At 34.2% G+C, this 62,021-nt stretch overlaps 3 protein-coding genes across 5 annotated transcripts; 2 read left to right on the plus strand and 1 right to left on the minus strand.

The window, feature by feature from the left end:
- The first annotated feature begins 5,591 nt into the window (after positions 1 to 5,591).
- Positions 5,592 to 16,957, plus strand: LOC115440296. The gene is made up of 9 exons (XM_030164545.2): positions 5,592 to 5,676; positions 9,783 to 9,865; positions 11,442 to 11,496; positions 12,130 to 12,423; positions 12,472 to 12,657; positions 13,062 to 13,176; positions 13,992 to 14,090; positions 15,818 to 15,949; positions 16,426 to 16,957. Exons 1-9 carry the CDS (start codon positions 5,607 to 5,609, stop codon positions 16,538 to 16,540), a joined length of 1,149 nt encoding a protein of 382 aa, XP_030020405.2. The 5' UTR covers positions 5,592 to 5,606; the 3' UTR covers positions 16,541 to 16,957.
- Positions 16,958 to 34,487: 17,530 nt separating this feature from the next.
- On the plus strand, positions 34,488 to 52,035 carry LOC115456307 (mediator of RNA polymerase II transcription subunit 1). Of its 2 annotated transcripts, none has more exons than XM_030185342.2 (13): positions 34,488 to 34,654; positions 39,935 to 40,068; positions 40,247 to 40,370; positions 40,456 to 40,572; positions 40,745 to 40,883; positions 45,496 to 45,742; positions 45,984 to 46,113; positions 46,478 to 46,600; positions 47,035 to 47,215; positions 47,383 to 47,617; positions 47,859 to 48,013; positions 48,356 to 48,767; positions 48,894 to 51,435. In XM_030185342.2, the coding sequence occupies exons 2-13, from the start codon at positions 39,968 to 39,970 to the stop codon at positions 51,433 to 51,435; spliced, it is 4,506 nt and encodes a 1,501-aa protein (XP_030041202.1). In that variant the 5' UTR covers positions 34,488 to 34,654; positions 39,935 to 39,967. The 2 variants fall into 2 exon arrangements, with proteins under 2 accessions (XP_030041202.1, XP_030041186.1); XM_030185326.2 differs by lacking the exon at positions 34,488 to 34,654 and adding an exon at positions 38,153 to 38,308 and having other exon boundaries at positions 48,894 to 52,035.
- LOC115456328 lies at positions 51,630 to 53,808 on the minus strand. 2 transcript variants are annotated; one of them, XM_030185357.2, is made up of 2 exons: positions 53,446 to 53,808; positions 51,630 to 52,730 (listed from the first exon to the last, which is right to left on the minus strand). In XM_030185357.2, the coding sequence occupies exon 2, from the start codon at positions 52,726 to 52,728 to the stop codon at positions 52,156 to 52,158; it is 573 nt and encodes a 190-aa protein (XP_030041217.1). In that variant the 5' UTR covers positions 52,729 to 52,730; positions 53,446 to 53,808; the 3' UTR covers positions 51,630 to 52,155. The 2 variants fall into 2 exon arrangements, with proteins under 2 accessions (XP_030041217.1, XP_030041209.1); XM_030185349.2 differs by having other exon boundaries at positions 51,630 to 52,733; positions 53,446 to 53,805.
- Positions 53,809 to 62,021: the final 8,213 nt, after the last annotated feature.

The following is a 62,021-nucleotide window of genomic DNA, read 5'->3' on the forward strand; positions in this document are numbered from 1 at the left end:
CACAGACTATTGTCCAATATACCATCGAAACTGTCTATGGGGCTTAAAAAACAAACTACGTGGCCTAGTAAGCAAGTAATGCCAAATGAGTACCTAGCGTCCTGTTCAACTAAAATCCGATATACAAATTGTTGTTCCTGCTTGGATGCTGTGGCAATGAGACATTGAAGTTGCCTTAACCTTAACAATATTATGAATGTAATTGTTACAAGTTCTTCGGAGGCTCAATGTCGTTCCCCGTACATATCGCCTTTCCTCATTTTTGAAGTTCAGTAACGCTCTGCCAATCGGTAATTATTGTTCAGGATATGTGGGCGTTCTCAGACAGCGGTGATAATTCACCGACAGATGGTCCGCCCTCTCATATATTTACATTTCAATAAAAAAAATGATTTTGTTTTGGCCGAACCTTTTTAAATGCACTGAGACCAGACATCATTCCAATATCTGCATGGGACTTTGGTAAAATATTATTTAATTACTAATATATTAAAGAACGAACAGTCTTTAAATAAAACTTAATAACGCGGCGAATATCCTAATAACGTGGAACATTGTCGTTCTGCAGAATTTATTGGCCGTTATAGTTATATGAGTTCGCGATTTGCACATACTTTAGGTTTACAGCAAGTACATATAGCTGTATCAAAAAAATGTATTCGTACATAATGTGTTTATAAATACAAGCGTGAGATATTTGATTGAAAACTTCTTGAATTCTAATTCGTTTATGTTAAATATCTAATTATTTAATGCAAACTCGTTAACAGTTTAAAACGCACTGACTTTTTTATTGTGACAGGTATATATATCAGTTTATTAAAATTATTCTGAATCCAACATTACGTATGAGTGATGTGACCCTTTTTAATGGTCGCCAGAATAATGCTGGCCAGCAATATTGAATCTCCTGGCTGACCCTGGAGCGCAACTCTTTGAAACACTACAGCGTGTTCATCATGTCCAATGGATAACACGTTAACATACCTTTAATGTATCAGGCAACTGTCAATGCGATACTATTCTATTATAAATGCGGAAGTTTTGATGTTTGAACTCTGTCAAGTCAGAACCGTTGAACGGATTTGGATGAAATTTGGCACTGAGATACATTATTATAGTCTGAAATAGCATAAAGGCTACTTTTTATCCTAGGAAAATATATTTACTTGCGATCAGAACCTCATCCGCACCAAAAAGGCATGGTTAGTCGTAAAAGTGGTAATAAATCACTTAACATTAAACAAATGAATTCGCAAGTCTTTAAACCGGTCATCATAGTTAACCATTAAAAAAAGAACACATTTATATTGAAGCACTTCCAAATATAATCTGTTCATTAATTTGGTCATTTAATAAACTCCACGTTATCGATAAAGACTGAAACAAATGAACAATGCATTCCTGAAAGCCAAATTAATATCGAAAGCATTGAATGACTGAAAACAGCAATAGTCTGTTTTAAAGCAAAACGAATATGAAATTGATATAACAGCGAAACATTATTAAATTTATTCAATTAAGTATAAGTAATCACTGACTACGGAAATGTGTGGTACTCGTATATGTACTACCTACATTATAGAATTATATATGTATATCTGTTTAAAAAATAATTTGTTGCCGTACATACCGTATATAATACATTTGTATATCTATACGTAATATATCGTTGTATACAAGATGCCATCGAAAATGTTCTAAAATATAAACTTTGTAGAGCAAAAGAATAGAAAGGCAAGCTTTTTGTCACCCAGACCATGTAGAAATAATTGAAGATCAAAGAAAATTTATCACTATCAGAAAATTATATACCTAATTTCACATTATGACTATAGCAAAATACCACTTCACCTCCATTGTTTCAGAATTAAGTTTCAAAGTTGCTTGCCTTATACACTTTGTTAAGTTCCGTAACTGTTTTAATATGCACATACCTTCCTGTTTGTGTCGCTGCCAAAGCAAGAATGTTATAAAGCAACTAGTGACTACTAACTGCGCAGCCGCCCAGCCATTTGCCATATTAATTGGCACGTGCCATATTTCCGCTAATTGTTAAACAATTTTAATGATTATTTATTTGATTTTCATAATTTAATAAAAAAACTTAAACTTTACCCATAATCAAGAATCAATTTTATTAGAAATCATAAAATTACCAAAGCATACCTTAGCGCAGGGTCGTGGTTCATGGAAGGATCTTGGGGAGGCATTTGTCCAACATTAGGACATTATAGGTTGATACAATACAATTCAAAATGACCAAAAATCATAACGTACCAAATTATGATTGTTTTTTTTTTAACTTTGATTATTGTATTGTATATTTATAGATTTTTTTTTTACTGTGATTATTGAAGATCTCTAGTAATAGGTACGTATGGAACGTACGTACGTATGGTATGGAAGCTACATAACGACCCACCACTGTTCTTAATTTTCACCCTTTTTTCGAAATAAGTAGTCGAGCATTTCATGATGAAATTAATTATGATAAATTTTTGACTTCAGGCATTTCGGTTAACACACTAACACCTATAATAAGAAAGTTTGACAATGACTAATCCACATTATTTCAAACACTTCTACAGTTTATACAAAACTTTTCCGCCTAATTATTATATATTGTGAGCTTTTGTTCTAGTTAATTAGTCATTTACAATATATATGAGTGTGTGTACCTTCATTGTAAGCTACGAAATGTAAGGTTCGAATTTAACATTATTTTTGAGTTAGGCATAATGTTTCAAAAACTAAATTCTATATTTAATTCTACGGTATTTTATTGTGTTGCGATATAACTAAATATGGAAATCATACTTTAAAAAGAGACATAGTATGCCTGACAATTTATGAAAAACTAATGGAGGCATCTGTTAATTTGATGCTTATTTTTTAATTACGGTGAAATAACACTTCTCTAGTAGTAGTGTCGTTAAAAAAGGATACAAGTTTCACTTATACCCCAAGGAGGTTTAAATAGGACATTAGAATATCAAATTTGTAATTTCATAGTAATATTATAGCCATTATTATCCTTATATTGTGTGACGCACTCATTAAATCACCCATGACTTAGTTTGTATATCTAAGCAAAAACCATTTCTACATTAGATAAAGTATTCGTATATTATAACCATTTAAATTCAATCCTTTTTAGCATTATTTTGGGATTTAGAATTTATAGAAAATTTGCCTATAATAATAGATTTACATAACCACATTATAATGTATTGTCTCCTCTAACGATATAGTTTACCAATAAAATTGAAAAACGATAATTTATTTATTAATAATTATAAAAAATAACACTGCATACTCACATAAAAAATATGACTTCATATAAACATTTTTTACTAGCTTTTGCTCGCGGCTTCGCCCGGATGAAGGAGATTTCTGGGATAATTTTGTCGTTATATTATGACCAAATTACATAAAATCATTATAAATTGCAGCCTATGTGTTATTCTTATGTATAACCAATATTACTGTAAAGTTTCGAATCAGAATCCGTTACGTAGTTCTTTCGTGAAAGCGGTACAAACATGCATCCCTACATCCATCCTCACAAACTTTCACATTTATAATATTAGTACATACATACATACATAACATCACGAATTTTTCCCCGAAGGGGTATGCAGAGGCGCAACTAGGGCACCCACTTTTCGCCAAGTATGTTCCGTCCCATGATGTCATAGGGGGCGAGCCTATCGCCATATCGGGCACTAATTCCAGACTCCGGGCTGATACTGAGCAGAAAAACCCAAATATCATTTTGCCCGACCCGGGATTTGAACCCAGGACCTCAGAGCGCTATTGTACCGGACATGCAATACAACTACGCCACCGAGGCAGTCAATAATATTAGTAGGATTGATTTATTATTTACGAGAACTTAATGCTATCTATGCCCAGTATGGATCCTAAGATAACAGAATTGATAATCCTAGTATTACTTTAGCTGGCTGTATATTCTTAATGCCTTTGTGCACTGACACCGTACCTCTGAGTGATCTTATGTTACTCTCTTTAATCCGATCAACGTAAGTCGACTCGAGGTTTTCGGGGCTATGTTTATAATAATATTTGTCTCATGAGAACGCACGTTTTTCGCCCCTTTATCCCATAGGGGAATAAATGAAATCTGTCTCAACTGAAATGGCCATTTAAACCTATTTTACATATTAGTTTCTGGAGAATACTCGCCCTTATATACTTACCTTTAGCGGGACGGATGCAACACGTTATTACATTTCATGTCTATAATCGGATGATAGAAATTGGAAGGATATATCAGTTCATACTTGATATTCTTCCTACGTGTTTTAATATTATTAAAGGATTTGTTTTAATTATCGTTCAAATACTCATAATGTTCAATAATAAAGGTACAATAGTATACTGTAAGACATTTTATAATACTATTGAATCCATAAAGTAAAAAGTTTAAAATAACTAATTTCAAGGTTTCCTAGAAAATGTTATTGTGAAAATATAATGACAGAAAATACTTTATATCTATTCATCAAACTCAATACTGTTAAACAATTTTAAAATAGATGCAAAATGTACAGTTAAATGCGGAAACGAATACCATAGAAATGTTGTACGGCGCAAAACAAGCAAAAAGAAAACAGCACTGTTTCCGACACAATGCACCGCCGCTGTCAATAGCCAGTGCATCTCTACATAAAAGGTCATATTATAATATGCATAGGTCCTCTAGGTGCCCTGTATAAATGAATATTTATGTGCGGAGAGTTCAAACACATGAGTAATAGACCCTTTGCTGTACCCAGGAACTACGGCACAAGAGGAGTTGATTAAAATTTAAAATCGCACGTACGGTCTGAAATTAAATTGGGGTGAATATTTTTAAGGAAATCAACAAGTTTTAAGTGAAGCGGCTATTGGTACATAGAGAATTACAGATGCCCATAGTTATATAGAGAATAGAGATATGTCAAGAAAACATCAAATTCATGAAATTTTATTATATCAACTATGGGAAGACTTCATCATGATCACAGATATTATAACACACTATGTAATAACAGCGTTTTTTTTCTCTGTTAAAAAAAATTCAAACAAAAATATTATTAACTACTTTAAAAAGACTGCATATACTTGGGTATGATTAATATGATTCTGTCATGCCGAGACCCAACCTCTAAACATTACTAGAGCAAAGATCACTAAAATTATAATTCAGCACCTGCATCCTGGATTGTCTTAGTTCAGTGGAACCCCAATTTCTGTTTATTCTGTATTTTTTATTTCAGAATTTTTAAAATAATAATGAAATCGGAGTTCATTAATATCAAAATATGTGTTAATTGCTTTTGATGCCATTAAGGGACGTGTCAAATTTATTTCAGACTTTTCTGAAAAGTACCACAAATTAATTAATTTTTTTTAGATTTTTTTTCTAAATTATTTAATTTTTTTGTGAAATGATAATAATTTTGATTTTCCAAAAAGTTTGATTGCACATAAAGGCTGTGTTACAATGACGCGATTGTCTCATATCTGGATATCTGTTGGCTGGGCGTCGGGCGCCCGCCCATCGCGCCCTCGCCACGGGTATATAAGCCGGCGGGCAGATGCCAGCCTCACAACGCACCACAACCACCGACCGACAACCGCTTCAAACCTTCGGCTCATCCAACACAGGTCTGTCACTAGTATTTATCGAAATATTTTTTTCTTCATATATTGTTCATTATTATTGCATATTTTATATTTTCTTTAAATATTTTCTCCCATTTTAATAGTGTTCGATAGTTTTGTAACTGTTCTGAGTGCTTAATATATTTAATATTATAATATAATTTTATGAAATTGTGTAGTCTGCGTGTTTTTGTAATTTTAATGATAAAAAGTTTGTATAAATGAAGTAAAATAATAATATAATTTCCTTGAATCAAAACACAATGAACTAAGTCCGCAATAACTGCTCTTTAAATTACTACAGAAAAATATTTACTCCAAGTCTTTTCAATCATTTAGTAAACAATTTTTTTACCTTTTAAAATATTACTTCCTATAATTATTTTAAAACGTCCATCACGCATAGGTCACATATCTCATCAGTGTGTACTTAATACGACATCAATAAGTTTATTAGTTTTCTTTCATATGATATCAATTCATATCCACATAAAATCTAAAGCAATACAAAACAACAGTGATCAACCGTTTCATAAACCGCGGTCTGCACCGAACTTCTCCACTCATATGTTCTTTATTTTTCTGAATTTATTAGGTTTATACGCTTACTTTTTGCAATATTTGAACTTATTCCGTACCGTCATTGGTTTAACTAAAAGTGAATCTGCTATATATTGTCTCTTTATACATAATAAACATTAGAAGTAATTACTCCCACGTGCATGTGCCTCTTAATATTTATTCATTTTCAATATTTATTCCGTCTTAAGAATTATTTCTATATTTAGATTAAAAATTGGTTTAACCCAATCATGGCTCCTCATTACTTGCACGTGTAACATACTTTTATATATATTCGCTCTGGTTCCCATTGCTTTCCAATAATAACACCATAATAATATTTAATTTGTTAGCTATTTATAAATTCATCAGTACGTTGTGGCATTTATTTCCATAATTCATACTAGTATAAATCTGCCGTGGTAATTGAAAGGAAGTAAGTCAAAAGCGGCGATTTTTTTATAACTGATTGGGATGTACGTTAAATAAAATTCTTCATGTGTAGGTTTGATACATCTATGTAAATTATAAACGCATTTTCTTGGTTGATAAACAGCAGTAGCAACGATAAGATAATCTAGTTAACCATGTAATAAAGCAGAACCGCCTTTTCTGACTTACTGCCCTTTCGATTACCACGGCAGAAATAATATTGAACAAAATAAATTATATAATATTTTTTTACATAGCATTTTTTTAATAAGAATCTTAGGCGAAATAAAAGTTTAGATATTCTGCTAATTTGATATTCTTTAATAAATTTTTTAATTCATTCTGGTTATTTCGCTTCGCAAGGAATACAACAACTTTATTATTCACTATTTATTTTCCGAATTCTAGTCGGCGCTCGTGTAACCTACTCATCTATAATTAATGTTTATAGCCAAGATAAAATTCGTGGGTACTTTTAAAGTAAACTAAGTCCTTTTCAAACAACCTTCGTCAGCCTGCTAAGTAGAATCAGTGACTTACATAGCATCAACGCGTTTTGAAAATTCAAATAGTTCTTTCTTTTTCAAGCTTAAAATTTCAACCAAACCAGTAAATTTTGTACGTTGAATAAGTCGTAGCAAGTTTCATAATATGTGTACTGTAATATATATATACCAGGAATATATCATAAAATATCGAAATCATATTTTTGAATTAGAGTTAAAAAACAATAACTCCGTTTAGTGTGCATAATATCTACATTAAAATTACAATATAAGTATATATAATAGTTCCTTGTGTAACTATTATAAAATAAACATCAAATAAAATATTATCAATGCGTAACGAAATCTAAAATACCTGCACCTTCTATTTTAAACTTTATTGCTTAAGTTTGAAACCGGAGCGGCGCCTTCGTGGCCGAATAACGTAAAAGAACAAATTATTATAGTAATTGTACACGATGTGGGTAGAATTTAACAGTTGTTGGCGAAACGACGCGGCTGTCATTTCTTTCCGACTTTCCATTCACGCAAACGTAGCAACAAAGTTCTACGACAATACTACGAGACTACGAAAGTTGTTTGTTAAGGACGCGTTGATATCTTCCCAAAACAAAATATTAATATTTAAATTTTGGATAGAATTTTTTAACCGATTTCACACACAACATCACGCATTTTATCCCCGAAGGGGTATGCAGAGGCGCAACCATGGCACCCACTTTTCGCCAAGTGTGTTCCGTCCCATGATGTGATAGGGGGCGAGCCTATCGCCATATCAGGCACAAATTCCAGACTCCGGGCTGAATACTGAGCAGAAAAACCCAAATATCACTTTGCCCGACCTGGGATACGAACCCAGGACCTCAGAGCGCTGCCGTACCGCGCATGCAGTACAACTACGCCACCGAGGCAGTCGATTAAACCGATTTCATTTGTTTATAAATTTATTATTCATTATAACTTGTTGCTCTCGGAGTCTTTTCTAGGAATCCAAGATTGTGAAGATAATATGCATCCCGTCACTTAGAGCGTCCAAGCTTTTATGCGATGTGCATTGTTTTTAAAGAGTCCATTTGTGTGGAAAATAATACGTTCACATTATGCATTATACCGTTCCATTTCCTCTTGTCATTTAACTTGTCCCACGCTGAAATTGATGTATTTTATTAATACGCAATAGCAAAACAACAGTACAATCATAGTGTGAAAATAGAAAGGATTTTAAAAAATCGATTAAATAAAAACTTCATATAAGAAAAACATACGCACAATAACATCCAGTAGACTTTTACATAGACGCTTAGTTGATTTTTGTCATTTCATAAAGAAATACATAAAATCTAAATATCAAACTTGTGAAAAAAGAAGTAACGTGTAAATTCGGTTCAATATTTAAATGATGCTATAACTTGTGTATTCTACTATCACCCGGTATTTCCTATTTTAGAGTGTCCTCCAAGAAATGTGTTTATAACATGTAATCGCATTCACGAACAACTTTTTCTCAAATTCCTATATCGGAATTGCATTACATCATACAATTTAGTTCCGCATGTTCTCAATCCTTTAACGCAATAAAATATGCATGAAATATGTGAATGATATTGAAATATTCTCAAGGCTAACGTTTATTGCCCCATATAGTGATACGCATCTCGATGCAATATCAGATTATTGCATTTGACGACGCCAATGTGAATAATTAACTTTATACGTCACACTTTATGGGGCGTTGCATTCGCGAAATGTTCATTGGGTACGGTTTCTATAATAGGGCATTTTTCATATTACTATTTAAAAATATTTGTTAACTACACAAATATTCTTTGTTCAAACTATTATAAGCTTCGTTTTATTGAATATTATGTCAATGAAATGTTATTATAAGTTACTATATATATTAAAATAGTCTGAAACTAATCCATACTTCATAAAATATCCATGCTTTATACGTATGTTACCGACTCAATATCAGTAATATAAGTATGAAGCATGGATTCGTGCGTTTACACGGCACACTATTTAATATTTCATGAACCGTCTACAAAGTATTTGTAATATAAAATTTGTTACGTGCTTAAATAGATTTTGTATAACTTAACAACCAGGAATGAAATCAAATCCTCGATGAATAAAAAATTATCATATCGAGTTCTAGTGAAGCGGTTGAAATATTCCGGTACAATGGAACGGTCGACTTTCATAAAGTTTCGATTCATTGTAACTTAGAATAATCATTTCTTTCGTTTTAATTATTTTACTATAAGTAATATTGAATAATCATTTACATTATTTTATTTTGTACTAAGCAATGCTCGTGGTTTCGTTCGCGTGAAAGAGTGTTCCAGGAATAAACATTCCATTGTGTACTTTTTCACGATAGCGAATTTATATTTATTTTATTTATATTGCCTTTATGTTAATCCAGGACTTGGTCAAAGACAAATATCTTTACTTACTGTTGTATTTATAACGTCTCGTAAGAAATTATCGCAATGGGTTCGATTCCCGTATTCAGAAGGAATAAGCATGACGTAAATCGAATACACTAGTTGCACCTCTGTTTACCCCATAAAAGGCGTGAATGTATATGAGAATATTATGGTTTAGATTTCAACATGAGAGGTGCAGGCGGACTACTGGCACTGGCCGTCGCGACGTTACTCGTCTGCTGCAGCGCCGACCCTCACCAGGTTAGTGTCTTGACGATACCGCTTATTATTTCTTCACTATCCATTAATGTTCGTCTCTACTGTAGAATCCTCGTCCTTGTATATATTAAATAGATCGATCAATGGTCCATTTCATAACTGTTTTCGTCCATATTAATAATCACTCACATGAAGTCCATTGCTTAACATAATCCTCCCCAAAAAAAATCGAACGGAGCTGTATTTTTACTTCACTGTCTAAAATTTAACGACCCATTTTTCAATTGTGCAACTTACCAAAGTCCAATATTAAAAATGTACACCCCATAGTACGCGGTTCTTATACTCGTAATTGATATGATATTAGAAATAACACTGGCTAGTTTCTAAAATATATATATAAGGTACTTTTGGGACCAATAAAAAAAGTAAAAAAAGTATAAAGAAGAAATTCCTTCCGTTCAACCAATTTAAACAAATTGAATTCTTCAATTTATTGTGTCATTTGATGCGACATCGAGCGTTCCGGATGAGACGTCGTTTTTCAAAATAACATCGGCAGCGGTATATTAATTAGTTTCAGAAATTGAGTCATTTCGTACGATGACGAAAACAAATACTCTAATAACATTTTAAGCTTCCAATCAGTCGCTAATCAGTGGGGTTTACTTAATGAATTTTCATTTAATAAAATAATTGAAATTGATATCGAATGGACGAGGAAACCGAAGTGTTCCATGTTAAATATAAAGTTTCTGCGTAAAGCTTCAGCAAATGCTACGGAAATACCAAGCGAAAGTATCTTACTTTGATTGAAATTTCCGAAGCAATTTCTAACGTAAGCAAACAAAATGTATTTCATAAAATGTCTCATTTGATATTTTAATTTGTAATGAAACAGCTTTTTAAACCTCGTAATGACTACTGTTTCAGTCAAATATGGTTTCAAAGCCTATTTGTTTTACAAAGAGAATTTACATATGAAATATCGGATTATTTAAATAATTCAATTCAACAAATTTAACATACATTCAACTATGTCCTAAATAGTTCACATGAAAGTACCTCAAAGGCTTCAAAAGGATCACTACTACTAAAGACAAATAAAACTGAGAGTTAAACTAAATATATGATTAATTCAATATAAGGTATTGTTTTCAAAAGGTTCATTAACATAAGCGTTTCAAATTCAAAACCAATGTTTGTCTATTTATTTATTTATTTATTTTTACTAGCAGACTCGCGTGGTCAAAGTCTAATCTCAACTCATATTTTTTTTAGTTTGAACATGACTGTGGTTCTGCTTACATTTCCTATATGAATTTTGATTATGCCAAATTATACTCGTCCGTGTCTCTAGTGTGCTTAAAAATGCTACACTTCGCTTATTTATATAGAGATAAGTCTGAGCGACGAGACGAGCAAGTCTCTAACCTGTCAGCAAAGATCTCAACTGTCCGAAAACATAAAGCTATAAAGAACGTAGAATTACAAAGTATTACACAACGTAGAATAGTTGATGCTATGCCAAACTTGTTAACTAGAAAGCATCTCGTTCAGTACGTTTAAACTAAATAACAAAAAAGAACTTCAAATTAACAGATGATTATTTAAACAGGAACAAGATGTGAGCGCCGGCGAACACAATTCAGGAGAACGTTTCGACGTTAACGGTAAGCTTTATGTGATTTTAAACTCTATGTAACATATTCTTACACAATGTTTCGATTCTTCGCGCACCGAATGCCTCACAGTGAAAGCCAGCACGTATAATTGTATACAAAATAACCAAGTGTAAGAACGGCACTGAAAGAAACACGATCTCTATTGGATTTCTTATCTTTCCGATGTGACGTGAAGAATTTACATGATCTGATAAGTTGAATAAAGAAGTGCGCTACACAATCCAATGCCGATCGTGTTTGTAAAGAATAAAATTGTTAATTTAATATGTAAATATGAGCAAGTTTACGACACCTCGCACCGTCTACTCACAGTCTGTGACACAAGCACAACGTAACCTAACTCCTTTGCACGTTCACACATCCACACTTTGAATAATTAAAACTAATTTGCACTTATCCCTCAAACTATGCATTTGTTCACATTCACGGTTTTATGGTGATGGTTCTACGCACATTCACCAAATACGCCCCTGCACAACGTCTCACAACGCTTGTTTGTACTCAATGTGCATCCGTCACTTATGGTGAGTACTATTTTCTTTAAACGCACTTTATTTATTTACTATTATGATAAGGAAATATAAACAACGACTTGAAATAATTATACATGATTGCTTTCAGAATTGAGACAGAGAGAAGAATTAGAAAACTTCCTGCGTTTCCTTACACAATATGAAAATAAATATGACGACCATGGCTCATTGAGGAATTTAAATGGAATCGGAGGAACCTCTCTCATTGGCAGAAACCTTAATGGTATTGGAGGAACTTCTTTGCTGGGAAGGAACTTAAATGGTATTGGTGGATCTTCGCTTCTGGGCAGAAGTTTGTACTCCTCGCAGGGGAGATCCGGTATTAGCTACAAGAACTTGAATGGAATCGGAGGAACTAGTCTTCTCGGAAGAAACTTGAATGGTATCGGCGGCACATCTCTTTTGGGAAGAGATGTCAGTGCTGACAAAGTTGAATACGCCCGTTTTATTGATTCCCTAGGGGGTGGAAACTTCGTGCGCAATTTGGACTCTCTTGGCGGTAGCAATTTCGTAAGAAATCTTGATTCCCTCGGCGGGGCAAACTTAGTTAAGAAAAACCTTGATCAACTCGGCGGACCGAACCTGGTCAAACGAAATCTAGATTCCTTGGGCGGTAGCAACTTTGTACGAAACTTGGACTCTCTCGGAGGAGGCAACTTTGTCCGCGAATTAGATTCCATAGGAGGCGCTAACCTTGTATAAAGTCGGTATGAAAGTAATTGTCATGATGTTTCTAACATTTCCACTCTCGTACAACGCATTCAATGTGATACTTCTATATAGTTTTATTTATTGAGATTAGTTATGTGGCCATTAGATGTTGATGTTATAGAAATAAATATCTTGCAACCCCAAATAGTGTTTCAATACTTTAAATTGATAGTGTTAGTACAAAATCGTGTGAAATTTGATTCAGGTAAGAAGAGAGAAAGGTAAAATAAATTTGGTCTTTGTCATATTTTTGTGGTAATATATATGTGTATTTCATATTGTGTAATTGTTTGACGGTTATGTGAATAGGTCATAAGATTCGGTCCCTGGACCCGCTCGGCGGCAACAACTTGGTGCGAGACGTCAGAGAAGTGAAACACTCCGCTTACTTCCCTTACATGTTCAGACGCTATGACTACATCAGGTATTAACAAAATTAATTATTTGCCTAACAATAAATATTATTTTTATGACTACAATACATCACAATTTGATAGACTGGCCATTGTCCGTATTTATATTAATTGTACATTCTTTGTTTGAATGGTAGACTATATAATTTTTTTATTTGTCCAACCATATTTACATAAACATAGTAAGCCATTTTCCATTCATATTACTAATGTAGAATATATACCGTATATTACCTTCACTTGATCTAACAATGCCGTCAAATTGAAGTCCAACTAAAGATCTTTCATTTTTAGTTTAAGTCTATTTTGAGATGCTTTAAATAACCTATCAATGGTAGTTACCTATCAGGGGGTAGTCAATAACGAAATTACTCGAAACCCCGGGGCGCTGCATATGACGTCCTAGCAAAGGTTGCATGTTTCATTTTGATTAGACTAACATATTATAATATCAAACTTCAAATAATGACAAGACATGGTAAACATATCAAATGTATTTTATTTTACTCATTTTAATGTTCTAATGTATATATGCCAGTGGCAAAGCGTTCATACAACTTGATTCGTACCGGCTTCCCTTTTAGGTTTATTTACGTTTGTCTTAGTTTTTGTTTTCTGTTGAATCGGCCGCGATATATTACCTAAGGCATTTCTTTTTGCCTCGGGTTACCTTTTGAAATATTTCACGCTTCGCCACTAATATATACTTACATTATCCCGTCAATATTACTACAACAAAAGTCAACGAAGATATGATGAACTTGCACCTAGTATGACCCTAATTTACCGATGATACTGTCATTTCAAACACGTTTTTTGCCATTAGCCCGTACGGCAAGCGCGAGCCGTGGCCCATGGCGCCCGTCGAGTACAGCGGATATTACGGAGATGGATTCCCCAAGCGCAATTTCGATGAAATTGATCGGTAAGTTTTGCCTGCTCTTGAATGGTCTTACCCCTTACTAGATGGGACTTAACAACGCTCATTAACATAGCGAACGAAATGTGTTTCACCTCTGTTTATCTCTAAAACGAACAAGGCGTAATACTATGTATGAATTGGATGACCATATTATAGTAATTTTTAGCATTTATTATTGTATGAACCAGTCGATATAAAGTATTTTGAAGATGTATAACTAAGTTTATAGATTAGATTCTATTTTCGATAATAATTAGTTATGGTTTTTTTTTTAGTCAAAACAAAAAGTTTCACAATCTAAAAACATCCTTTTTGGAAGTCCGATTCCTTCCGATTCCCGAGCCTTTTGATGACACTTATGTACTAATTAGTAATTACATTATGTTAATCAGTAACGATGTGTCTACAGAGCGGGTAGATTCGCACTTGTTTCGTGTAATCTCTTATTTCGGTAGGTATAACAATTACATTAGCGTAATTAACACAAATAGATTTCATCCAGACATTTTCAACCATCGACGAGTGTATTAAGCAATAAATATGGTTCAACGGGAACTACTACCAATGCCTAGTGAACACACCTCTGCTGTGACATTGAAAACATGCGAGGCCTTTTAGAACAAAAATAATGGTTTTGCGCACACATAAATATAGTTTTGTGCTCTCAGTAAATAGAATTCGTATTATATCCCAAATATTGTAATGAAAGTAACATTCTAAATGTAATAATAACTAATAGTATCAATTAGTTCGTAAACAAGGATAACAGAAAGTTTCAAACACCGCGTAATAAATTGTGATTACCGCGGGTGCGAATCATGTTCTATTTATATTAAATATAAAGTTTCATTTACAATATAGCCAGTCTATTTGTAATTGGTATACAAACTCCTTTGTATACAACTACCAACTACCTCCGTGTTGTAGTTTACTTTGAATCGTCTAAACTCGTTATAAATGTAAATACTAATTTGATTTATCTAAATGTTAACCGATGTTGTCTAACTGTATATCATTAATCATTATATTAAGCCATCCTCTGTAGTATACCAATGTAACATACTTATGTTGAAAGAAAAGTGATCCATCAGAGTTTGTATCGTATCGAATGAATATGCTACCTAATACTTCACGTATTTGAAAGACGAATAGTTATTAATACTACATAGCACTCATTTATCAATTTAGAAACATTATTTCATTAAATAGAAATCATTTAAAATTCACACGAATGTTTTAATCTCACAGAAACGATTACCGTATATGTGGGAATCACGAAATGCCAGATATTTGGTCCTATATTGAAACTCGATAATCGTGACGCTAACATTATGGGAATGACATATACTGATGCACTTTCGTTGAGATACTTATGTCATTAAATTTAAATATCGAAATCATTGACGTATATATTCTATAGACACGAACGTCCATATAATTATTTGTTCAACATCTAAACTAAAATGACTTTAAAAAGGCTTTTACTTATTTGACTAATATTTTTAATGCACATCCAGGTTTGCACTTAGACTCGCGTTTTCATATTATGAGCGCCACTCCGTACATAACCACAAGCATCAATATTGACACCATACTAAAATCAGTTTGAATGGATAACAGTTCAATTCAGTTGAACACAGTTAATGTTCGGAACGCCAAGTCTAGTACATAGTGCATATATATCGATGATCGAAGGTATGTTGGCTACGGCCTCTGGTGTGTTGTTGCAGCTCCAGCCTGAACACGTTCGTGAAGAAGCGCAACTTCGATGAGATCGACCGCTCGTCCATGCCGTTCCCGTACGCCACCAAACGGTTCTACCACCTGTACGGATCCAACTACCTTGACATTGACACCCCTGTGTAAGACGTGTTTCACGTCTCACTTCCTTTGTGTTCCATTATAATTTTTGAATTTCGTTAATGGTTCATTAATTTCATTGGAAATTATGTTGCTTATTTAATTTAGAATACAGAAATATAAATAGGCAACTATTAAATTAATTTTGCTTTGAAGCAAAGATATTATATTCGATTTTAATTGTCTCTGGTCCTAGAAATAGTTTCTTTTAATATGTATATAACTACCACTATTATTTTAGAATAGGTAACGAAGCAGTGCATTATTTCGAATGTTAATTAATCGAATATAGCCCATGTGGAACAATGTGTACCTAAAACAACATTGATATTTAACTGAGCCGAGTACGCTTATTGAGTTCATTTATTTTAAAATATAATTTCAAATTACTTTAAACGTACATTGATTTTGTTATTAACATTTTTTTCAAAAATCAACGTTTATATTTGAAGGGACTCACATTAATTTTATTTTCCAGCTCGAGCCTGGACAAGAAGAGATACAGACCTGACTACCCCATGGATGAGATCGACCTCTCTCACTTCCCCATTGGCTCCAAACGCTCCCAGGATTCTTACCCGCTGACTGTTTAAAATATCAACCAAACTGCAGCCACTTTAGACGATACCTCCAAGCTCCTTCAGCGTGACAAACGAAAATATTCTTGATTACGTCCTGATAACATAAGCCATTCTTGTTGTAATAAACAAAATGTTAGTATAAGTCGCTAATGTCTTTAACTCACATTTAAATTTGCTTAAATATCTAAATTTAGAAATATTGTAAATTTCTATAATTCCTAAATATCTATAGAATTAAGGAGGGAGAGGTTTAGAATTACCAAAGAAATATGATATTTACATTAAGATATTATATTAATAAATACGTACCTGTGCATTATGTTTCTCTATTATTATTATTCAAAATGATGGACTAATTTATACTCGTACATTATTTGAAATTTATTACGAACACAGTAAGAAATAAAGAATATGAATGTTCTTAACACATTTTTTTATTTTATTTGAGTCACTGGTGACTAGTATCTACCCCAGCGTAAAGTTTACACAATAGGCCTATATATACTAGTAAAATTTGCGTAGGTAGTATCGGAATCGTGAAACCTTGAGTACGTAATACTATTTTCGATCTTTGGCTTGAGCTTAAACGTTCATTAATTATAATGTGTTATGTGAAACAACATTACTTACATATTCATATTTGAACAGCCAGTTTTGTTTTGTTGTCAGTACTCGGTAGTACCCATAAAGTGAAAAATTTATATTATTTTTATTTCTTAACATTAATAACTTGAGAAATAATACATATTGGTTATGTATCTGACTACGATATATAAATAACTAACTATACATAATAAAACTAGACCGTATTAGTCTAATGTAATGCCTACATTTTAGATTTCTTGATCCTCTGGTCTTACAGTTGCTGTGTAGCATGTGGGGCTTAATAAAATGAATCAAGTAACTCATTAACTCTTCGCAACACTGAGTAGACTTACATGAGCCTGGCAAAAGGACAGCGTTTCCAGTTAATTCCTACTGGAGAGGGATAATTATTATCTAACTGAATAAGGCTTATAAAATCCTGCTGGATTTGGATTGTTGTTAAACTTTGTGGAGGGTTTCCTCCGTCAACAAATGCTGAATTATAATTACTTATACACTTTAAAATTTTATTCCTTAAAGGGACTACTAAATTATATTTAAAATTATATTTATAAATGATTTAAATGAAATACCTTAGGTCGCTTACTATTTTTCTTGACTGTCGTGTGTAATTATTAGTTACGCGATATTACAACTACAAGAAATTCATAAGATTACTTGTGACCCTGCCTAGAGTACCTATTAAAGTCATGAGAAAAATTTACACGAATTGGTACCGAACAGAGGAATTGAATTCCCTAGACATTCCGGGTAGTGTCCACAAGGCAAATACCTACATGTTAATTTTTAAGTTACTTTAATAAATTAAACCATATATTTGTCTCCATGAAAGCAAAAATTTAACGTAAGTTATTCTAACCATAAATGTAACATAAATAAATGTATGTTTTGAACAAAATTAATATTCATCATCATGATCAGGCGAAGTATGCCCACTGTCAAACATGGGCCTCCCCCAAAGATTTCCAGATCCCGACCACCTGCGAGTTTTATGGCATTTTATAATAAATATTAATAAAATTAAGTTTAATTTTATATACCCTAAGACCATTATGTACAAAGAATTTGCTAGAATATCGACATCATTCTTTCTGTCAGAAATACACTTAGACCCCCACCACATTTGCACTAAACTACAAAATGATCAAAAACACAGAAAAATAAAACCGGAATTATTGGCAAAAACATTTATTATTAATTGATAATTTTTGTCCCAATGTCAATGTAGAGACGAGATGTATGTGGTTTTATTAAATACCCTTATTAATAGATAACAATATAAATAAAAAAAATACATAAAATCTTTTAGGACTGACGCGAGCAGAAAAATAACAACTGTAAATATTAACTAGTACATGACCAAGTCCTAAGTTTTTAAATCCACTGAGTCATAAAAGAATCTGACAGGCAATATGCGAATCACATCAACGAAACGAAACAAAATTGAGGCGCGGTATATTATCATAGAAATGGACGATGAGCAGTAGCACTTTCAAGTAATTAAAGTTGGTCGTGGCCGAGCAGGCACAATCTACCTAAACAATCTGAAACTGTGACAAATAACTAGGCCGGGCCACATCAAAACAGTCGATTTTAAACTAAGCGCAAATGCGTATACACACTACAACTAGAGTACATAATACTCGTGTTATTTTGCAAATACGAGAACCAGAATACAATATAGGTACAATCGGCCAAGTTCACGCTCGACCACCCTAAGGGTGAAAATAACTTGGCAAATTTTTTTTACTACGTTTGGGAGGTGGGGCTTGGGATCAATTGCATAGATCGATATTAGTCGTTGGCCTGCTGGCTACTTGCAATGACATTACGTAACATAACCGAACCGCTGCTGAGTGTATAATAGAAAACGAAATTAAAATTGATGCGCGCACGTCTATGCTATGACGATAATTCCTATACTTGTAAGATGCATATCGTCGGCTTAAAGAACGTATTAACAAAAGTTTTATAGTTTGGAGACAATCGCGATTTACAGTGTTTTTATTGTTGAATTTTTGGCATTATCTATTAATAAATGAGAAACGACATTACGTTAGTTATTTTATATTATATTATGTGTGTGATTACCTTCTTTTTATGTTTTAACAAACCAAAGTTTATGTTGTATTCAAAAAATATTAATTTTAAACCAATGTCTGTCATATATTTTGTCACAACTGTATTTTGTAAGTAAATTATGATTAGCTACTTTTTTAAGCCGTTTTGTTTTAGTTTTTGGTCTCTTTAAACCCATAGTCTATAATTAATTTATTAAATAAATTTAATGGCTGCATATTATGATTGAATTTTGAATCGTAAAAATAAAACAGTTCAGTTTATTCAATTCGTTCAGTTTATTCGATTCATATTATAATCATAAATCATAGTTAATAGATTTCATTATTTGAATTATTATGTTGTTTAATTTCAAAAACTTAGACGATAACATTTTATTCCAATCTCTGTATTTACAAATATGTAATATTGACCTAAAATAATTAGCTTCTTGGAGATACTGATTTTTTTTAAATTTCCTCATAATGATCTATTTTTATCTTAAATATGAATAGTTTTTTAGTTAATAACGAAATACCTTTTTTCCATCCAAATTTGAACTAGTTAACTTTTTGAAGTAGTTAATTGGACTATTTATCGGTATGCAACGATTATTATTTATTGAATTTCAGGCGAGTTTAAAGATTTTATGTGTAGGCGGTAATTTGCTTTTATTAGAGTAATTTTGAAAGGCCAACATTTTTATTGCTGCAGATGTTGTTTGAAAAATATAAATATTTCACATAAAAATGGTTTGTTAAAAAGCGCATTTTTATGAATGTTTGTATTGACGCCGGTTTTACGTGGACGCATTTATCGTTAAACTGAGTATATTGTTATGCTATTGAATTTAGAGGCATTTAAAGATTATAAGTTGATTGATGATGCGTTGATTTGAATTCTTATTTCAGTAATATTTGCAAGGCTAACATTTTATTGCTGCACATGTCCACTTTGTAAACTTTAGTTACTTTATTTAGCCAATTATTTAGTTTTCGCTCAGTTAAAACTCAAAGCCTATAATCAATTTACAGTTATTGAATTTATTATTGGATTTAATAGCTGCATATTATGATTGAATTTTTAAATTGTAAAATTTACTTAAATAGTTCAGTTTATTTAATTTTTCAATCGATAATGATTGATAACAATTATTTATGATTATGTGAATACATAATCATAAATCATTGTTATTCATTTCATTATTAGAAATTGATATTTTTCTCCAAATTCTTTATGCTTTTTGAACATTTTATTTACTTTTAAAGGACATGTCCGCTTTTTGTTTGGGCGCTGGTTTTTTGTTTCGAATAAATTCCAACCAACCTCAAACTTATTGAATAATAATGTGCCAAAAATTTGTAACTTGGAGTCATTACAATAATAATTTTAGAGCCTTCATTTATAAGAAAAATAAGAAAGAAATGTCATGGCTGAGTAATTCATACAAATCATTCCACGATTCGTCAAAAGATATAATTACCTGTTTTTTTGACATAAGTAAGTATTATTATTATCATTTGCGGATATAAAGGGAAAATTTAAAAAAATAAGAAAATTAGACAAACATGTTATTCGCAGTAATTATTTTCAGAGATAACTAAACAAGATTTTTGATTACTTAACTTTGGGATGCCTTCCAAATGTAATGACGTTTATATTTGCAAAGGGTTCATTTTAAGTGTAATATTTAAATTAAATAAAATTTTTAAAATCTCACAATCAAATCTTTCAAATAAAATGATTTATTTCAATAGGCTCGTTTTGTGAACCAGTCGATGAGGCTCACGCACACATCGCTACGCTATATATTATCGAAAGTTAAAATAGAATATAGCAGATAATATATTTGCAATAGCAACAAATAATGAGATACACAAGTAAAATGAAATTTCGTAGAAAGGCCATGTAAAAAAAAACACATTTTTTGTTACTTCAGTGATATGATTTATTTGTATTCATTACAAGTTTGACACGCTGAGCAGGCAGGTTGAGTTGAGGGTGCGCACTGGATCAGCCAGCGATGGAGCTCTCATCCGCATCCTAGTGTATGCATCGAGAGACGGTGGTTCTCTGTAATACAATTAAATTATATATTAATTACTAAAATCTATTATTATAATAATATTTTAACGTAATGACTACAGTGCCAACACAATAAAATTTATATGGGAGCAGAACGCCTGTGCGGTCGACACAAAATACGTGGGTTAAGTACGAAATAATCCATATTAAGTAAAAAAATCTGATCTATTTTCCATAATTGCACACATTTTATTGAGATAAAAATCCCAAATTGCATTTAATCGGATTGTAATTCTACTTTAATTTAAGTGCTACATATTATGTTGTTATAAAAGAAACAATAATAACAGAAACCTCTGGGTAGAACTTAAACGTCTATAAACGGATCTTACAAATGCGCCGACATAGTTGATTACTCTAGTAAGAAATCATAACACCACTACTTAAAATCTTTAAACTCATCTAAATTCAATAAAGAATGGATGCCGCTTTCCGATAAAGGCGTCGACGTGGAACGGGGTTAATAAAAACATAAAAATTTCGTGCTCTAACAAAGACCCTTTTTTATGTGGAATATTTACACTTTTAAACTGCACATGTGCAGCAATAAAAGTGTTGGCCTTGCAATATTACTGTAATAAAAACAAATTACCGCCTATACATAAATTATTTAAACTCGTCTATATTTTTGGCATCAAATAATAATTATTAAGAATGGGGACAGAATTTCGGGCGTTGTGACTTTTATAATTGGAAATTTTCTCCTTATCTCTTAAATATTAATATTTTTTAAGTTATCAAAGAACCTCTTTATCCTCTTAATAACAATTGTATTTTTTAAGTGCCAATGAACACTAAAGATTATTTTTCAAGACGACATCCCAAATCGAATGAGCTATCAATCATATGTTTTGGAATACACAAATTGACACCTTTTTGAGCTTATTGACTGGACTAAAAGGCTTACCGGCCTGTCATAATATCTTCCCAACATTAAACTAGTGATTACTTTTAAAACTCGACGGTAAGAGTTACGCTAAATGCTACTGCTGTTTTAATATCAAAAACTCTGAATTCTTAACTGAAGTCAAGAAAAGATAGGTAACACCTATAACTATAGTGAGCATACCCGCCGAAGTAGTTTATTTTTGCATTGAGTACTTTTTAGTTTTTCAATTATATTTTTTTTTTAATATTTTTACATTACATTATACGTAAAGCAACTTAAATAACATACTACAAAGATTACTATAAGTTTGATTAATAGCACTATGTTAATTTTTTGGCAAAAAAAACACACCAATGACAGTAATCATATTTGACCCTACGATAGATAGGATAACTTAAGGATTAATATAAAATATAATAAGTAGCATATTGAAGTCCGTTTTTCACAATTAAAGGTATAATAATAAAGGTATAAGTATTCATAAAAACTCAATAATATTATAATAACTTATATTTAAAAGAGCTTAAAAAGGAGGTGGTTTATATTGGCTTTAAATATAATTAATTATGATGACCAATAATTTTAAAAAAGCCATAAACCGCGATTTTCTCAAAACGAAAATATTAATTATTAGTTCTCTGCGCTGACGATCTTTTCCCACGCATATTAACATCTACTAGTTAAAATTAATATTAAAATATTTATCGAGTATAGTATGACTGATTTACTTACCGTAAGATTTAATTCACGGAATATATAATCCATGGTGCAGTAGTCACAGGACAGGTCGGCGACTAAGTAATCAAGCTTCCAGTAAACGAACATAAGTCTACGTAGTGGCAAGATATCGATGGCCGTAAACGAAAAAATAATTGTGAGCAAAATGTTACTCAATAGTTGCGTGCGCGTCGTCAATCAGTAAAATACAACTATAGTAAATAATAAGAGTTATCTGCTGTTCCTTTCGCACATCTCCAAAACTGTCGTAATTGGTGAAATATGAGACAGGGGCGTGTCTAAATATCTCGGGACATTAGACCGGTCAAGCAAAATGTATTTGGAAGTGTACTAGCACGAACTTGGCCGATTGTACACTCATGATATTTTGTCATATTAGTATAATTCTTACGTATAGGTAAATGTTCTTGTATTGTCAACGTATTTTTCTTTATGAATTGCATAGGGACTGCACATTTCTGATGTTAAGTACAATTCAGTTCAAGAAGTATGTCATTCAGCGAAAGACTTTATGTATCTCTAAAGACTACAATTATGCTAGACTATACAAATATTTACCTATAGAACTCAATATTATAGAAATGAGGGAACACCTCTGCAGGTAAACTGTAGCTTGGTGGAGAGGCAAATGTAAAAAAAAAAAAAAAAAAAAAAAAATAAGGATTCCGTGAATGATCTAGAAAATTAAAGTTACCACAAAATGTGCACATTGTTAGAACCGGAACAGAACGCTAGGGGTACATTTAATTAATTAGTAGTTTAGTAGCAGAATTTGCAACCTGGTAATAGGGTGTCTGACTTAAGTTTAGTGCTTTGAGTTAAATATTTTTTTGTCATCGCGATGTGACTTGACATGGAGAGGTTTAGGAGTTGAAATTTTATGTTATTGCAGTTTTTTTTTTTTTTTTTTTTTTTCAATTGCCAAAATATTATCCATGACTACCTTTAATGCTAGAAATATCGTAAGCAAAGAAAAATAATTCAGATGGGTGAAGGAGGGATGGATATTTAAATTTCCGGTGAAACCAAATGTTTTCGTAGTATGTAAACTTATAAACGAAAATGTGAAAGATGAAATTCATTCGAATATCCGTATTTACTTCCCGCCAAGTTAAACGAAGAACTTATAGGGTCGGTAGTCATATTGGAATATAAGCTTTATATGACGGTTCTAGTCTTAACGTATTCAATACTTTCATTCGTTATTATTTTAGTTACGAACACTCACTGTGTTAATTTAAATGAGTCTCGCAAGCGTTAATTTTCCATTCTATAATTTTGGATACGAAACTTCATCTTGCACAAATGTAATGCTCTTTGTATTTTCTACAGTGCACTTTTACATTTAAATATTAGTTTAATAAGCAATTGCTCTTACTTTACCGTTAGGTACATATCTGCACCCGCCCTGTGGAATGGGGGCGCTTGAAGAATTCCACCACAGTATCCCCTGCCTGTCGTAAGAGGCGACTAATAGGGGCCACGAAGGGGGTCGTCGGCGGGCAGCAGGGGGCTGTCCGCCCTAGTGCATTTTTGTGCATCCTTGCACATTTTTCGGTTGACCCCGGGATGGACGGCAGTGTGTAGTTGGCCTCATGTTGCCGTAGGACGCCGAGGGCGTCCTTCGGTGCGTGGGGGCTTCTGAGCCCCCCCCCCCCCATAGGAGGCGGGCCGCAAGACGGCACCGCGCAGGGGCGCCTGCGGACGAATACTTAGACACTTCCGTCAGAGGAAGCCCGCAGTCGTCCCTAATGCGCCGAAGAGGGCCACCGCGGAGTTTTAGCTGGTAGGCCGTGCATAGGTTAGTTATACTCGGGTTAGGGACTCGGCCCGGCGGTCGCCCGAAGGTCGTCATCAAATCCGGGCGGCTCAACGCCGGGCCGGAAGGCACGGTTACCCCAGCATAACCGCTCAGTCGCCACTAAAAATACTGGTCATAAATCATAAAAATAATATATATGAAAATGTAAATTTGAGGATCATCTAAAAATGTTACTGGATTAATAGAAACAGCGATCTTTACTTTCTCAAAAACTTTCTGTACCTTTACTGGTAAAACTTTCTTCAATTAATTACATCTTTAACGTGTAAAAAAAATATTGTGATAAAAGACTACCTAGTCTTATATTGTAGAATACTATGATTCCTATTTGATATGATGATTCTGAATATCTACTCAAAATTATGTCAGAAAACTGTTCTATCGTAGCATAATTTACATATTAGGGATCGCGTCTCTCCAAATACCCTAATGCTACATATGATAGTAGGTAATTATAACTGTTGATAGTTGAAAATGACGAAGGCACCGGTTATTATTTTAAGACACAAGGGTAACATAGTCAAAACAATTACACACGTCATGATCTTCTGATTATAATGCCGCGAAAACCTTTGTTCGCATTCCACGGTTTTCCCGGATCGGAATCAGTTTTTCATACCGCGATTGAGAAATTGCGCCCGGTTCACGACGAGTGAACGTAAATGTAGAAGGAATTTGACGTGTAGTTTTACACGTGAATCGCAGCCAGTGTTCGTGGAACGGTTAATATAAAGCCGACTTCGGTTGTGCCTACTACATAGTATATAATAAAATCCGTGGAGAACGACTGCTATAGATTTTATTAGGTATATACTGTGATTAATATCTTTAAATTATTTAAATAATAATTAAAATAATAAAACATAGGTAAGTTTTAAGCTGTAGAAACATAATTTTGTAATATTAAAGTCATTATTTTTATTGCTAAAACTCCAAAATCCTAAAATTCCAAAACAGTATGTAACTGTTTTTACACAGCTCTCACGAAAGTTTTACAAACATTGGTATCATTTCAACGAAAACTTATATTTACCCGTGACGTATCAATATTGTAGAGCAGTGTTTTACCGCGTCCCAAACAAATTATACGTTCAGTCTACCTAATGCCAAGCTTATTTAGTAGTATTTACGTTCGGGCTAAGTTAGACAGTCTGCCAATGTATTTTGTCAGTAAAATATTCATAAACAGCTTTGAAACACGTCCTCATAAATATCGGCTTACAGCTGGAACATAAACTGTTTAATATGCGTCATAATTTGAAACTTATTACAAGACAGTGAAGAACTTGATCTCTTGCTATCAATCGCCAATTCAATGCGCAAATTGGATTTGGACCCGCATAAATCCACTTCACAATTTGCCTCGCGAACGACTTCACAAAACTTTAGCAAACAATACGTGTTAGGGCCTTCGAATTTGAATCGGAATGTCAAGCAAACTTCAAAATTAACTTCGAGATAATAAAGATCGATCAGTGCAAATAATATTTTAACAAGTTTTCTAATTAAGAAAGTTTATCAGAATATAGTTTTGATGTAAACCTTTTTAGGTCAGGAAAACGAAATTAATTTGTACCTTTATCCACGCAACGTTAGACAGAGATGCAACAGATACATCCACGCTTGATCGATCTTGTACCCCAAGTTGAGACAGGGGAATAGCGATCCATTCACTATGTTAGGGTATGAATTCCAGGAAATTCTAATGTTTTTTTTTTCGGGAAATTCCAACACCTGCCTCTGTGGTGTAGTTGTGTTGCACGTGCGGTACGACACCGCTCTAAGGTCTTTGAGTTCGAATTTCATATCAGAGAAATTGATATTTAGTTTTTCTACTCAGTATAAGCCCGAAGACTAGTGTAGGTGCTCGAAAATATGGCCATATCCCCTACCACATCATGGGAACACAAATGACGAAATGTCCACCCCTTGAAGGATTAAGGCGTGTTATGAGTTTGTGGTGTGCGTGTGTATGTGTTTGTGTGGGTGTATGTGAAAATTTCAATTCCATTTTTTTTGTTCACATCATTATTTTCGTTATCATTATAAAACAGCAAACTACGATACAATAATGTAATGGAAAAGGAACCGCAAGTTGATTGACGTTATCATAACTGGACTGAATTTACTTCGGGTTACTTTGAAATGTCACAAATTTTATCCAAGAAGTAAAATTTTGTACATAAAAATCCGCATTTTATAAATAACATATTTTATCTTTAAAATCTGAAAACGTATTACAGGATAGGGTGGGTTCACACCGCGACATATTTTATCTTTGAAACTATATCAGACATACAGAAACTACCTAGAATTTATTTGCTTGGCCAGGTCATGATAATAAACGAGATGTAGGCATCACAAGACAAGAAAACACATTAAATATATCTAGTACTAAACTAGCCTTTCAAAATCTCATTAAACGCACCGAAAAAGACAGTTCACTTCGGTCTACACTCTACAATTCAATCTAACATCCATCCATATCCATACTTCTTACTGATATTATAAATGCGAAAGTTTGTGAAAATGTTGAGATGTTTGTCAGAAGAAACCCTGGAAACGGCTGAACGGATTTAGATAAAATTTAGCACGCGGATAAACCATATTCTAGAATAACATATAGGCTTTTTAACCCAAGAATTCGCTCCCATGGAAAAGAATGGAATATTTAATACAAAAATAATTTAAAAACTTAAGTTTTTAAATAGATTACGCTGGCATCTTACAGGTGGTACTATAATTCACTACAATATTGAAGGGCCTTTTATAGCAGGAAAAGCTTTTCACGCGGGTGAAGTCGCGAGCAATAACTATTATGCTGTAAATTCGAAAGTAACTATCTGACTGTCGTTTTCACGGGCTAACAACGGAAGCGATTTTCATATATTTTGGAATGGAGTGAGTTTGAGAGCAAAGGATGGTTAGAGGCTACTTTTTATCCCGGGATAATACATACATATAGGGACTAAAAAATAATTTATTCAGTATCTATTAGTATCTAGGTTAAGATAAAACGAATCGATATTAAATAATACCAAAATCAAGCACTTTTTCATTCAAGCCGAGAAAACATAATGAAATCTTCGAAAATACAATAAATTACTCGTAATTACACTTATAGGTGCGGCGCAAGTTGAATATAGAATTTTATTGGAACTTTTGAATTATTGTTGAAACGTGTCCGCTTCATAAACTAATATTTGAGATACTTTACGTGCACGCGAAAGATTTTCTTGTAGGTACATATTTCACCCATATAATTTATTAATATTTGAATTAAGTTTCCTCATAATATCTGCCAATATGACCATATAGTTGAATGTTAGTTAGGTCTATTAATAACAATAGAATTGCTACATTCAATTGCCGCTATAGGAAAACGTACTCATGCATGTTGCAGCACCTGCATAGATACAGTTCACAATAGTGATATATGAATATATATATCGTCTGAAACCATCGTTTCGCATCAATTAACTACTTGTATTATTCAGCAACATACAGCTTTGACAAAGTTAGTTCATTGTAATCCAGTTAAAGGCGTTACATTTTATGTAACCGTTACATTAATTCATATACATTTTTACATGTTCGAAAACATATTCAAAATCTTGCTACTTTTTAATCGGTCAAAAAGTAGTAAGACTCCGAATATATTTTACCAAGTAAACTTGGTCCTAGGTTTTTCCATGCCGAACGACTTTGAAAGAAAGAGTCAATTAAAAGATTATTTAGTAAAGTTTGCAAACTATGATAGTTATAATATTACGATTAATTTATTTTCAGCAAGAAGTATATAACAATATAAACTGCCGGCGCGTTAATATCAACCATCTACTAAATGCAATAAATACAAAACACTTACGCTTTTTATGGTTGTGAAAAATTATAATTATAATTACCTGAAAGATTAATAAGAAAACCACAATCGAAAATATTATAAATTAAATTAATTAACTTCATTTCAAATAGGCTGATTTGAATAACAAACCACAGAATAAAAAACAAAAATTAAGATAAACCATAAAATTATTCATTCAGTACACAACATAGGCACGTTGAAAAAAATATTTGGGTCACAACAAAATCCTTAACTTGCCCAACGGTGGTAAAGTATTAAATACAAACGATTTAAAACATTCAACCAATTAATTTTTAACCCAACCATTTTATGAGATTGATACTAAAGTGAAGAAGCTTTATTAGTTTTTTTTGACTTAATTCGCCGAGGGAGCAAAAATTGTTTTTTCACAGCCTTGACCTGAAAAATATTAATTTTATTATCTGTATCTTGTTTCGTTGTGATTTTCTTTATTATTGATTCTTTAATAGGATGGTATAGGTACTGTGGTCCCTTGATGCAAATGCACTATAACAATCTACTTAGTCAGTAGTCACATTTAAAAATAAAATGTAGAAGCTGTTAATCTACAATGAAAGCATCGCAAGCCAAAAATACTCATTTAAAATGTATATTTAATTAACTTATACAAATTTAAAAATTCTGTACGCTCATCAATTAAATACTTACCTACATAGGAATAATAAACTTATGTAGTTTATTTATACCGTGATTTCTTTTTTGACATTGATAAAAAAAATATATATTAAAATATTTAAAAAAAAAAAATCAACGCCACTTGAATCTGTTAACATAGCCGTAAAGGCACAGAATACTAACCGATTTTCTTTGTTTCTTCGGTCAATGTCTGGATTAAAAACACCAAAGTTTTCTTCGTATTCAGTTTAATTAAAGACCGCTGTTTTCACAGAAAACCTTATTGGAGATCCCCAATGAATTATATAACGAACTTGTAAGTTAGAAGCGAAGGTCTTATTAATAATATAGCTTGTCATGATAAGTTCGACGTAGCTCGTCCTGATTAAATATTGAAACTTAATTTCGATAAAAATATGTCCATTTGTCTCGTTCCGCCGAACTTCCGTGGTTAAAACGGTGATGTGTTGGGATCGATCTTAAGTTAGGGTAACCATCTGATTATTTTTAAGAGGAATTCAATTGTAATTTTCCCGAATTGGGATTGCCGGGTATACCGAGTAACGATAAGTTGATTCTTTGATATACTCGTAAATTCAACAAACTAGTAGTACTCTAGTTTTAATTGTCCCTATCTATATGTTAATATCATGTATTAACGTAATTTTATGAATTACGCATTTCGCCAATGTTTTTAATTAAATTCCATAATTCAACATTAAATTGCCGTTTAAAATACAGAGTATATATTCAAATAGTAAATTTTCTCCTCTATGTTTCGTTGTACCGTTGAATCATAAGTTACTTAATACTAATAAAAACCTATTGGTGTGTTATTAACTTGTAATCTATATTTACACGCGGAGTGTTAAAATACCATATATTAACATTTGCATGTTGACTCTCAAAGCAAAAACATATGAAACGTACCCTAGATGGAGCAAATATCTAACGACTCAAACACTCAACGCTTATGCTAGTCAAACTAAATTTCATGTATATTATTAGCCCTGTACACAATTTTCACACTGCTGAACATGGGTTTTTACTACCGAGATCTTATTTTTACCACCGCTACAGCTTCGCTCTAATGCAGTCTACCATATTTCACATAATTTCACATAATACGGAATATGTACATTGGAAATTCTTTGGAGTCTACTCAAATATGTATATGCTTCAAGATATTCTCTTTCGCCCTTACAGGTAGCGATAATTAACAAGGAGTCTTTCGCCCTTACAGGTAGCGATAATTAACAAGGAGTTTACACGTAACTTTACAAAGTCCGGGGAGCGTGCCCTTAAGCAATGTAGAAACCTCCTTAGAAATTTTCCTTAGGATTCTCTCCAAAACTGTTTAAGGCCTAGGGCGGCTAATTATTTAAGACGGTCAAACACAAAACGATAAACGCGTGTGAAAATTAAGAAACGATAATTATGTATGGTGTTTTGAATTCAAAAACATAACCAGATGTTTGGCCTACGGCGGCATGTTGGTTGTAAAAGGTACCTTTTGACCCTAAGTCTAATTAGGCTATTCTGATTAAAAAATACATAACAGAGTTGTTACATTTGTTGTAACATTTTTACTGCGGGCATGTCCATGAAAATGTTTTCCTCTCCCGATTACGTAGTAACATTATTTTATTTTTATATAAAAAATAATTGAGAACTCTTCGTTATGTAATAAAATACAATGTTTCTTATCATTATTTTCTACGATTACAAAGTCGGGAAAATTTTAATTAAGTATATCATTTTGTACAAAAGTATAACGAAATATTGTTACGTGTGTCCGTTTTGGAGTACAATGAATTAATGTCGTGTGTATCGGATTCCGAAGAAAAACCATTTTATACAATGTGCTCTACATGGCAGACGATCAGCATTTTGTGCACAAACTATTCATTACATAGACATTTAAATCGTAGTTTAAACCTACAAATTTCAAATTGTACTCATAAACTTGAATTATCAAACTACAAGCTTCTGCCTTTTATTGTTTTTACTTCATAGAGACCAACTCTCTCACATACTTAATTCTATTATAGACTATATCCGGACGAAACTCTAGTTTTGTAACAAATGTCTACGTTATTTTGAATGTAAGGCTTATCTCCACCATGATAACAAGTCTGTACAGGCTGGGCGTTGACACAAAGCAAAAAAAATGCATTTTTAAACGCGTCAGCTGCAAGCAATGCTCGTTACCTTGTTACGAACATGGATATGATAGAAATCTAAAATGTGCAGCAATATTCAACCGTTTCAGTTTTATCTTAATAGCCATGATTGCTTCAAACATCTTATTGTAATAAAGTGATGCGTACAGGCGTTGATGCTAGTTTACAATTTTTACCCGAATGTATTCATTTTTTTTATATGAGGACGGCAGAGTGATTCAACTGCACCTCATGGTAAGTAGAGTGGGGTCCACTAGAATTTCGACTGACGAGAGATGATTACCCCTCGGCATTCGACATAATTATGCCAACCAGTTGGAACCAGATATACACAGGCTGAACCCGGAATGCGACACACTTATCTACGTGACTATTCATATTCGAATATCAATATTTAAAAGCAAATATATTTGTTTACTAATACATTCTCGTTCGTTAACATCGTAAACACATTACATTCGTCTGACGTTAGCTATTGAAATTATTATTACGCTTACGGAAGAATTTTCAAAATTGATTCCGTAGTTTCAGACATGAGGCCCTACAAACCTACATACTTACAAAATTTTCTCTTGATAATGTTAGTATAGATAACTTAAATTATTTTATTCAAAAATATCCTCGATAAAGCGAATAATTACGATTACCTACGACATTCAAAAGTGCGATAAAATAATTCCATGTACAAATTACTAAACATTAAATAATAAAAACTTTTCATGGAACATCTTATACATTTTCAAAGAATTCACAATCTTGCTTGACAAGTGCAGACGCGTACAAAATAATTTTCAACCGCCCCAAGCCATTGAACTTGTACGCAACTTTCACATAAACAATGTTAATTCTCGTGTGTGTACTAGAACATACTAAAACCTTGTTCTTCTGTTTGTGTGGTACAATTTATCTTGTAGTACCTTGTGTTGCATGGCATGTACATTCTTTCAAGGTTTTGAACGATACTTGGTTTGCTACTTAACGGTTTGAATTAGGAAAACATACCTAATTACGAATTTGGTCTGTTGTGAGTTAAGAATTGTAAACTATAACTAGTTTGACTGCCTCGGGGGCGTCGTTTTATTGCGTGCGCGGTACGACCCCGAGGTACACTGGTTCGAATTCCGGTTCGATCAAAGTGATATTGGATGTTTCTCCTCAATGTCATGCCGGAATGTGGAATTTCTGCCCGATATGGCGATAGGACCGCCCTATATTCCATCATGGGACTGAACATGCAAGGCCATAAGTGGGTGCTCTTGTTCCATCTCTGCTTACTCGTTCAGGAATAAAAGCGTGATGAGAGTTTTTCTATTATTTGTATAACTAGTTCCCTTCAAGAGTATTTAAATATTACTAGTAGTCTTCGGTGACTTTAGCTGAAGATATCGTTTATATCAATAAATAAATACAATGCTTTAAATTAAACGCAGAAGGCCTTTACATTAAAAAGAAACACCATTGTGAACGCAGGTCGTATACTTATAAAGTAAGTTTCAAACAGCCAAAAGCATCTTTAATTTGATTCGTTAGTATTTTCGTGACACTTATCCGAGCCTTTTGATCCTCTCAGTTTGGGTCGGACGTGAGATGGATAATCGAAAGGAATATCCGTCACATTGAAGACTTTATCCGGGATGAGATATAAAGACATGATAAGTTATGAGTCTGTCTATTGTTTACGTTATTAGACCAAATTCTCAAGACTGTCCCATCTTTTTTTTCGGAATGTTCAAAGAAAGTGAAACTCAAGGTTACTCAAATTATATGGCTCGATTTATTTCGAATTTCGCCTCTTGTGGAGGTTACTAACTCACACTTTTAAACTTCGTAAAAAACAAGTATGTACGGGATAATGAGCCACGTAGCTCTAAAACCAACTTTAAGTCTAAAGTTTTTGCTTTGGTCGCATTTTTTTATGAGCTCTGTGCGTAGTTATCAAGCTATACAAATTAGTGGCAGAGTCGCATTGTAGTATAGGGGATACCCAGGTACATATGGAGTTAGTACCATTGTTTCCCAACACACAGCGACAGCTTTCTATTGTAGTGCGAAAGATTTCCCCAAGATTGATCACCTCCTTCCCTGCCTTTTTTTTTTTTTTTTGATTTCGCGGAGAAAGTCCCTTATTACTACCGCCCAGCCTTCGTGGGGAGTGACTGAGCGATTAAGCTGGGGTAGCCGTGCCTTACGGCCCGGCGTTCAGCCGCCCTGATTTGATGACGACCTTCGGGCGACCGCCGGGCCGAGTCCCTAACCCTATATACAACTTAACCTATGCACGGCCTACCAGCTAAAACTCCGCGGTGGCCCTCTTCGGCGCATTAGGGACGGCTGCGGGCTTCCTCTGACGTTGAAGTGTCTAGTCTGCGACCGCAGCCGCCCCTGCGCGGTGCCGCCTTGCGGCCCGTCTCCTATGGGTGGGGGGCTCAGAAGCCCCCGCGCACCGAAGGACGCCCTCGGCGTCTACGGCAGCATGAGGCCAACTACACACTGCCGTCCATCCCGGGGGTCACCACAATGTGCTAAGCATGCACAACCTTCACCAGCGGCCGACAGCCCCCTGCTGCCCGCCGGCGACCCCCCGATGGCCCCTATTAGTCGCCTTTTACGACAGGCAGGGGATACCGTGGTGGAATTCTCCAAACGCCCCCATTCCACAGGGCGGACCTCCTTCCCTGCCTAAGCTAGTGCGCATTCATGCTTATGGTACCGTGAGTACTGTGGTATAATATAGTAACCGTGAGTAATTGTGGACAATATATTATATCACTTAACATGGAATTACTGACTTGTTTGCTGCCTATGCTATAAAAAAAGTTCCTATCTCCTAGTTATCTGGCGGTAGTAATTAGTTTCTAGAATAGATAAATCACTGAAAGGCAGTTAATAATATTATTAATAAAGAAGAATGTGACGTCAAGGATCATTGGTATTGAAAAAGTCATACCTCGTACGCGTAAGACACAGTATACAACGTTATGAAACAGGTGTTCTTTATTTATTTAAATCTATTATATGCATCATGACGCTCGTGACCGCTCGTCCGTATCATATGCGTCACGAATCTGAACAGCTAGGTACGTAACCTCATCGTACAACCGTGATATAAATAATGTGTGCAATGTAAATTACAAAATATAATCCAAATATAATATAAATGAATGATGAACATGAACAGAATACACATGACGGAAAATGGATGGACCAGTTGCGGCTCTGTCTACAACTTCAGGGATAAAAAGACGTGAGTATGTGTCAATAATTTATAGTAATAAGTTATATAGGTGTAGGTACTATTATTTTTATAAATCAAATAACCCGAATAACACGTTACAAAATCCCAACAATTTACCGATGATCCTAGTCTGAAACACGAGATATACTTAACAATCCTTTAAGGAATTAGCAACGAGGTTTAACAACCGAAATACTTTATAACAGAAACCAAACTCTAGGGATGCTTTAATACAGAAAAGCTTCTCATGAATATAGATTTATGTAATATAAGCTACTTACAATCAATTAAAACACGCGGTTCTGTCCACGAGAATTTTTTTTCAAACTAAACGTCTCATACCAACCGTGCATTTACTTATGTCCTGTGTAAAAGAAATAACATCCCACTTTCTGATTCAAACTCGTCAAAATCTAATTTTATCCGTACTTCTTTACACGTGCCACAAATAATTACCTAGGTATCCATTTTTAGAGTGAAATGTAATAGAAAGACAGACAGAGATTTTTTTTTAACTATTTTTAGGTAGGCATCGTTATCTACAAAAGTACATACATAGTATCACACCTCTATCCCATAGGGGTAGGCAGAGACTATGGAATGCCACTTTGCACGATTTTGGCATACTTCTCTCGCTTCCTCCAATTTCATTGATCTTTTCATGAAATCCCGCTGGCCTTTACTAAGAATGTCAGATATCAGACATTCGAAGGTTTGGTGCGGTTGACCCCTATGGGCTCTTCTATCCACAATCGCCTTATAAATCCTCTTTGTCAGTCTCTTATCATCCATCCTCTCCAAATGCCCAAACCACCTTAGCATACCCTTCTCAATAGTTAAGTATCTACCCTATATTTATACATTATTAGTGAAATTCGTTACAGAAAGACTTTAAAATTGTTTTTATGTGATAATATTGATCACGGCAAAAATTAAAAGATTACTTAGTTGAATCGTAAACATTCTTAGGTACTTAAAAATATGCAATTGAAAATGAATAATACTAATTAATCTATGAAGCTGAAATTTGAACACGCTAATGTCAGGAACTACTCGTGCGAATTCAAAAATTCTTTTACTGATGGATAGCCCATATATCTATTGAGGGAGGCTATAGTCCATAGGGTATATAACATCAGGCTATTACCAATAGGAGCGGAGCATCGGAGAGCTTCCGTTGCGTGTGCTGCGTAAATGTTTAAAGTTACGCAACAACCACATATGACGAAATTGTTCCTCTTAAAAAATTCTAATAAATATATTATAAAACATGCCATCCCCCACTGCATCTGTTTGCCTGTCTGAACGCCATAAACTCAAAAACGACCTAACGGATTTCGATGACATTTGATATGGAGATCTAGTTTGAGACCCTAGGGAAGGCATAGACTACGTTCTATGCCGGGAAAATATGTAGCGGGACTTTATCCCGGAAAAACCCTTGCATATGAGCGAAGCCGCGAGCAAAAGTTAGTATTTTATAAGCAGGAACAATAGTCATAACTTGATCATCATATTCAGACGCGTCCGCGTTCAAAACACTTATGTTATGTCGGTATTAGATAAATTCCGATTGATTTACCTGCGAAATGTAATGCCATTTTTCAGAAAATTCGAATTCTTGCTATACCTATGTATTTACACACTATCATACTGAGGATGAGGCCATTACGTCAGTATTTAATAATAAAAAGGTTCAAGTCTTTACAGCTCACAGATGTAATTGTAAGCACAGAATACTATCATACTCACGATAACAATTCCATATTATTACTATTATTTAAAATTGATTATAAGTTTGCATGCCATCTAGTAGCATCTAACGTAGTGGTTATTAGCTCCTGGATAGCACCCTAGTAGCGTACGTCACAAATGAAATGAGGGTCCTCACTCTTCTATAATGAAACTCACGAGGTGGCGACACTGAATTATAAGAGTTTTGATAAAAGTTACAATATCTCTGTCAATATACATGAGGGTCTTGTCTCCGGACCGGACAATAACAAGTATTGTAGTTAGTGACGATGTTTTTCATTCATTTATGATTCTTCTTGCCTCTACCCCCATAGTTATAATCAATGAAAATATACAAATTACAAACACTTGTACGTTAGAGTTAAAATGGAGTTTTATACTACTTTCCAGAAAAGCAAAGGTCAAAGCTATACAGCCTACGAGTAACATTTTAGGACATTGTGACTAAATACTTAAGTTTGTATAATCTATATATATAAAAATCAATTGCTGTTCGTTAGTCTCGCTAAAACTCCAGAACGGCTGAACGGATTTATCTTATCTTGGTCTTGAATTATTCGTGGAGGTCTAGGGAAGGTTTAAAAGGTGAGAAAAATTCGAATAATTGCCGGGAAAATCCTCAAAACAGCATTTTTCTATTTCCCATACAAACGTTTTCTAAATAAAATGGAGAGTCAATTTGTAATTTTAGCTAACTTCAGTTGTTAATATAATATATAACTCAAAGGTGACTGACAGTGATATATCAAGGAACAGCCCAAACCATTGGACGGATCGGGCTAAGACTTTACATGCATAAAGCTACTATGACGTAGGCATCCCCTAAGAAAGGATTTTGATAAATTCTACCCTTAAGGGGATAAAATAGGGGATGAAAGTTTGTATAAATGTTCTTAGATTTTCGACTGATTGAACTGAAATTATAGATTGGGGATAAAATTAGTTTGAACTTATAAGTACCGGGAAAATATGTAGCAAGACTTTTATCAAACAGTGGAATTTTATCCTGGAAAACACCTTCACGCGGGCGAAGCCGCGAGCAAAAGCTAGTTATATAATATTAAATGGCTTCATATCTATTTAAATTCAAAATATGTCTAGGTACTATGTTTTCAAGTTTGTAAGACTGAATAATTATTTATAAAATATAATTATGCATGTTTTTACGTACAGTATTCTTATTGTAAACATAGCATAATAATAATATTATTGTTTCTCCAAGTTAAGGACATTTTACATTACATTACGTGATTAAACAAAATCACATAGACTCGCACAGGTTTTCAAACGTACCTACTTTCCCTTGGCATTTGGCATTTGGCCTCGTAATTACATTATTACGTTGTGGATATTCGATAACAGTCGCAAATTATGGAAACTATTCAGTCTATCTCTTTCACTCGCGTAGCTATCCTAAGGATACTAGCGCCACAAATGTCAATCGTGTTGATAGTAGGATACATACGTTATTTATCCGCATTATAGCATTTATAGCAAATGGCATCGCGTGTAAATGACAGGCTTGCTTTTTTTCACAAAAATAATATTTTTTATCGAATAAAACGACAAATTATGAGCGTTTATTAATATAATAGTAATGTTTTGTTGAAATTTTATAATTTTAATGTATCGGGAGTGAAAAGTTACTGATTTAAACAAAAAGACAATACGAATCAGATGTTCGGTGTCGTTCAGTGATTGTTCTTGTGTTATCGCATTTTTTTTTTACCAAAAGTACTATAATTTTAAAAAATGACTGACGGAAATTTAATCATGGCTTCTGCAAATGGGTTGATAGATAAATCAAAGGAACTCCAAAAGGAAATCCTTATGGAGAAATTGAGATCTAAAACATCTCAATTCAAAAATTTGTCTGAGACCTCTAAAGCTGTGAGAATGGCGATGCTGGTGAGTATAAATCCTTTAGCCAACATTTGTTTGAACAATATTTTTTTTATATCAGGCCCCAAAAATCACGACTTTTTAGTAACTATTGCTTAATAGTTATATGTATCTAAAAAGCCCCAACACCACACATAGAGAGACTATATGGACAAGAATACCTGTATAATACTTAATGGATTATGAAGACATAGCAACTTATTTTAAATAGCCATGTGACCTAAGAAATTTAGCCGCTTCCCATTAGCTCCCTTAGGGTATAAATACACAACCATTTCATGATATTGGAAAGAAACTTACAATGTTTCATATTTATTAAATTACTGGTAAATACGTAGATATCTAATAATCTTGTGACTGGTCTGCAATGCAGGCTATGGAGAAAGTAAATTTTACTTGCAACATACACTTTAAACATAAAATATGTATTTCTTTTATGAGTCTTATTACCACTCATGCACATTGAGTTGCCAACATAAGTTTTTTTTAATGATTAAATAATTTAATTACAAATACTATTACTACAATGGATGATTAGTCCATACATATCATCAATATCTTTAATTTCTAGATGTATTAAAAAGCTTCTTGAAAAACCAATTGTGTTAACTATGACTAATGACTATATTTCTGTGGTGAAAAGTAAAAACTGTTAAGAAATATATATATAGTTTCATTTACTACCATTAATATACCATAATTTGGAAAAGTTAAGTATTTGACAAGTTTGCAAACATGTAAGCCATTAGCCAGTTCCTATATTCTGCAGACCTTTTCGCAATTAGCTTTAAAATAGCTTTTGCTTAGTTTGAGAGACAGCGATCCATATATATGATTAAGCCTTAAGAAATTTTGGATATTTATGTATTTTTCTCTTTTATTTTTGTGGCTAAGCAAGTATGTAAATAAATAAATAAAAATTGATATATTTCAATGACAAAGCCATACAATCAGTCCTAGCTTCCCTTTTATGTTTATGTCATAAATAAACATATTTTTTTTTAATTTAATTTACAAAACCTATTTATATTTTAAATTATCTTATATTAAAGAGCCTATTTAATATTTCAAATTGCAAAATCAGTCAATATCAACAGCATATAAGTATCACTTTAGCATAGCTATGTCAAGAGCATACTCAAAAGTCCTTCAATATCATCTCCTCAGGTAAAATTAATGATCTAATGCATCCTTACTATAGTTGGCCTTCCTTTGAGTTTAATTGGATCAGTTGTAAGTTCAGTATTACATTGATGATCATGAAACTAGATAATTTGCATTAAGTCGTAACATATTTTAGATAAATTTTTCTATGTAATTGAGTTATGGACAACTTGTATCAATATGGAAAACATTTAGCTCACTAGGCATGATGATGTGTAAGCACTTATTATTATATAGTCCCAGTTTATTGATATACATCATTTATATATATTTCAATAGAAAGTGCCTTTAATGTCGACAACTTTAGTCTTGTTATTTGTATATTTCATTTTTACCAAGTTTCAACATGTCAAATATAATAATTATAATGGGCATAAATAACATACAGAGTACATAATAAATAAATGCCACCATAAATACAGTTTGTCTATAATTGCATAAATCCAAAGAGATAATTTTAATATGCAGGATAAAAGATGGGGTGTGGACAGCGCAGATAGAATGATACTCCAAAAATGTCTAGACAGCTTACAACATTGTATAAAAATTACTTCACTGCAAAGTCTTATAGAAAGGCTTGAATGTCTTTCAAGACAACTTGGGTATGTAGCTATTTTGGCCATAACTTTTGTAACATACATTTGAGCATATTTTATCTCCATAAGTGTATGATTTACCAAAGATCAATTAAAATTTATTGAAAATACATCAATTTTGTGTTCTAATTTAAGTATGTTAAATAAACAATAGTACTGGATATCTAATAAAATTGTTTTTCAGATTGAAATTTGTTGTGGGGACATCAGGCGTGAATCTCTTTATATCATCAGATATGTTTTATTTAGAAATCCTTGTTGAATCATCTGGAGGAGTTAAAGATGTCAAAATTCATCATGAAGGCAGGGTACTCTCAGTCTATTCACAAACTTTTTAATTTTTTTAATGTAATGTAATGAATTTATTTATTATAGTAATGTTATGTATTGTAGATAGAGCAGCAAAGTTGTGAAGAACTGGTAAATTGTATATCAAGAGGAGACTTTGCCGACTTTACCGCTCAGTTGGAGGGACTTACTGCTGTGTATCAACTCAATGCAGAAAAAAAGGTATGTTTCTATTGTATTGTTTTCTATGTTCATAAACATCTTATCCTGTATAAATTCTTATCGTTTAAAAACTGGTTAATTAAATTGAATTACTTTAGCTTTGTATTTAAGAGAAGAAAATAAAAAAAAGCATTACATATTTGTTCTTTTAAATTTGAATTATTGATTTCAGGTGAAATGTAAAGCATTCAGTGCCCTTCAGAGTCTGGAAGAAGATCTTTGCACTTTACGACATCTTCAGAACTACATCAAGGACCCTTGGGCACAGGTTCATAAGAGTCCCATTGGTTTCCTACAAAAACGAAGAGGAGGTTAAATTTTATTTATTACATACAAATTCCCTTACATCAAATATGGTACTAAAATAAATGAGAAATATTTTTTGTACTTCAACAAGATGAAGCTGTTACATACACTGAGTTGCCATTACGACTTTGAGAAGACATCATCAGTACCCTGCATACACAGTCCAAGGCCTTTTCTACCCATTTGATAATAACCCACATATACTGAGGACTGCTTATTGTCGGATTTTTCATGCTTATTATATAAACATGGCATCTGAGTGCACTGTGTCTTTGCTTGACACAGAAAAGATTGTCATGGGTGATGTTCAGTGTATCGGTCAGTTAAACCACCAGTCTACCAATATGAGTAACGCTAAAGAAGAGACCCATTGTGCGGGATTTTCTACGGTGGTATTTTCAGATAACATAGGGAAAGGTTTTGGTACATTGCTAAGTAACAGTCTCGAGCACTCTGTTACTAATAACTGCCTGTCAGGAATGCACTATAAGGATATTGTTAAATGTTTAATAAGTAAAAATATAGTTCTCAGTCTTGTATTGCTCTTTTAGTGGGCAATAGTGAGAACTTATGTAAAAGGGATATTACAGAAAGCATTGCCTCTATGACCAAATTAAATTGTAAAAAGTAATATTATGTGCATTTCCCTTTCTGGCCAATGTACCAGACAGGTTAAATAAGCACATTCACATGTTAAACAATCATATGCAATTTTTAGTAAGTCACTATAGTGATAAACTGTTATTTTTGACATAAATAAATTTACAGACAATTGTAGATTTTCATTGACTAGAGATACTATGTATCTGTCAAAATTAGTTAAAGTTAAGATTGCTACATTGTTAGCATTTAATATTAACTCAGTCATAAGTACTATGACGAAGTCCTCCATTACTACATGTTTTAGTAGTATTACTAATATAAGTGTAGTAAATAATTTAAACAATTAGTTATGACAACAGAGAAAAGTGACTTAATATTAACTCATCAAAATATAAATCGTTTCTCTGGCAAAATACTTGACATAGAATTATTAGCAGAAAAATATAATATTGATATTTTATGTTTTACGGAGACATGGTTAAAAGCAGATAAAATGGCATTTAGTGTTAGTGGCTACAGAGTCGCCAGCTCGTTCTTTAGGATATCAGCAGAAGGTGGAGGCACCATGATCCTCATCAAGGATGGTGTCTCTCACAAGGATAGGCAGGATATTGTAAAACTTTCTGTAGAACGAGTGTGTGAGGTCGCGTGTGCAGAGACCAGTGGTTATATTATATTGTGTGTATATAGGCCTCCTTCATCAAGTATATTGGCATTTATTTCTAAAATGGAGGATATTCTTAAAAACTTAAAATGAATAATAACATTTTAGTCTGTGGGGACTTTAATATAGATTTGCTAGTGGATTCCACAGATAAAAGACTTTTTGAATTTACTTCAATCATTTAATCTAAACTGTCAATTTCTCGAGCCGACTAGATTAACTACAACTTCAGCTACCTGTATTGATAATGTTATTTCAAATTTTAAAATTAACTCTAAAGAATTATTAGCTGGCGTTCGCTCAGACCACACATGTCAAATGGTCAAACTGAATTGTGAAAGCAATAGAAGTAAGAACATAGTACAATTTAGACCCCTAACCCAATATAATCTACAGAAATTTAGTGCTAGGCTTAATTTGGTGTTGCCTATGCTGACTTGCGGTTCAGACAACCCAAATAATATGTTTAAAACATTATTAAATGGTATTACAAACATATTTAATAAAACATGTAGTGTAAAATCAGTGCCACTAAAAAATAAAATATCATTCAGTGCTTGGGCAACAAACGGTATTAGACGTAGTAGAGATGTTCTCTATGAATTATATGACAGAAGGTCCTTTACACCCAATGTCGAATTTAATAATTATGTGAGAACATACTCTCAAATTTTTAAACGTGTATGTAGGTATGCTAAAGCTGCCTATATCAGTAGTCATATTAAAAACTCAGATAATAGAATTAAAACTACTTGGAAAATTATTAATACTGAAACTGGCAAAATAAAACTAATGACAAGATTTTATTGAACATTAATGACGAGCTAGTTTCAGATAAATATAGAATAGCTAATTACTTTGAACATTTTTTACTAACATACCTTTTGAAACGACAAAATGTCTGCCATCCTCACCAGGGGCAGCTGAGTCGTTCTTAAAACAAAATGTTGATCTGTCGATTCCAAATTTCGAATTTGAGTTTGTCACGCACTCTGATATAATAAAAGTATTTAAGAGCTTAAACATGAAGAGTACTGAAGACCTATGGGGTTTATCTGTTAAAGCGTTGCAGTCAGTAATAGACAACATTGCCCCAATTCTTGCGGAAATCTTTAACTGCTGCGTCAGAGACGGCATATTTCCTGATCTTATGAAGGTTAGTAAAGTAGTACCAATTTTTAAAGCAGGTTGTTCTAACACCCCTCTAATTTCAGACCTATTTCTATTTTACCAGCCTTAAGTAAGGTATTTGAAAACTAATGCTTAACCAAATGCTGGTGTTTTTAATAAAAATGGGATCTTACATAATAGACAATTCGGCTTTACAAAAGGCAGATCCACGCAAGATGCTGGACGTGCTTTAGTCAAAGCTGTGTTAGATGCTTGGGAGGGATCCCAGGATGCACTGGGGGTCTTTTGTGATCTTTCTAAGGCATTCGATTGCGTCGATCACAAAACCCTCATTTTAAAGCTTCATTATTATGGTATTAGAGGAATTGGACTTAAACTAATATCTTCATATTTATCAGGTCGAAATCAAAAGGTATTTATCGACAACGTCTCCTCTGCCGGGTCCGCAGTTAGAATTGGGGTTCCCCAGGGTTCCATATTGGGTCCATTCCTATTCTTAGTTTACATAAATGATCTGCCTTACATGGTTGATAATATGGCAGATGTAGTATTGTTCGCTGACGACACTTCGATTATTTTTAAGTTAAATAGAAGGGATGAGAATCTCGGTGAGCCACATAAAGTACTTAGTTTGATTTCTGACTGGTTCTCTTCTAATAATTTACTTTTAAATGCCGCAAAAACGAAATGTGTCAGATTTTCGTTACTGACTATAAAAAAGGAACTAAATATTGATTTAGATGGGGATAAATTAGTATTAGTTCCCTGAACGGTCTTCCTCGTGGTTTCAATCGATAGTAAATTGCAATAGGGCCCCCATATTCAAAAAATTTCTAGTAAACTGAGCTCTGCCGTGTTTGCTATTAGGAAGTTTAGACAATTAACTGACGTGGCTACGGCAAGGCTAGTGTATTTTGCATACTTTCACAGCATTATGTCCTATTGTATTCTTCTGTGGGGCTCTGCTGCAGATCTGCAGACCATTTTTATCTTGCAGAAACGAGCGATTAGAGCTATTTACAACCTTCGCTCTCATGATTCCCTTAGGCAAATGTTTAAGGAGGTGAATATACTGACTTTGCCGGCCGAATATATTTTTCAGAATATAATGTACGTACGTAAAAACCTTAGTACTTTTATTAAAAACAGTGACTTGCATAGTCTAAATACCAGAAATAAAAATAAATTGGTTGTCCCTAATCATAGGCTCTGTAAAACCAATAAATCTTTCTTAGTTAATAGCATTAAGTTCTATAATAAACTTCCCTTCGAAGTTACCAATTTGACCGAACAAAAATTCAAGTGTTATGTTAAGCGTGAATTAATGTGTAAAGGATACTATACTGTATCTGATTACCTTAATGATAAGACGGTTTGGAAAGTTTGTCCTGCACACAATGACCCACCATGTTAGCACACATTAGTAATTAATTAACTGCCTAAAATGTCTTTGTTACATGTCTCACATGCTTTTTTTTATATAATAATGACATTTCTATAGTTCTAATTTGACATAATCATATCATATCTTAATGAAATGTAATTTTTGAAAGACGACCACCCGATCATGTTGTGTTTGCCTGTTCAATATCACTATTTTTTTCTTTTCTCATGATTGAAAACTATGATTGTAAATGTAGGCGAATGCACGCTGTACGCCGTTATTTAAGTATGAATCTATGTTCTCTTTTATTTGCTATCGCTAATTTTATTTTATGCCGCTCCAGGTTTAGTCGATTGGATTTCATCTTATCCCATGTTAACGGTGATGTGCGTGCATTAGCTTATATAACTATTGTGACTATGTACAAGAAAGACTTGGAAAAAATACAAAAGAAGTACTGAACAATTGATGACAAAAAAGAAAGCCCGGAGTTTCTTTCTGCCTTTCTTCTTCGGGTAGTCATCACTTAGGTAGCTAGTGAAAGGCTGGTAGGTTAGCTAGGCTAGGGCTCATGTCCTCACCGGTGAGGATCGCGACGCGTTACCCTTCTATTTCCCCTACTTGCCAGCCCGAGCTGGTTACTTCGTACTTTGTACCTAATCTTTTGTATAAACTTTATCCCTAATTTAAAATCTCCATAGTTATATAAGTGATTTTAATAGTTGTTTAGAAATAATAATTATTCTTATTCTTTGTTTTGACGTATCATAAGTGCAACTTTGTTCGCCTACGTGATAAATAAAGTATTTTATTTTTAAACAAAAATATTTTGCAGGTCACGCAATGCGACTGACGTATTTCGTATCGCCGTACGAGCTGCTAGACAAAGATAAAGGCTTACAGCCCCTCACTGTGGATCTTCTTACATTGGGCAAGCCATCTGCTTCCAATGGATTAGCGTCGCTAGTGGCTCCCTCACACACCCCTATAGGACAGTCGGCTACAGTGTTACTCGAAGGTTCTACTGCGAATAAACTGCAGCTATCGGCTATTATATCAAACGGAGCACGATCAGGAAAAGGGTATGTTACTACTATTTTTGCCCAAATATTATAACTTGGTTAAAAATTTACATTCCGAAAAAAGCGTGTTTTAAAATATAAACACAGGTAAATTCAAATAAAAAACTTTAACGAACTGCGTTTATTTTCTAATTTGATGTATGTTACAAATGTTTTGTAGTCGATTTGCGATATGATACAGTCTTGAGAAAATTGACATATTACCTCTATATTTGAATAATGGTGGTATTTTGTTTTTCAGAAATGTTCCAATATATGCTCAATTGGTGCCTCAGAACAGTGCGATGCTGCCCGCTTGTTTCACGTTGAAGCTCTCACAGCCCACACCGCTTTGCTCAGGACTAGCGAAGCTTATACATGCAACCACTGAGGTACTTTATATTACTTTTACTAACCTCGGGCCGCATTTTGTATATTTCCTAGTTTTCATCTTATTAAATACTAATGTATGTTCGGCTGTATTAATTTGGTTATTGTACTCTTGAAAACATTAAACTTATCAAGATGTTTAAATTACTTTTGCAATCAATGTGTTGCAAACATAATTTCAGCATTGAAGACAATGTAATGTTGATATAAAACTATATTCCAGACTTTTCGGCCCCAGTGCCCATGAAGCCTGCAGACTTCGAAACGTTAGGAAAAAATAATAGTATTAAAACTAATTTTATTTTAACGTAAAACATTCGTGTAAATATAAGAAATCATTATGCAATGTAATGTGTTTAATTCAAGGTGGAAGTGGCAGGAGACTGGGCCAACGCGAAACCCATGCTGGGTCTGGTTGCACAGCAAGCGTACAACAAACTGACACCCGGCAAGACCGTCGAGCTCAACCTCAGCAAAGGACTCTTTGTGGTGAGTTAAAGATGCAATATTATTATGTATGGTTCTCATGCTCCAATGTGTAAGTATACGCTCAATTAAACGGGTTCGTCCTTGTTGCTTAAAATCGGATGTTAGCAGTAGTGTTTTCCAAATAACCCATTATACTCGTAAATAGGTTTCCTACGAGATTTAATAAGAGACTCCGACTTTTCCTGTTAATCTATTTATCTCTTGTAATTTTTTTCTGCAAGTTTGAGAGTTCACGATAGGAATTTCCAGTCAGTACTAGCTTAAAAGTGGGGCGTGCCGGCCATGCGCCTGGGGACCAGGACCTGTGCGAGGGTCGTAGGCGCCACAGGCTTTAACTTGACAGTCACCATCGGCTTTTGCGATCATTTGTATCTAATAAATTATAGTCGCCCGCGGCCAGACAGTATCCTTACAGTGGTCGTGCGTATGCGCAGAACCTGCCGGACCAGACGCAGTGCTACTTCGTGTGCGAGTCGCGCGGGCTGGAGGCGTGCGTGGTGTCGAGCGTGCCGTTCACGCACCCGTCGCACGTGCCGGCGCTGCTCGCCTGCCTCCGCCAGCAGGCGCTCTTCAACGCGCTGCTCGCCAGCTGCGTGCGTCTGCAGACCAAGCAAGGTACCACCACCCTCTGCTACTGGGCTAATCTAACCACAATAAGTGCCTACAGCGACTCGGGGAGTGTTACATAACGAAAATTAAAATAAATATTTCGCTGTATTATACTGTGTGCTCGTTTCTGTTATTTAAATGAAACAAAATACGTGTATATTGTTCTTCCATAGTGGTGGAATTGGAGAGCGTGTTGATGTTCGAAGTGAGCGCGTTGTCATGGCAACACATATCGATCTCGCTGGAGCACCCGCTGGAGGAGAGCATGGCGACGGTGGAGCTGGAGCTGTCGGACCCGGCGTCGCCGCGCGCATGCGTGTACACGCTCAACACGCCCGCGCGCGACCACGTCGACGACTACATCACTAAGGTGCTGCAGAAGAGCCACTCGATACCGATCACTTTGAGGTAAGGACGAAGCTACTCGGCAACGTGTCTGTGAATTATGCGCACATAGTTGACTACCAACTGCTCATGCCATCCAGCCAACAAATGTTTTCCGACTTTCAACTATGCGAAGCTGCCAGCTATGAACTAAACCATAGTTTATTATAATGCTATTAATGTAATATTCATCAACACAGTGCCTTATCAGTTTTACGTCACGTAATACCTACGATATAGATCAGCACTATATTTTTCTTCTCAGGTCATTGATAAAGATTTGGGATCGAGAGGCGGCCACGAAACAAATGAACGGCGGTTATTCGGCGCTAGAGCAAAATTTTAGCTATGGCGTGGGGGGCATCGACCCCGGGGGCGAACGCGCCAAACACGAACCGACCACACTCGCGAGGCAATCAGGTACGTTAACAAACTTCATTAAATCCACAATAATAATGTTTCTAGACCATTCGATAGAAATTGACGAAATTTAAAAAAACATGCTTAAACAGTACAGCACAGTAACAATTATCCAAGATGGAAGGATCGCGTGACTTATCACAACTAGTCGCTCAGGATATTTGCTTTTAGATTTTACTCAGTGTGGACAGGCCTATACTATTAAGTACCAGTAACTAATGCCTGCATTCATTTATTGAAATCATCATAAATGGTAGGGCACATTATCTTAAAATGAGGACGGTGTACAAAGTACATTGATTTCATGACCTTGAAAGAACTCTTTTTTTTTTTTTCCAACAGGCACGTACCTCTCGGAGCAGCAACATCACTTATCAATGATGTGCCAAGACTCTGCTGCTAGCGAGAGTAAAGCGCAAATAATAGAGGAGCGGAAATCAAAAAAGCGGAAAGCCGATTCCGATGCGTGGCCCACCGGTCCAAAAAAGGGCAAGCCTGGCCTCAGTGACATGATGGACTCTGACAGTGAGAGTGACAACTCAGACGCCTACGTCAACGAAGACGACAATACAATCAACAGTAACTCGACGAACGAAGACATAGAGGGTCAAGAGTCGTCCGTATCGCAAAACGAATTCGCGTCGGATCTGGAACTGTCTGGAATGGATGCTACAGATGCGCTAGGTGGCCAGGACAACCGGACCTCCTCCGACATGGACAACTCCAACGATGGAGACGTTGAAGACTTGATTAGGTTAGTAATTATATTTGTCAGTACAGTGCATGGTTGTGCCAAAATATTTATTAGAAATTAAGTACCATGCGCTAAAATATTTATAAGAAAGGCATGTATTGATACTTTTGTATTCTGTTGTTACAGGAATTCTTTTCAGAAGTCTGATCACAAAAGGCAAAAGCTTAAAAATAAAGAACCAGAAGTAAGAAGGAATACGTCGTCCCTACTATTAGACTTAACCGAAGGGAAGTCGTACATGCCGTCGTCGGTTAGCATTACCCCTATAGGTTCCACTCCCTCAGGTACAGGAGCGACAGGATCTGGATCGAGTTTATCTTCAATGCTCTGTTTGGATCGCAGGCCCGGGATAGAGATAATTCCGATCAGTTCAGCGGCACCGGCTGCCCTGCCCAGCTCGATCACAATAACACCCATAACATCATCGCAAATGAAATCAATGGATGACCGAATCAGATCTGAAAAGAAGTCAAGCAAATCCGGAGAAGAAAGGAGCAAAGAAAAGAAAAAGAAACGGAGGCGGGACGACTCTATGGGGCCCCCGGAAAAAGTTCCGCCCAAACAAGATCCGTTAACAAAGCCTGTCTCGGTGAGCATCAAGCCTACTGACGGATCCCCTTTAAGGCCCACGTCCCCAAACTCTCTGCTTAGAAAATTTAGTCCAAGTCCGACTCACGGTCGCTCTGTGTCTATAACAAAGTCTCCGAGCCCCAGTACAGTAAAGGGCCTAGGCAAACCCTCGGGATCGTCTAGCCACCACAGTAGCCCCCGGCATTCTCCAGTTCAGAATAGCCCTAAACATTTTCCTGGATACTCGAGTCCAAAAAACCATAGTATATCCTCACCGAAACACAGTTCGTCAGGTTCAGGAAAACCTAGCATGTCGGCTTTAAAGTCGGCAACTAGCGGCTCACCATCTGGCAAATCTGGCACTACGGGTTACGACCTCTCAAAAAAGATTTCTAAAGATAGTTACGGGTCCAGCTCAATGTCATCAAGAGACAAAGAAAAGAAACATTCTGGTTTGTCTTTTTCTAGTTCCGGTAGAAGTAGTCCGAAATTAAAAAACCCCATAAAGTTAAAACAGTTGGAAATAACGCCCGTATCTTGTGACAGTTCTGTTACTGAACCGTTAATATCCCCACCAAATGTAGAAGTCAAGCCAAACGCAAGTCAAGCTCGTAATAGAAAAGGTTCCCTAAGTGCTGTTATAGATAAACTTAAATCTGCCCAACATTGTGGTGGTGACGGGGATTTAAGTTCTAAATCTAGTGGATCTTCGAGTAGTGTTAATAAATTTTCTGATCAAAAAAACAGTTTACCAGGTGGCAGTACGAAACTCAGTGAAAGCAAAAATCAGGAATATATGGTCAAGCCCAGTTCGGATGGTATGAAAATTACAATTAATAAAACTAGGAGTAAGGAGTCATCGAGCAGTAGTTCAAAGTTAAATTACAGCAGTTCAAGTTCGAGTAAACAGTCGTCTCCTCAACTCACGCCTCCTAGTCAAGGTTCACCCAAAACGCACACAGGACTTAAACCTGGCGTTATAAGTGGGCCGGCCTCAAAAAAAACACAGGCGATGCAGTCATCTAAATCCGGTAGCATAACACCCGGCTCGACGCCACCTAAATCTAACATGAGCCCTTCGGAGTCAGCAGGCTCAAACCCAAACATGCCTAAAGTGCCTTATTCAAAGTCATCAAGCAGCAGTAGTGCTGGTATAAACCTTTCAAAATCTGCTTCTAAGTCTAGTTCAGGTTCTCCCAAAAGCAGCAGCTCTGATCTTGCTAAAATCATAAGAGATCGAGAAAGGGAAAAGGCTAGGACTAAACTAATGAGTAATTCGGAAAAATCAATATTTTCTTCAAAGTCCGAACGGCACTCTAGTCCTAGTGGTTCACGCGATGATGTAGACGGAGACAGGTACAAATCTAAAGACGCAAATTTTCTCGTTGAAGGTCTAATCAAACCTCTAGACACGAGTAAATTTCAAATACCCAAGTTAAAAAACCAAAACACTCCCGACAAAAATAGTCCAGCAGCACAATATGACAGCCGTTCCTTAGTAAATGACTTCACTCGCAATTTAGAACAAAATAAGTATGCTTTTTCTCATTTTGATAATCCAAATCGAACTGTGGATTCGCTACAAAAATCTGGTTACCCTTTAAATGTACCCAAACCGATGTCAGACAGACCACTGGAATATTCAAAAGCCTTAACAGATAGTATAGCTAAGGGGGAAAGTCCCCAACGAAATAAAGACGACGTCAAAGAAAGTTGCTCAGGGCCCTTTCCTATGATGCCCCTTGATTTCAAAACTGATATGGCGAAGGGGTTTCCCGCACCTAAAGGCAGCACAGAAGACAGGAAAGGCGCGGATTCATGTATGAAACCTCCAGCTAGCGGGTCCGTGGCGAGAAGCGGGGCTACCACACCGCAAGAAGCCGCTGAAATGCTTCTCGACTTTTCCTCCTCCTCAGGAAGCAAGGTATCCGGAATGGTAGCTGTTCGACCTGTATACCCGGCGTCGCCTGCTCTAGCTTTACAATTAGCTAAAAGTCCGGCTCCATCGCCTTTAATCGCCGCATCGCCTCATTCAAATTCTCCCTGTATCACCGATGACGAGCTCATGGACGAAGCCCTCGTCGGGCCTGGCAAATGAGAACAGGTTGACCTCCCCGCCAATGCAAGTAGCTCTGGCACTTTTATGTACCGGTAAAAACTATTCACCAGTTTTGAAATAATTACCGTATAGCCATTGATTGTTCTAGCCGTGAATATGTGTTTAGTATTAAAAGCTTTTGTTATTTATAAACTATATTTATTTAAGTTATGATCCGAATGAATACAATTCTCTCTTCTTTTTAAATATTTAATAATATAACGTATTTCATGTTTTAACGACCACGTTTATAATAATTATGTATTTAACAAATTGTGATTCGTATAAATGTTATAGGAGGGCGAAGTGGTGGTGTCATACCTTAAAAATATAAAAGACGTAGTTTACATAAGTTCACATGTTACTGGTTATTGTTAACAAAAGAACCACTTTGAAATAACTGCCATGAATGTAATACAACTTTGTGTACAACAATATTCCTAAGTGACACATAGCAAACAAAATACAATTTACAATTAATGTAAATAGGTGAATTTATATAATAATGGTATTGAATTGATTATATTGATAAGGCATTTATGTTTAAAGATAAATGATTTTTTATAAATAAATATCATAAAAATACAAAATAGTTTCCTATACCCTGTTTGTTATAATCTAATGACGTTTCCACCGGCAAGTATAGTTTTACAATAAATGCTTCGCGTGTGGTTGTTTCCACAAATGTACACTAATATTACCTGAAAAATATGTTAAAAATTAATAAAAATATCTTAGAGAGCTTGGATTATAGTAAAAACCGTAGTATGGGTAAAAGAAGTGTGCATTTCTGTAAGGATTTCTTCTAAAATTTCTTCTGGTAACGTAACGACGACGCGGCTTCTGCCTCTTCCTAAAAAATGGCAAGGGGGCAAAACCTGCTGCGGTTTCCATGATTTCATCTTGAACTTTGTTCATGGAGACAAATCTATATGAGTCATCAAATATTGGTTCGTAATTTACATTCAAGTCAGTCTCCATTTGCGGGAATACATCCATTGGGGGATTAATAATATTTTCTTCAATGGCGTCTTCGTCCGCTGAGTTGAATGTCGCTACAATGTTTTCCTCAATATTAGGTACTGATTCAGAAATTTCAAATTTCACCCCATTGTCACTTGGTGTTTCACTATTGGCTATTGACGAAGACTCATCTACAAAAGTTGTTTCTGGTTCTATAGTTTCTAATAATGGTGTCTTATCATTCTCTGCGTCAGCCGTTTCCTTTGATGCAGGATTTGCAATAACACTAACAAATCCCACGTATAATAACAAAACTGTCCTAGTCTTCATTTCTTCTGAAACAAATATTACTTGGTCACGAACAAATCACGAATTTAAAATTTTCAGAGACTGATGCTCTTATATTGCATAGGTTCTAGGTCAAAGAAAGGTGTCCGTTACCCTAAGTGATTGTTTGTTTAAATATTTAGCAGGGGTTTTCACACAAACTTTGAGCAGAAAATAAGTATAACTATACTTAATAATTATTCGTAGTTTAGTGTAAAAGGCTTAAAGTATGAAATTTGGTGCTAGCATTTACATCTATGGAGACAATAATTAATGCTATGTCTTTTGGTACCCCAAAGTAATTGTCAAGCTATCTCCTTCGCAGCAGTCCATATAAGGCTTTTCCTCAAAAATATTACCTTACCGGTTATCCATTCTTGTCGTGATTTAATTCAACACCAAAAGTTACATATAGTACCTATTTAATTTTAGAAATCCCCTTTGCTACTATAATATGAAATTTATAATTTTAATACTAAAATCTATAAATAATACAAAATGATGATAGTAAATACATACCCCCATGCATTAAGAACTAAGCTAAATTCATTTTCTCCCACTGTCAAGTATCTTGATTAAAATCCAAATTTTAAAATGTCAAATTCCCAGATATTCAATTATATTCACTAATTCCGTTTGAACTACGAAATATTTATACCTCGCATAAAAATTAGACAAACAATTTGAGATTTATTCCCTTAAATAAATAATCATACTTACATAATAAACAAATCCATTTTGCGGGCACGGTTGACGATATCGTGGATTAACCCTTCTCTGTCCTTGATAGTTTCTCCTTTGGGCTCTAGCTTTCTCTCGCCTCTCCTTGAGTTTCTTCATGGCGAATCGCGGCAGAAAAGGGTTTTGCGACTCCGCTGCTTCCATCATTTCATCACCGCGATTTTGCACAGCTGTTAACTTCGAGCCCCCTACAGGAGACCCTTGAACAATTGCTACTAGAGTAACCAGCAGAATTATGACATAAATCTTGAAATACATTTTGTACTGAAGTACTAAAGCGTACGGTAGTTAATCCCAGTTTATCCGCATACGAGTCTGTGTCCGTGTTTTATAGGGCCGATAATTAACATCGTATGACACATTCTTGGTGCATTTGTTTACCATAACGTTGTATTTTAGGAAATGTAACGGGTCATACGGCCGTCTCCAATTATCACGTCCTCGGCTCGTATTCATAGGCCGGGGCATGTGAATAATATTGAATTTGGAGACCCAGTTCAATAATAACGGGTGTCAGTAGGACTTTGTATGCTCTAGATATCTTAATAGGAATTGGAATTTGTAAACATACAGCAAATAAAATGTAGTATGTAATAATTTATAGATATTTTCTATATTTCGAAAGATATGCTTAATTGATCTTAAACGATTTTATTAAAACTTTGTATCTATACAACAATATAGTAAATTTTAAACTAAACTAAAATAAATATCTGAAAATACCATAAAACCACCTCTATCTTTTCTGTATAACATATTTTCCTGTGTCCATATAATATTTTATTTATTTAAGGATGTCTGTTATTCTTATTAGCAAGATTGACATTTTGTATTTGTCTTTGTTCTTTTTGTGTACCTATAGTACAACAACACACGCAGACTGCAGTTAATTAGTACGAAAGGTTATTGACTTATGTCAAGTTTAAATATTTTTTAGTCAAACTATTGCTGAAAATCAAACTAATTCCACAAAATGCACGTTTCCAGCCACTCTCCGCCCCTTTCTGCTCTACTATAGAGCCTATTAAACTTAGTAAGCAAGTATTACCATCAAACCTAACAACCACAATGCTTACCAATAGGGGCATTCCACGTGAAGCGGGCACGAAAAAAAACTCGATGTCTCAGATTTTCGTAATATTTGATTATGTTATACCTGTATATGTCCTCGATCCAGATACAAAATATTATTAAAGTGTAAAGCCTGGTAAGCGAGTTAAAGGACTTTGAAGTATTGACTGGCCGGCTGGTATACGCCACTTCGAATCCAATTATCAAGTTTTTAAATGTTACAATAAAATAAATAAAGCAATGAAATAAATACTTCATTTAATGAGCTTTTTTATTGTATTTTTGGAAATTGAAAAATGTTTTTTTTTCTTTGAAAAAAATATGTTTGAAAGTTTCAAACTTGAATTTCACAAAGTTGGCATATTTATATTTTTTTTATTTTTTTTCTAAAAATAGCTCCTATTGTATAGATAATTCCTGCGAAGTTTCATAATGGGCTGAGAAGTAGTTTAGGAGCTAGACCGATTACAGTGCCGAAGCGCGGTGGTCGCCAGAAAGAGCGAAGTAGTAAAAACTTTCAATTAAACTAAATACTTTCGATTAGACTATTTTATCATGTTTTGCATCGCTCTAACGATTCAATTACATCTGAATATAATATAAAAAAATATATTTATATTACTGACGGTGTACAACAACATTTGAAACTTGGCAAGGATAATCTATATACAATATTGGCTATTTTAGTAGAAAAACGTTATTATATAAATATGCCAACTTTGTGAAATACAAGTTTGAAACATTAAAATATATATGAATAATAATAATAAATAGTAGTAGTAATAATAAATATGAGTTTGTGGCATTGATGTTCTAGCCTATATGTATAAGCGGTCGGGTATCGTGAAGGCTTTTGTTTGATGCGTTATGTAAACTAGCCTGTGTCTCCAGGCGTTTTAGGTTACCACTGAGACCGTCAAATTGCCCTTCTGCCATGTGAAGTGGCACGAAAATGAAATTCTGCATCTTTACCACAATCCTGTTTGAAATATAACAAGTTAATACAATTAAATCTTTTTAAAATGTTGTTGTGCACCGTCGGTAATATAAATATATTTTTTATATTATAATTAGATGTAATTGAATCGTTAGAGCGATGCAAAACATGATAAAATAGTCTAATCGAAAGTATTTAGTTTAATTGAAAGTTTTTACTACTTCGCTCTTTCTGGCGACCGCCGCGCTTCGGCACTGTAATCGGTCTAGCTCCTAAACTACTTCTCAGCCCATTATGAAACTTCGCAGAGATTATCTATACAATAGTAGCTATTTTTAGAAAAAAAATAAAAAAAATATAAATATGCCAACTTTGTGAAATTCAAGTTTGAAACTTTCAAACATATTTTTTCAAAGAAAAAAACATTTTTCAATTTCCAAAAATACAATAAAAAAAGCTCAATAAATGAAGTATTTATTTCATTGCTTTATTTATTTTATTGTAACATTTAAAAACTTGATAATTGGATTCGAAGTGGCGTGTACCAGCCGGCCAGTCAAAACTTAAAAGTCCTTTAACTCGCTTACCAGGCTTTATACTTTAATAATATTTTGTATCTGGATCGAGGACATATACAGGTATAACATAATCAAATATTACGAAAATCTGAGACATCGAGTTTTTTTTCGTGCCCGCTTCACGTGGAATGCCCCAATAGCAATGTTCATTTGTAAGTATTACTTACCTCGGGCAAAATTACTTTCTGCTACAATACTAATATTTTGGTGATTACTAAAACTAGTTTTATCAATGCATAGTATGAAGAATAGGTAAAAGTAATACTGGGAAACATTATATAATCCCAATCGATTTTATATGAGAAAAATCCTCCAACACTTTCGGAACTTCTCAAAAATGGTAAAGGTTCCACGGGACCTTAAAACATTTTAATCTCTTCACACAAGCTATGATCGAGGTCCAAGAGAATTATAATATGTATGGAAAATCGAGGTTTTGTTTTATAAGTTCGAAGAAGCTTGTTACTTTTTCTTGCAAAGAGGCAACCGGGTAAGTTCTTATTTAAGGCGATACCTCAAGGTCCATTTTCATACATTTTGTTTCACCTTTAATCTGGGTAACTAAACAAGTATTGGCAAGTAAAGAATTTAAATTCACGTCTAGTTAGTGATTAGTTCTCGCAGTTGAAAGAAAAACGTAAAAATAATTAATACTCATGGATATTTCGGCCTTTAAAATTTAATATGACGAAATTTTAAAGGCAGAAATATCCATGATTATTAATTATTTTTACGTTTTTCTTTCAACTGCGAGAACTAATCACTAACTAGACGTGAATTTAAATTCTTTACTTGCCAATACTTGTTTAGTTACCCAGATTAAAGGTGAAACAAAATGTATGAAAATGGACCTTGAGGTATCGCCTTAAAGTATCCACCTGTTTTATTCATAGTTTCACGGGATTCCGGTCAATTTGCACCCGTTACCTCTCTCTCGAACAGAGTTTTATCTAAACTTGAAATTAATCAAGGTTCAATATTTACAGTGTAGATTTTAAACTAATGCATAGAGGCCAATTTTTCAATAAAATACTGGGGAAGTACTGGTGTAACTTACTCATACAGATTCTGTGAAAAATGAAATTTCTGTGCTAATTACTACAGCCTATAGACTATAACCAGAATCTTTAAAAGATCATCAATCATTATAGCGGAAATATAAATAATGCTGAGTAAAGTCTGGGAATTGACAGAATGAATCCCTATTTTCCCTCGCACGTGAATATTCACAATGCTAGTAGTTTAGTTAGTATAGACATTATGTAAAGGAATATATTACATTGCAATGCAATACATTGCCACTGCATAAATAAACCGTTGAGCTATTAACATACTTATTACTTTTTTATATTTTATAGATATCTAAGTAGGTATAGCAATTCGCGCCTTTACACGGAACGAAGAGCATCGATTCGCAAATTATCGCACTACAACTATTATTACGGTTTGTTTTTATAAGCTATGAAATCCTACACTAATTGAATTTTAATGTCGATGTGTACACTAATCATCAATCATTTTACAAACCTTTAATGTATTGAATAGACACCTATGTTAAGTTTAAACGTTTTATTTTATTGAAATCTTATAACCTATAAGTACTTACGTGTATGGAACATTAAAGGACTAAACTATTTAAAGTGCGGCTTAGATTATCATAAAAACTAGCAGAAGTTATCTTCCGCAAGCTACTTACCACGTAAACAATCACGGCAACCTGACTTCTCCAAATTATTAAAGGGCTTGCAGCACGTCGCATGACAAGGATTATTGGAATTTTCCCTTACTGTAAACGCAGCTGGCAATTCTTGAGAAACATATTGCTGCCAGAACTTGCTAAACTAAACTTAGTACAACACTATTACCCGAAAAGGTAACAATTAAACTAAATTCTAAGCTTACACTAACATGTTCTTTAGTATGAGACAGAGCCCGCAATATCGTTTCACTGTGTTCAAATGTTACAATTTTACTTTATTCTCGCGAGATTTCCAAAATATTATTTAACAGACACCATACGCTTGTACTAACTATAAATTAGACTCGCTCACACTTGACATAACATGGTTCACTGTCAAGGTGCCCATACTGATTCATTATTCACAATAACCAGTGACTGATAAGCTAATAAACTTTGCGAATACTAAACATGGTTTCGCTTCTTGGAACTAACGCCCATCTCGATGCATGTTTAATAATAACCCAATACCTACGTAGGTTCTATTATAGACACAGAATACCTACATAATATAATATAATAAACAGTGTAATTACTGGATATAATAAAACTTAACATCTAATGTCTCAAGATGGCGAGCGTAATGGAATACCAAACAATAATTCAATACAGTCTAGTTTTTATGCTTGTACATTTTATAATTAGCTTTAATTCTGATTGTAATCTGTTTTGCGTCTTAATTTTATTAAAATAAAAATAAATTAAAAATAAAGGTGTTGGATAGTGTTTCTACTATTTATGGGCGGTCGTATCGCTTACCTTCAGGCGAAAGGCAAGCTCGTCTCGTCATTCAAAGCAATAAAAAAAACTTAAATTATTGCAAAATATTGTGCAAGATCAAACATGTTAATAGTAATAACTTGTGTAGATCTATATATATATTAATGACTTTACATCTGTTTAAGAGTAACAATTTCGTCATACATAATTGTTGCGTAACTTTAACCGTTCACGCAGCGAATTAACAAAAGCTCTGAAAAGGAATACATTTTTCCGTTTTTGCAACTTTTTTTAATGATGATTCACTCCTTTCGGTCAAAACGTGATGTTATATAGGCTATAGCGTTCCTCGATATATGTGCTATCCATCACTAAAAGAATTTTTCAATTGGAACAAGTAATTCCTGGGACAAGCGCGTTCAAATAAACAAACTCTTCAACTTTATATAGTAAAAGTATAGATAGAACAGATGATGTACTTAGGTACATTTAAGTTTTTTTTTTATTTCACACAAAAACTAAATAGGTACATTTAGAAATACATTTTCTTCGTTGCCCCTTCATACCCTATGTATTCCACAAATTTATATGTATAATCTATACTATCTAGTGGTCGTGCAGAGGTCGAAGTACGACCGTAAAATTTTACATATTTTGTACCACATACCTATCATACATGTATTTTATTTTTCTCGACTCTATTTGAATACACAAATCCGTGCGCGCAATGTTTTTTAAAATGGTTACAAAGTTTTTTCTCCAGGCATGACTTAATATACATATAGATATAATTTAGATAAGTATATTTAAACTATTGTGTAGATTATGCTATATTAAAAACTTAATCAATTTTTTATTATAGCTTGTTGTATTTTCTTGAATTAATACTTACTATCTTAATATTGAGAGTGAGCCAGAGTGAACCTTTCAAACGCTCATATGACGGTTCTCAAAATACAAGCCAGAAGCATCTAGAGGTAGAGTGCCATGAGTCGTGTCCAAGGCGTGTCACAGAAATAAAGCGCCTAATTCAAAAAGTCTACAGTTTATAACCCAGTGAAGATTAAAAAGATGAGTTTATCTTACAGTTATATTTTTATTAAAAAAATATTTTTTAACATAACGATCTTAAATAAAAACATTAGGCACTTGATATTTACACACGGTTATAAGGTATATTATTTTGAATTTACCGCCATACTTTCTGGGCCACTATTCGTTGGCCAGACTCTAAAACTAATTCTAATATTATTTTAAAAAATACAAAAAAGATATTCGTCTTTTAAACATAGGGGACCTGTTTTAGGGCCGGCATAGCGCAGCGCACAGATTTTTTTCTATTAAACTATTATCGACATTGTCTTTATTGAAATAATATTCAAAATTAATTAACGCAACAATAAATTCGTAAAGAGCATCGAAGCGACTACATGCGAAATGTATGAGGTACGACTGCGCGAGCATGCGCGCTACTCCGCGCGCATCTGCTTTCGGTCGCCGGGTCCGCTGAAACGAAGCTCGTGCGGCGTAGGCGGGAACTGCTATTTTGTTAACACTCATTATTATTATACAATAGTTTCGTGTAGTGAACAACGCCTCCCAATCTATCCTATTAAGCACGAATATTATAGGTAGGTACTCGTTCGGACACCCAAAAAATTGCAAACCGTATGACGACAGTATGTCAATATACCCAGTCTAGCGCATATTCGCGCATACTTGCGCATCCGCGTGTAGACTCAAGGATTAGCGCGCATTCTTCAGTACAAATTTGTCTAATGTGTCACACGTTAAGAAAACTTCGCAAACATACTCTGCGCTGCGTTTCATCATATGTGCACCGGCCCTTAGTCATGCTAACAGCGTATTTCCGATGAAAAAAGTGTAACACTGTGCCAAAAGATGGCGCTACCGACTAGAATGGACATAAATATAATGAATGAGGAAGCCCGTCACCATTCTATATATTTCTTTAACAGAAAAAGCTCCCTAGACTTCTATATGTTGTCCCTAATAGCGAATTATAACGGTATTCATTGGTACTAGCGCTATAAACAATTAGTATCTTGATTCAATTATCTGGTCAAGCAATATAAACTTGTGGCATTTCCCTGTCGTATTAATAATATAATATCGTACTTATAATCTCGATGAAATGTTGCGCTGTTGTATAATCCTTCGGGGATAAAGGCGTATGTATGTATGTATCTACATACTACTACTACATCGACGCTTGAAAGGCAATATCTAAGCGTTAAATATACCAAAAATGAGTTAAGTACGAATAATGTAATTCCAAGACTTTTCTAATCCGTTTTATCTAAGTATATGTTGTATCTCTAGGATAATCCTTATATGATTGAACGTTATAAAGTAACAGTTTTGAATTTTTTTATTAAAATCAGAAACAATAAATCGCTTAACTTATAAAAAATGCTGATTGTCGCCTACGTATTATTGCCTCTAGCGTCGACACATATACAATAATTATAACTCGTAAGTGGTAATTATTAAATTCCTCAAACAATGATGACAATCATTACAATAAAATCGAAAGAAGTTCTTCGATATTTTTAACGTAGATATTCTACATACAGATAGATCCAGGAAGACTTGTTTATTGTAACATCTAATTGTAATCTATTGTCACAGCTACACAAATACGTTTCAAGTGTTTCACTCTTTACATAAGGAAGTTCTATTCATACTTCATAGGAAAAAATTGTATCTAATAGTATTTTCCTCATCCTCATCTAACGACACGGATCAAACGTAATCTAATCAAAAAACCTTCGAAATCGTATCATTGAAAACAACATAAACAAAACATTGCTTCCCAGAACACACAAAGCTCTTGCAAATCACCGTGTAAGAGTCTAACCATTGGCAAATGATAAACCCCATTATTTGGAAAATAAACTGTGATATCGTTATGTATTGTATGTAGGTGACTACGTTAATAGGCCGCTCTGTTAATAAAATTGTGCACATTCACGATACAGTTACCACACGCGTCGCAACTTTATTATAATTAGGTGATAACATATCATACACACCCATGCCTTTTATTTTCGAAAAGTTAGGCAGTAACGCATCTAGTCAACCTAGTTCATGGATGCTATGCAAGTCATAAAGAAAGTGAATGAGAATGGAAACGGTAGGGTTTTATTTAGGACTATTTTTAAAACTCGAAACCATCTTTTCCCAGAAAAAATTATACGAGATTTGGATAAAGTCATATGAGTTCATTAGAGCGAGTGAACCCGTAGTCATATTATTTATCTTTCACTGCACTAATCACTAAGTAGCTAGTAATAAAACTGGGCACCAGTTTGAAGTGAGCTTAAATTACTACTTAAAGAATGAAGAGTTTACTATAGTGACATTTCAAGTCTTTCTTAGATAGTGATTTCTATGTTTACGCAAATATTAGACAATAAAATAAAACTATTTCCGTTTTTATATTATAATTTAAAAGCTTTCTTAGATAATCGTAATTCATAGCTATTAT

The sequence above is a fragment of the Manduca sexta genome, chromosome 14 (assembly GCF_014839805.1).
Source record: "Manduca sexta isolate Smith_Timp_Sample1 chromosome 14, JHU_Msex_v1.0, whole genome shotgun sequence".
In the NCBI taxonomy this organism is placed as follows: domain Eukaryota; kingdom Metazoa; phylum Arthropoda; class Insecta; order Lepidoptera; family Sphingidae; genus Manduca; species Manduca sexta.

Coding starts and splice junctions, on each gene's coding strand:
- LOC115440296 (XM_030164545.2), top strand. CDS start 5,607: ATGCCAGCCTCACAACGCACCACAACCACCGACCGACAACCGCTTCAA. Junction 9,866..11,441: donor GCAGCGCCGACCCTCACCAG/GTTAGTGTCTTG, acceptor TTATTTAAACAG/GAACAAGATGTGAGCGCCGG. Junction 15,950..16,425: donor CTTGACATTGACACCCCTGT/GTAAGACGTGTT, acceptor TTTATTTTCCAG/CTCGAGCCTGGACAAGAAGA.
- LOC115456307 (XM_030185326.2), top strand. CDS start 38,153: ATGACTGACGGAAATTTAATCATGGCTTCTGCAAATGGGTTGATAGAT. Junction 40,371..40,455: donor AAATTCATCATGAAGGCAGG/GTACTCTCAGTC, acceptor TATGTATTGTAG/ATAGAGCAGCAAAGTTGTGA. Junction 47,618..47,858: donor TCGATACCGATCACTTTGAG/GTAAGGACGAAG, acceptor TTTTCTTCTCAG/GTCATTGATAAAGATTTGGG.
- LOC115456328 (XM_030185357.2), bottom strand. CDS start 52,728: ATGAAGACTAGGACAGTTTTGTTATTATACGTGGGATTTGTTAGTGTT.